At 34.4% G+C, this 72,089-nt stretch overlaps 1 protein-coding gene and 1 long non-coding RNA gene across 2 annotated transcripts; both read left to right on the forward strand.

Annotated features, from left to right (window-relative positions):
* Positions 1 to 29,250: 29,250 nt before the first annotated feature.
* Positions 29,251 to 39,514, forward strand: LOC131070432 (FRIGIDA-like protein 3). Its single transcript, XM_058005953.2, has 4 exons — positions 29,251 to 29,445; positions 36,566 to 37,707; positions 38,214 to 38,383; positions 38,481 to 39,514. Exons 2-4 carry the CDS (start codon positions 36,585 to 36,587, stop codon positions 39,087 to 39,089), a joined length of 1,902 nt encoding a protein of 633 aa, XP_057861936.1. The 5' UTR covers positions 29,251 to 29,445; positions 36,566 to 36,584; the 3' UTR covers positions 39,090 to 39,514.
* Positions 39,515 to 40,003: 489 nt separating this feature from the next.
* On the forward strand, positions 40,004 to 42,602 carry LOC131070394 (uncharacterized). Its single transcript, XR_009112315.1, has 3 exons — positions 40,004 to 40,103; positions 40,250 to 40,345; positions 42,274 to 42,602. It is a non-coding gene; the product is annotated as an uncharacterized LOC131070394 (long non-coding RNA).
* The last annotated feature ends 29,487 nt before the right edge of the window (positions 42,603 to 72,089 follow it).

A 72,089-nucleotide genomic window follows, 5' to 3' on the forward strand; every position in this document is an offset into this window, starting at 1 on the left:
AGTAAGAGGTCTACCGAGTCTTGAAAAACCCAAGAATGCTATGTGCCGAGGATGCCAGATGGGTAAGATGACAAGATCAAGCTTTACAAGTAGGTCTTACACTTCTAAGGGAATTTTAGATCTAGTGCACACTGATCTTTGTGGTCCTATGAAAGTTCAAAGTTATTATGCCGATAAGTATTTCATATTATTTGTGGATGACTATTCAAGGATGATGTCAGTAATGTTTTTAAAGGAAAAATCAGAAGCTTTTCAAATGTTTAAATGGTACAAGGCAAGAGTTGAAAATGAAACAGGAAGACAACTGAAATGTCTTAGATCAGATAGAGGAGGAGAGTTCACATCTGATGAATTCAACTTATTCTGTAATGATCATGGTATTAAAAGACAAGTCTTTGCACCGAGAACTCCACAGCAGAATGGAATAGCTGAAAAAAGAAACAGATCTATTGTGGATTGTGCTAGAACATTGATGATTGAAAAGAAGGTGCCACAAACATTTTGGAGAGAAGCAATAAGCACAGCTGTTTACACCTTGAACCAAGTTCAATTGAAGAAAGGTACTTTGAAGACACCATATGAAATATGGTATGATAAGAAACCTAATATTAGTTATTTTAAAATCTTTGGAAGTAGATGCTATGTTCATAAAGATGATAGAAATGGCAAGTTTGATTAGAAAAGTGAAGAAGGAACATTTCTAGGTTATTCTTCCAGAAGCAAAGCATTTAAATGTCTGATCAAATCATTTAACAAAATAGTAGAAAGTGAAAATGTGAAAATTGATGAATTTGCAAAAAGAAATGATGAAGGAAATTCCAAGGAACCAAAAGACTATGATGAATTTGTCTATGTTCAACCAAGAAGTCCTACAGAGAAAACTGTTGAAGAAAATGAAGAGAATATCCAGTTACCGAGTGATGAAGAAGATCATACAGAGCCTACCGAGCCTATATTAGCCAAGTATGTCAAAAGACATCATGTACCAAGTCAGATTATACGAGATAAGGATGATCCAGTGATGACAAGGAACAAACTGAGATAGAACACATGTTTGATATTTGAATTTGAACCGAGAATAGTGAAAGAGGCATTTAACAGTGAAGATTGGGTAAATGCTATGACAGAAGAGATTGATCAAGTCAAGAAGAATGACACATGGACACTAATCCCAAGACCGAAGGACAAAAATGTAATCGGTAGAAAGTGGATTTTCAGAAACAAGCTAAATGAAAAAGGAGAAGTCATTCGAAACAAAGCAAGATTAGTTTGCAAAGGTTATGCTCAAGAAGAAGGAATTGATTATGGTGAAACTTTTGCACTTGTTGCTAGACTTGAAGGAGTAAGAACATTGTTGGCCTAAGCTTCTTTCAAGAACTTCAAGGTATATCAAATGGATGTCAAATCTGCATTTCTGAATGGAATATTAGAAGAAGAAGTTTTCATTGAACAACCTGAAGGATTTGTTGAAGACAATAATAAAGATCAGGTATGTAAATTGAACAAAGCTTTATATGGTTTGAAACAAGCACCAAGAGCATGGTATGAAAGATTGCACTCTTATTTGATTAAGATTGGTTTTATAAGGACAAGTGAGAATAGCAACATGTACATGAAGAATGATGAAAATGGAATACTGATCTCAGCCATATTTGTTGATGATATTATATTTTCTGGAAATGACTCTTTATGCAAGAACTTTGGAAATGAAATGAGCAAAGAATTTGAGATGTCATTAATTGGCGAGATAAAGTATTTTATAGGTTTACATATACTGCAAATGAAAAATGAGATTTTCATTACTCAACCCAAGTACATAAAGGAAATCTTGAAGAAACTTGGAATGGATGATTCAAAACCTTTAAGTACTCCTATGACTACCAACTGTAAATTATCTAAGAATGATGAATCTGCATCTATTGATGAGACACTCTACCGATCCATGATTGGAAAACTACAATATGTTGTTCACAGCAGACCAGACATAGCACATGCAGTAGGTATAGTTGCAAGATTCTCTGCAAATCCTAAGGAAACACACATGACAACAATCAAAAGAATTTTTAGATACTTGAAAGGCACAAAGGGTTATGGCTTAGTATATCAGAAAGGAAATGATTTTGATTTAAAAGTTTATACTGATGCTGATTGGGCAGACAACATTGATGACAGAAAAAGCACAAGTGGAGGAGCTTTCTTTTTAGGAGAAAGACTAGTGAGTTGGCTTAGCAAGAAACAAGGATGTGTTTCACAGTCAACAGCAGAAGCTGAATACATTGTTGCAGCATTAAATTGTACCAACATTGCATGGATCAAACAACTGTTGGAAGGTATAAATGAGAAAATTACCAAGCCAGTAACTATGTTCTGTGACAATACTAGTGCCATTAATATTTCAAAGAATCCTGTTATGCACTCTAAGACAAAGCACATATCTATCAAATATCATTATCTTAGAGAAGAAGCTCAAGAGAAGAAAGTGGTGTTGGAATATGTTAGCACAAAGGAGCAAATAGCAGATATCTTCACCAAGCCACTACCAAAGGACACTTTTGAATATCTCAGAAGTAAGTTAGGGGTCCTACCCCTATCTTCTACTCACTGACCGAGTTCGGTGAAAGCATCAATCTGATGACTCTAATGAATAGCTTTTGGGAGTTGATGCTGAGTTATACACTTTAGGATGTTTTCTAAAAGTGTACTGGAATGAATACAAGAAATATTATAGGGAAAAGGAATTGAAGACAAATGCTCTGATCGAGACTCGGTTGATACACAACAACAGGAAATCACTTCTTACAGACAGAAATTATGTTTTAAGTTCTTTTTGGCATTGTTGTCAAAGGGGGAGAAGACCTACAAAGGGGGAGAAGACTACTATAAAGGAGAGAAGTCTAAGAGAAAACTGAGCAGACTACGAATTGGGAAGAAGATTGAAGAAATGAGGAGAAGTATAATGTATGGGGGAGAGCATTTCAGCATTTTCAGAATCACAGCAATCCGAATCTATTAAGATCAAATCAATTGGTTTTGCCATCAATGCCAAAGGGGGAGATTGTTGGCAATATTGCATTATAACAGACAATGAAAGATTGTTGGCATTTCAATAAGGATATTGAGAAGGTTGTTGATGATTATAGATATAACTGATTAAAGATGTTTTACTGTCTTGATATTATTATTTTGTCATTGATGTCAAGAAATTGATTTTCTAATTCAGTATGATGTTGCCATATCTTGAGAAGTATGATATGAAGATTATAAAGATGTCGGTAAAAGACACAAGAAAGAATATGATGAATAAGGTATTCAATGGGCAACTACTACCGAGTCAGACAATGATGAGATCATGATGTTTTAGATTGTTATAACATCATACATTTGTTGTAAATTGTAAAGGCTAATACTATACTATGTTATCAAGCAAAGAACCTAGTCAGTAAACCCTAAGGAATCTAGTTGGTAAACCCTAAGGTTATCGCTATCAGTTAATGAAGGCAGAATATCTACCGAGTGGAGTTTAGTATTCACCGCGTTGTTACTGAGTTGTAACCGAGCTATAACAGAATGCATTAAATGTTCACATGCGGTATTTAATGAACGAAGTTGATGAGCTGGAGCAGATTAAATGATTGGTAAGCCATGAAAGAAGTTTGTTAACGAATCTAAGGCAATGGAAAGTCGGCATGAAGATCTATAGCTTAGATTGAACCGCAATACCCTGGCACAAGTTCCAAGGTGGGGTAAAATGTTTTCAAATCGAAAGATGCATTGAACCTGGACAAGATTGAAGATCTGATGGCTATGATTGATCATGGGAAATGTGATCAAGGAGATTAAGTGGTTACCTAATTGTTTATAAATATGAAATTGTTGATAAACAATGTATGCGGGCAAGTGTATGCACAGGGATGCTACATAGTGATTACCAAGCACAGAAGCTTGAAGACCTGTTAGAATAACAGAGTATAGAAGCCCAATAGATAGACAAGATTAGTTCTATGTCTAGATTGTACTGAACAAATAGGAATCTGCTTTAGCATTTTAGATGTGAAGTTGCAGATAGATTTTTATTACTTTTATTTTGTGAAAGTGACAGAAAATCTCTTAACCGAGTGGACTTAACAATCTTATATGTAAATCCTCTAGCAAGGTGACATTCTGATTGAGTGTTTGAAATCCTTTAACAAGGTCACTTCTAACAAAGTGAAGATCATAACAGATCTGAGGGAAATCCCTTAACCAGGTCACATCTAGCAATGTGTTTGTAATCTTTAACAGGATTTGCTTTTAACCGAGCATACTCTAGAAGAGTATATTTCTTAGTGGGTCCGAAATCCCACAGTGGTTTTTCCCTAGTTGGGTTTCCACGTTAAATCTGGTGTTATGAGGTTGATATTGTTCAGATGCTTTTGAGTTTGCATGTTTAACAGTTTTGTATATATTACTGATATATATGTTACCGAGGTTGAATCTGATTTTTTTATGGATGATTAAGTTTGTATGATTCACCACCCCCCCCCCCTCTCATCTTGTTGGCTATTGGATATGTACTTATATCAAGTATCAGAACTATCACAGTCTACACCCTGAACCAAGTACAACTGAAGAAAGGAACTATGAAGACACCATATGAAATCCGGTATGACAAGAAACCTAATGTAAGTTATTTTAAAATCTTTGGAAGTAGATGCTATGTACACAAAGATGACAAAAATGGAAAGTTTGATCAGAAAAGTGAAGAAGGAACGTTTCTAAGCTATTCTTCTAGAAATAAACCATTAAATGTCTGATCAAATCATCTAACAAAATAGTAGAAAGTGCAAATGTGAAAATTGATGAATTTGTAGAAAGAAATGATGAAGGAAATTCCAAAGAACCAGAAAATTATGAAGAATTTGGTTATGTTCAACCGAGAAGTCCTACCGAGAGAGTTACTGAAGAAAATGAAGATAATGTCCAGTTACCAAGTGATGAAGAAGATCATACAGAGTCTACCGAGCCTGTATTAGCCAAATATGTTAGAAGACATCATGCATCAAGTCAGATTATAGGAGATAAGGATGATCCAGTGATGACAAGGAACAAACTGAGATAGAACACATGTTTGATATCTGAATTTGAACCGAGAATAGTAAAAGAGGCATTTAATAGTGAAGATTGGGTAAATGCTATGACATAAGAGGTTGATCAAATCAAGAAGAATGACACATGGACACTGGTCCCAAGATTGAAGGACAAAAATGTAATCGGTACAAAGTGGATTTTCAGAAACAAGCTAAATGAAAAAGGCGAGGTCATTCGCAACAAAGCAAGACTAGTTTGCAAAGGTTATGCTCAAGAAGAAGGAATAGATTATGGTGAGACTTTTGCACTTGTGGCTAGACTTGAAGGAGTAAGAACATTGTTGGCATATGCTGCTTTCAAAATTTTCAAGGTATATCAAATGGATGTTAAATCTGCATTTTTGAATGGTATACTAGAAGAAGAAGTTTATATTGAACAACCTAAAGGATTTGTTGAAGACAGGAATAAAGATCAAGTATGTAAATTGAACAAAGCTTTATATGGTCTGAAACAAGCACCTAGAGCATGGTATGAAAGACTGCACTCTTATTTGATCAAGATTGGATTTATAAGGACAAGTGAAAACAACAATATGTACATGAAGAATGATGAGGACAATGGAATACTGATCTCAGCCATATTTGTTGATGATATTATTTTTTGTGGAAATGATTCTCTATGCAAGAACTTTGGAAATGAAATGTGCAAAGAATTTGAGATGTCATTAATCAGTGAGATAAAGTATTTTATAGGTTTACAGATACAGCAAATGAAAGATGAGATTTTCATTACTCAATCCAAGTACATAAAGGAAATCTTGAAGAAGTTTGGAATGGAGGATTCAAAACCTATAAGTACTCCTATGACTACTAACTGTAAACTATCAAAGAATGATGAATCTACATCTGTTGATGAGACACTTTACCGATCTATGATTGGAAAGTTGTAACATGTTGTTCACAGTAGATCGGATATAGCACATGCAGTAGGTATTGTTGCAAGATTCTTTGCAGATCCAAAAGAAACCCATATGACAGCAATTAAGAGAATTTTTAGATACCTAAGAGGCACTGGAGATTATGGCTTAGTATATGAAAAGAGGAATGATTTTGATTTAAAAGTTTATACTGATGCTGATTGGGCAGGCAACATTGATGACAGGAAAAGCACAAGTGGTGGAGATTTCTTTTTAGGAGAAGACTAGTGAGTTGGCCTAGCAAGAAATAAGGATGTATTTCACAGTCAACAACAGAAGCTGAATATGTTGCTGCAACATTAAATTGTACCAATATTGAATGGATCAAACAACTATTGGAAGGTATAAATGAGAAAGTTACCAAGCCAGTAACTATATTCTATGATAATACTAGTGCCATTAACATTTCAAAGAATTTGGTAATGCACTCTAAGACAAAACATATCTCTATAAAGTATCATTATCTCAGAGAAGAAGTTCAAGAGAAGAAAGTTGTGCTGGAATATATCAATTCAAAGGAGCAAATAGCAAACATCTTCACAAAGCCACTGCCAAGGGACACTTTTGAGTATCTCAGAAGCAAGTTAGAGGTCCTACCCCTATCTTCTATTCACTGATAGAGTTCGGTGAAAGCATCAATTCGATGAATCTACAGAATATTATGTGTGGATTGATGTTGATTTACGCACTTTAGGAGGTTTTCTAAAAGTGTGCAGGAAATAGTATTGAAGGAAAGATTGCTCTGATCGAGTTTTAGATGTTACATTTGCATGTGTAACACAGCAAGGCAAAACACTTCACAGCAGAAGAGTTCATGATTTATTTCTTTTACTTTTTGACATTGTTGTCAAAGGGGGAGAAGACTAAATGATAGACTAAATGGTAAAGCCCTCAAATGAAGAAGATAACAGAAGACTAATGATGGGGGGAGAAGGTTACTGAAAAAGGGAGAAGATTTTAATAGCTCAAGGATAACAGGAGAAGTCTCAACAACAATCTGAATCCGAATCAATTTGAATATCTTGTTGGTATTACCATTTACAAGTTGGTATTGTCATCAATGCCAAAGGGGGAGATTGTTGGCATTACAATAGAAAGGAGATTGTTGACATTTCATTAAGGATATTGAGAACGTTGTTGGAGATTATTGATATAACTGAAGAAGGATGATTATTGTCTTTATAATATTATTTTGTCATTGATGTCAAGAAATTGATTTTTTGATTCAGTAACAGGAGAAGTCTCAACAACAATCTAAATCCTAATCAATTTGAATATCTTGTTGGTATTACCAATGCCAAAGGGGGAGATTGTTGGCATTACAATAGAAAGGAGATTGTTGGCATTTCATTAAGGATATTGAGAAGGTTGTTGGAGATTATTGATATAACTGAAGAAGGATGATTATTGTCTTTATAATATTATTTTGTCATTGATGTCAAGAAATTGATTTTCTGATTCAGTATGATGTTGCCATATCTTGAGAAGTATGTATTGATGAGAATTAAGATGTCGGTAAATGACATAGAAAGAATGTGATAATGAAGGGGAATAATAAGTTATTCAATGGGCAACTATTACTGAGTTAGACAATGATGAGATCATGTTGTTTTGATTGTTTTGATATCCTACATATGTTGTTTATTGTAAGGTTAATACTATACTATGTCACCAAGCAAAGAACCTAGTCGGTAAACCCTAAGGAACCTAGTTGGTAAACCCTAAGGTTATCGATTTTGGTTAATGAAAGCGGAATGTGTACTGAGTAAAGTTTAGTATTTACTGAGTAACGACCGAGTTATGACAGATCACATTGGATGGATAAAAGCATTATTTAATGAAGGAAGCTGATGAGATAGAGATGAATAGATGATTGATATGCCACGCATGAAGTTTGCTAAGGATCTACGACAATGGAAAATCAAGAGGAAGATCTACAACATAGATTGAACCGCAATAACCTAGCACAAGGTCCTAGGAAGGAATGCAAGTTCCAAGACAAGGTAAAACATTTTCAGATCGAAGGATACATTGAACCTAATCAAGATTAATGATCTGATGGCAAAGATTGATCATGGAAAATGTGATCAAGGAGATTCAGCGGTTAGCAAATTGTTTATAAATAAGGAATTGTTGATAAACAATGTATGCAGACAAGTGTAAGCACAAGGATGCTACATAGTGATTACCGAGCACAGAAGCTTGAAGACCTATTTGATTAATAGAGTAGGGAGCCCAACAGAGGGACAAGATAAGTCCTATGATTATATTGTTTTGAGCAAATAAGAATCTGCTTTAGCATTTTAGATGTGAAGTTGCAGATATATTTTTATTACTGTTATTTTGTAAAGTGACAGAAAATCTCTTAACCTAGTGGACTTAACAGTCTTATTTGTAAATCCTCTAGCATGGTAACATTCTAAATGAGTGTTTGAAATCCTTTGACAAGGTCACTTCTAACAAAGTGAAGATCCTAATAGATCTGAGGGAAATCCCTTAACCGGGTCACATCTAGCAATGTGTTTGTAATCTTTAACATGATTTTCTTTTAACCGAGCATACTCTAGAAGAGTATATTTCTTAGTGGGTCCGAAATCCCACAGTGGTTTTTCCCTATTTGGGTTTCCATGTTAAATCTGGTTTTATATGTGTTATGATGATTATGTGTTTATGAGTTAGCATGTTTAGCAGTTTTTGGTTATATTGCTGAAGTATAAGTTACCGAGGTTGAATCTGTTGATTTTATGGAAGATTAAGTTTGTATGATTCACCCCCCCACCCCTTCTCAGCTTGTTAGCTATTGGCATCAGTACTTTACATTTAGTATCAGAACTTACAGCTACCGGTTGTAAATTGAGAAAAATAGATGAGTCGCCGGAAGTTGAGAAAACACTATTTAGGTCTATGATTGGTAGTTTGTTATGTTTAACAATATATAGACCAAATATTGTACAAGTTGTTTGCATGGTAGCAAGATTTCAAGTTGCTCCTAAATAGTCTCACTTAAATGCAGTCAAGAGAATCTTTAGGTATCTGCAAGGAATTGTCAATTATGGCCTATGGTATCCAAAGAAAGGAGACTTCTCGTTGCAGGCTTATACTGATGCAGATTGGGCAAGAAGTATAGATGACCAAAAGAGTACAAGTGGAGGTGCTTTCTACTTAGGAGACCAGTTAGTATCTTGGCACAACAAGAAGCAAGATTCGGTTTCATTATCTACTGTTGAGGGAGAGTATATAACAACTGCTACATGTTGTTCACAGGTATTGTGGATGAAGTAGACACTGAAAGATATACAGGTGGAGATATCGGAACCTATTCCAATCCGGTGTGATAACTCAAGTGCAATCAACATCTCCGAGAATCTAGTAATGCACTCAATAACAAAACACATTGCAAACAAGTATCACTTCTTGAGGGAGAAGGTAGCAGACAAGGAGGTCATAGTCGAATATGTTCCAACTGGTGAGCAGATTGCTGACATATTTACCAAGCCACTTCCTTTGGGCCCATTTGCGTACTTGAGACATAAAATGGGAGTTGTCCCACCATCTGACAACACTTAAATGTGTAGGAGATTGTATGGTTTAGGGGGAGTCAAAAATTGTTACTATCCTATGACTCTTGAATCATCAAGCATGAACATGGGGGGAGAATGTGTCCTACTGGATGTAGACAAGGGAGAGATTATGGGTAGACTCTCGCAGTATGGTTGGTGTCAGACTAAGATTCCCTTTGCCATTGTTGTCAAAGGGGGAGAGAAACCAGAACAAAAAATGTTGACATCAATGTCAAAGGGGGAGATTGTTGGCATTGAGTTGTCATTGATATCAACCGATATTGCAGGCTACCGGTAGGGTGTGTCAACCTGGTATGAAGAAGGTTGAACCGACATAAAGAAGAGAAGTACCGGTAGGGTGTGTCAACCTGGTATGAAGAAGGTTGAACCGACATAAAGAAGAGAAGTATGATTATGTGTTGACAAATGATATCACCGGTATAAGGTGAGATGCAGAAGTGAGTTGGCATGCCCGAGTATTAACCGGTAAGGCATAAACTAGTATGAAGGTTGGTTGTTTGTTTTTGATGAAGAGGCGGAATGATAGATGAATCACAACAACACTCAGTGAGCTAAACTGAATGAATGACATGAAGGCATACCAAAAGATTAGATGAATAGTCAGTATTGTGTAATACCAATAATAGTGGTTATCTTGTGTATTTGGCTTACTGGTAAAGGTCTGTACTGGTAAAAGGGTTTGTATCGACAGGGATGTTCAGGGTGGAACCAACTCTTTGTCGGAGAGTTGAAAGTATTCTGATGTGTGCCATGGGGAGCTGAGGTGGCAAACATGCAGAGGATGATAAAATGTTCATCGACATGGTTGTCTATGCAGTTGGTGGTCATTAAATGATAAATCAAAAAATCACGAGATATTATCTGATAATTGTGGCTCAAGGAAGAATGGACGACAAAGAATGATCAAGTAGTTGTTGGCATGGTGATCGGGGCATGAAATCCGGTTGAAGATTGACCTCCAGTTAGAAAAAATTGGACAAGATGAGGTCGACCAAGATCAAGGCCAAAAAGTAGGGTAATGGTTGCTATTTTTAGAAAACATGCATTGGATGAATGAAAAAATGTGTACAGGTGCATCTCCCCATCACAGGTGAATGATCCAAGGTGGATCAAACAAGATTTGATGCAGATTTGGTTGAAGGAAAGAAACCCTAACCGCCTAATGTTTGAATTTGTTTTTGGCGGGAAAACTTGTTTTTTAAATATACAAGTCTAAAATTGATAAGGTCGCTATTGTGGAATGATATGTGATTATGTTGGTGAATGAAAGAGAGATAGACAAGATTGTTGAAGTGAAAAACAAAAAAATATCAAGTGACTGTGTATTGAAAGAGAAACCGACAAGGTGTGTGAATCGACAGTGAACAACTGGCAGAGACAAAACCTATCAAAGTGTGAGCAGGTGTGAGGTGAATCTAGCAGACAAAGGAAGGGAAGTTTTTAATAGAGTAAGGACCAACATATAGGCAGTGTTGCAGTTAGTGTGGAGGTTTCACAGACCAGTAAGATTGAAACCGATAAAGTAGTGTATTGAAGGGTGTTAAAACTTCATTTGCAATAGGGAAGTTATTTTGTATTTGAATCTTCATATTGTTTTCACTGAGTAGGTGCTTAGTGCAAGGGTTGTAGCTCCTTTAGGTTGTTTCCTATAAATTGTTCAGGGGTTGGTGCTCCTTTGAGTTGGTGCTCATAAATCAGGGGTTGGTGCTCCTTGGGTTGGTGCCCTAAAACTGTAATCAAATATTTTACATTGTGAGGCTGGATTGGAGCAGAAGATCTCCAACAGCTATTCTCACCGAGGTTTTTCTCACATTGGGTTTTCCTCGTATATCTAGTGTTGTGTGATGCATTCTCGTGTATGAGTTATGTTGATGTTATAGCAAATCCTTTCACACACTTAGTTTGCACTGTTTGAGTTGTCGGTTAGCACTCAGTTTATTTTATATAGTACCGGTATATCCCTGTTGAAGAAAAAGTGTTTAAATCACTGATTCACCCCCCTCTCAGTGATCCATTGTGTCCAACATTATATGTTGCAGTTCTACCTCCTACATCTTACAAAGGGAAGCGTCAGACATCTCCTATCTTTCAACCTAAAAAACCATCTCTCCTGCATCCTTCTTTAAAGGGAAAGAAGAAGCATATGCCTATTGATCCTGAACCTTCACAACCCTCGACTAAAACTAAAAGAAATTGTTGTGTGAGAGAACACCGATGGAGATGGCGTGATAAGGCTCGCGAACTTGATTCTCAACCTATTTCCTCCCCGAAGACACCAAATGTTGATATGATCCTATTTGTCCAACCTTCACCTGACCCTAGGGAGGAAGTTCAACCTAAATCTCCAAGACACAAAATGCTTAAGATAAATGATGGTTCATGTTCTTTTCCAATTAAAGATCCTATTTTTATTGATCTTGATGTTCAAGCTAACAATGTTGATGCTAATGACTCCAATGATGAATATGAGTATGTTTATGTTGACAATGTTTTGTCTAAACAATTCTCACAAGCATTCATTGTAGCTCCTAGTAACAAACTAAGTGATCCATCATTAGAGCATGGTCCTTGTTTGGAACTTGTGGTAGCTCCATCTACTATGCTTGAAGTTGCTCCTCTTGCATCTTGTCCACCTACCCAAAACAATGTTAACAAGATTCAGAAGCAGATGAATTGCTTTATTAGCTTCATTCATGCCATAGATTCTCTCTCTCTCTCTCCTCTCTTGCTTGTTCGTAACTTTCCTCTATTTTTTTCTCAATTCTTCTATTTGTTGTCCTTAATGTTGTCTACTTGAGGGCAATGTAAAGCGTTGAGATCTCTTTTGGTCTATCCCATGTTGACTCAAAAGACACGTGTCCTTCTTCCATCATGGTTCTACTTTCTTTGGGGGATGAGGACAATTCAATGCAAATATATACATGAAATACATTATTTATCATAAGAGCATACTGATCCCAAAGCTAAATAGATCCCTTATGTGTTTTGTATTTTGTGATCATTATCCTTTGATTTAAACTTCTTGGGGGCATGTCATTGTGATAGTGTGTTTGTCTCTTGGATGCATGTATACTACCTTAAAGCCATTTCTCCTGATGAGGCATACACAATCGCTTTAATGTGGGGGCATACACTCTGCTCAATATTTCTCTCTTTTGCATGTCTCGATACTCAAGTTACTTTGCAAAATTATTCTGTTGCTTTGTAATTTTGGTATTTTTCTTCTCATGACTCATGGTAAGTGAACCTTACTAGGCTAGTAGTCATGGTTCTCTTTCTTTCTTATGATGTCCCTTTTATCTTGTTCTTGAAGTTATAAGATACCTAAAGTCCACTAGGGGCTTGGTGTGTCTTGTCTCTTTAGCATCTTGATGAAAGCTTTTCAATATGAACCTTTGTAATTTACTGAGAGTATGCTTAGTCTCATACTCCCACTAAAGTGGGGGATAAATGTAGCGTCCTACATTGCACTCCCTTACAATTTTGTCCTCATTTGGGCCCTCACCTTGGCTTTCTTGTCTCGAGGCTTGATCAGAGCCCTAATTTTGCTCACATTATGCAAACTTATAATTATTTTCACCCTGCACTTCATTTCCTCTCATTATTAGGTTCATGATTGGTCAGGACTAGGGCGCTAGCGCCCTGGTCCCCTTAGGACCAGAGCCCCTAGCGCCTTGGTCCTTCCAATTGGGACCTATTTTGAGGTCCCTTAACAATCATAACAATTTGGTGGGGACCTAGATCCCAGGTCGACTCATGTTGGAAAATTAAGTTGTTTTTCGATGGGCGGGTATAAAAGGTCTACCCCTCTCATTTAAAAAAAATACACATATCAATTCAATTCTACATCAAGAAATCAAGCATTGAAGTTCAAGTGAGCAAGCAATTAGTCTTCTTTCAAGCATTGAAGCAGAGATAAGGTCAAGATTCAAGCATTGGAGTTGACATTCATGTTCTATGTTATGGAAGACTTCATGAAACCCTAATTCCATGAGGAGACAAATTAAACTCTATACCAAGATATATTATCAACATTTTCAGTCATTATTCAACATCTCCCTCAAAAGGAGAATATATCCATTATTACAATTCAATCATATTTCATTTCCATTTCATGGTTAATTCTAAAACCAAAGTTTGCCCTAAGGCAAATCCCTATTCCCAACCTATTTCCCTTCTCTAGTGTGGGCAGGAATAGGTAGGGAGCTACGATCTTCAGAATTGGCTTTCTTTACAATGGCAAATTGATCCCCCATTGGAGTGCAAAAAATGCGGAGGACCAGAGCGACCACCATCCTGGTCTAGATAAATTAGGAGCTCCTTCTAAGAACATATCTGAATACATTTACATTCCTCATATCTAGGTTTGTGGCTCGATTAGACGATTGCAACTCGTTGTTCATGCATTTTTACATCAATTCTAACATATTTACCCTAATTTCAACATTTTCACAATTCAATTTAAAAGAAGGCAATTGAATCAAATCTAGTAAATCCAATAGAATTTTTAGCCCTTATCCTTGTTGGTTTGTGGCTAGATCCATAGGGTTTACCCCTCTTTAATGTAATTGGTCCCTAAGTAAAAGTTAGTGGCTTCTTCCTTCTATTGTGGAAACCCTAATTTTTTAGCACCTTACAAGTATTAGCCTAAACAAGAGTGTTAGGGCCAAGGGAAAAACATCCTAATCATCATCATCATGCTATAGATCTATAAGTTATCATTGTTATATTGTCATCATGATCATCGACACATCATATTGAGACATGAAACACTAAGGAAAGGTGGACATCCACACCCCAAAGCAATTGCAACCATCAATAATCAATACTATATAGAATCTTCCAAAAACAACAACATCAATGACCACACAATAACTTCCCATCATCAAGGACAACACATATTATTAAACATCAGGTTGACATCAATGATAATATATATTGCCAACACTAATTATACTTATCAATTAAGTTTACTTAGTGACCACATAGGAACTGTAGTGTCATAAAATTGTGCCACCTACAATTTTAACCACATTTGAGGTCCTCACCTTGGCGATGACATCCTCCTTCCTAGCCGAGACCCCTTTATGCATTTTCACCCCTTGACCCCTTCCTGTTTGAGCTCTGAGATAGCCTCAGAACCTTGTTCGAGCCCCAAGATAGGGAAAGACAGGGGCATGGCGCCCCTGTCCCACCCTCTTTGGGTGACCCCAAGATAGGTCCCTCTGACCCTATCTGCACTTCGGGATCCCAAATCTCCCCAATGTCGGCCTTTGGTGAGATGAATTAATCTTTTGAGGCATGTCTAAAAAGGGATTTGGTTTTGTCATTTGCATAAGCAGGAATGAGATAAGCAGGAATTAGATAAGCAATCATAGGCGAAGATATACATCATCAAGCATTCAAGTCTTCTTAATTCATCCATTGGAGCAACATTACAACATTCATTTGCAAGCATTTGTATGCATCAGGGTTTTGTCATGTTACATGCCATTTCATACAACACTTATGATTACTTTCAAGAAGCAAAGCAATCATCATCGACAAATTGTAGATCTACAAGGTATACATTTTCATTGTTTACATTCAAGCATTTGCAATTACTTTCTTTCAAGGTTGATTCCTCAACTGGGGTTTGACTGAGGCAAACCCCTATCCACAACCCTTCTTCCCCTCTTTTCTGTGTGTAGGTTACAAGTGTTCAACTGTAATTGCAGGTTTGGGCTTCATTTGCAGAGACGAAATAACCCTTTTCGTTTCACGGATTTTGTGGAGGACCATGTACACTCCCGCCACGGTCTCGATGATTTTTCTCCAAATTTGCAAGGCAGATCTGTATCAGTCTAATTAGATCAGATCCGAAGTTACAACGTGATCTCGAACTGGTAGCTCCTCATTTCACTCATTTTCTCTCTTTTCCACATAGTCAACGAGTCAACTTTCCTATTTACAAAAGAGGGCAAATACACTCCAACCCTTGCAATCCACTTGGAATTCACATCCTTGTCTCCCTTGGATTTGGATCTAGTGGATTCAAGCCCCTCTTTTGAATGTAAATTATCTCCAAGTGAAAATCATCCTAGTGGCTTCCTTTCTCTCTCCTAGGTGGGGAGTCACTAGGGTCCAATTTTCCACTTTACATGAACATTCCTACTTTAGTGGATTTATCACATTATCACTTTTCCTCGTACCAAAGGGTCTCCTTTGTAATATTCATTCCAATATATTTTATTGCATTCTTGATGAGAATACAATTTATTCTTGTCACATTGATCTTCTCATGTTGTTGTGCTTTCCATTAGGCCTCTAGTTCTTGGGTGGCTATCTTCATAGCCAAATATTATAGGTTGAAATAATGTAACAACATTTTCAACACTTACTTTTAGATTAGCCCATGCAATTAATTTTGGCTATAAAAGATTATGCATTGAAGGTGATTCAATGGTCATAATTCAATTGTTATAAACAAAATAGTCAAATCTTAAAGTTAAAAATATATTTGTGATCAAATCCTATCGCTCCTCAACATGTTTAAACAATTCCAAATTTCACATTGCTTCCGTGAAGCTAATGGTTATGTAGATGGATTAGCAAATAAAGTTATTGATGAAGACATAACACTCAAAATATTTACTGAGAAGGAATCTCTCTAGGACTTGGGCCTTAGGGATAGGTTGGAGCATAATATTAGCTAATGGGGGCATGGCTTACTTTTGGTTGGGTTTGGATAGTGAATCATAATAAGGCGCCTCTTGCTTTTTGGTTGAGGTTGATCTGGTAGCGAGTTATTACCACCTCTCCTCGTGATTATTTATCAAGGATCAAAATGTTAAATATGTTAGGAGGATTTTGTTGTCATTCTATCTTTAGCTGATAGGCTATCTCATGTGGGGGCACCCCACGTCAAAAATTTATCTCATGCTCTGAAACGACTGCTGTTTTTTATTTTTTCATGAAATTGTTGTCTTGCGGTGTGCTGAAACCAGTTTGATGACAACCATTTGATCTAGAAAAATAGGCAAGCTACTTATAAGCGATCAAGGTAGATTGGCGACAACTCATGCTCAAATTTATCTTCTAATATTTACTGTTCCAATTTTGCCATGTTGCTTTTCTTCAATTTCAATTTCCACTTCATTGCACACAATGGCAAGAATTTTTTATTTTTTTAATTATGCATTAAATGTCATCCTTCAAAATACAAAGATAATTTATGAGTTTCGACCATTGAATTGTAGCTCCAGGGATATTTTAACCAGTGATTGAATTAATTTTGTATTGTCATTCCTTCAGATTTATGTGCTCTGCCTTCTAAAGATGGAGTTTTCATGGCCCAACCATCGTAAACTTTTTATGTTTTCATTTGTTGTTGGGTAAGGCTCTTTGGCTTATAACAGTCATATGATATCAATTTTAAAATTTCTAAATTATGTTTCATATTTAAATTTGTTCATTTAAACTTTGTAAATTTAAAAGTTTTCATTTTAAGTTAAAATAAATAAATATAATTTCATATTTTATTTAATATTAAAGTTTAAAATTCAAATAAAGTTTTACATAAAAAATAAAATTAATCTTGGTTATTATTTTTGCTAACTCCTTCATGTCCTTTCACATGTCTCCATATAGATGGACATGTCTCCTCAAATCATATTTACGACTCCCAACAAATGGCACATGTTCCTTCGTTCTTTTCTGTGCTTCAAATTTAATTGGCTTGTGCATGTTTAATTTCAAAGCGATCATGTGAAAACTGCAATTAAGGCTATGCTCGGAAAGAAAACTGTAAATATAGATGACTTGCTTTAGTTTCTCTCCAATGGATTTTTTTGGGACTGTAGTGGTTGCAGGATATGCACTAAATGGATTTGTTGAATTGGCATTAGGAACTTTCAAGCATGTTTATAGCCAAATTTCACAACTTTTGCCACTATCATTTCGTTCATTTAAGACAAAACAAATCCCTACATCAATGGCATGGTCAAATCCTCTTTATAGCATCATGAAAGCTATAAGTAAAGATATAAATTTATAATATCTTACAAATATTATGTATCTAACGATCATGGTGTTTCTTATTGAATGATGTCACATGAGCAGAGAAAAATGTAAATTTAAGTTTTAAGATAGTAGTTCAATTATGATATTAATTTTTATTTTTGAGAAATTAATCTATTTTTTTATAGTCTTTCTAAGATATCATAGTCTAGATTATTAAATTCTTTGTGAAAGAAACATAAATGCCTAGTCACACATTATTTTATTCAAATGAAGAAAAATGCCTCGCTAAATATTTTTTGAACTTATAATCAAATATCACGAAACATGCCCAACATAAATAATATAAACTGATTGACACATGTCCATGGGTGACGGGTGTGATCTTGTGCTCCTCATGTACATGGCATTAGTTTTGTGGTATCCTTGAACTTTACATGGTCTTGTTGCATGTGGTTGAGGTTGGATTCAAACTCTACATAACTTGACATAATTGTAGCTACTTAGTTTCATTGTAAAAGCTATTGACTTCATAGCAAATTGGTCAACACTTTCCTCTAAATCACTAGTGATAAACAATTAATTGCAATGTTCTATCAATATATATTGAGTTCTACTTTTACTACTCTTCTAACATTATTTCACAAATGTTTATCATGACCATGCCATCTTACTATTAGTTATAATGTGATATGTGTTGTCTTGCCATAACTCTATCCAGTTAATTTTGCAAACATAATTTTTTCATAACTTAATAATTATGTTCATATAACCTATTGTAATAGCCCTAGATACATAATTTAAACAAAATTCAACACTACACCACAAATTATGCCCTGACATAAATACATTTTCCACGGCTTCCTATGTTGCATTTTGAAACTATACCAACTTCAAATTTTCCCTCCAAAGTTTAGTCACTAAAATTGTGTCAATTTATACGATCAATATTAACACTTCCTCTCCAATAAGTCTTAACCACCACATCATCAGCAAAAAACTGGATGATATCAGTCTCTTGACTTATCTAACACATATACAAAGACTATATGTTGGCAAATTATGCCCTTCAATGGACAACATGCATGCAACATTCCTACAAAGATGATACATTGTTATTGCATTACCTTTAACGTTGGCATGTATGCAACATCAAATCAAAAGAGCATAAGCTAAAATTCAAGAAGACATGTTAAAACTTGGGATTCCCAAGAATTCTTTTTATGATCAACACAAAAATCAACAACCCAAGCTCAATATGCAAGAGCTGCAAGTCTTCTTATGCCCAAAAAGTTGATATTTTACCCCTTCAAGTTGAAGTCATGCAAGCTACACGATGTTATTTATCCTAGGCCTAGTTCACTAAATTCATCATTACCACAATTCATATCAAAATTGTGTACCAATATTTATTATTTCAAACCCAAAAAACTAGCCCCTGTGCAATTTTACTAGTTCAATGTTGACTGCCTAGACTAGTCAACAATTAACTTATGGTACATATATGAAATGATAAACTCTTATCACCATTGTCTTGGTTAGTAGCCTCTGCCACTCACTTCCTATTGGTTTCCACATTATCCCATGGTCATGCCCTTGATTACTATTTTCACTTTGATTAACCCATAACCTAACCCCTAGTTTCTTGTGCCCACCCCTTCAAGTTGTTGTGCTTACGCTATTTTTTGAATCCTTTAGATAATTTTGAACAAATATATTATTATTGATAAGTCAAAATCTATATTCAAATGAAAGAAAATTCATTTTATGATGTTATTGAAGTTTATTATTCATACATTGACGATATGAATAATTACAATATGTAAACATAGCATTCTTTGAATGGTTATCAAACATGTCTAGAATTTCTACCATGTGTGGATATTTTCTAATCAAAATTTAACATTTTTATCGTCTACTAGATGGATGTTGATTGGTCTCGCATCAAGGATGAAGCAGTTCAACACCCATGTAGTGGGAAATTTTCGTACAAAGATCTTTCATGGAAGAAGTATGTCCTTAAAGGTTCAGAATTATTTTCAGCTTGGATTGAGGTTGATAGATTGAAAAATTTTATCGAGGGAGAAATTTCAAGGGACTCACACCCAACTTTCTTTCATAAGAGTCATACAAGGAAAACCCCTTTTTGTTCTGATACAAAAAGTAGGATTAATAGTTGTTTGGAATATTACATGTAAGAGTAATATATTGACATAAAAATGTTTTTGTAGTAAAAAAATATTTTTATTAATTTGTTCACTATAGGTATTATTAATATGAATATTCTCTATGATTTCCATAGGTGTTGGTGCACCTATGGACCAAAGGACTACAGGAAAAAAGATGCGACACCTTTTGATCCTTCTTCAGTTCCCAAATCGAGGAAAGGTTGTAGACCTAGTCAAAAAAATACACAACGTGGTTGCACCTGTCATTTTAGCACACAAATCATGGTTCGTAAGCCAAACCATGTATTGATATGGTACCACCAGGTTCAACATGTGGACAAGGAAGGCATACCTTGTCATGGTCAAATGAACAATGAGTTTTTGGGAATGAGGTCCTTCTTCGCACCATATATTAGTGAGCAATTGCATCAATGGGTGGAGTAATTTCTTTTGTTTGGCATGCCCGTAGATGCAGTGCATAAAAAACATAAGCAAATGGTGCATGAGAAAATGACCATATTTGAGGGTCAATCTTCTAGGGATGATTTTCTCACCATGGATGATATTGCAAACATTGATTGCAAAATTAAGACATCAAGATACATGTTTCATAGTACTGATGTTATTGCAGTGCAACAATGGGTTTTAGCAAACACCGAAGAGTGGTTTGCATATCAGGAGTATAGTGCCACTATTGGTGGAGATGGGGAAGTGCTATTTGTACTAGGGACTCAATTGTCAGAGCAACTTGATTGGATGCTTCAATATGGCCACAACAACATATTGGCCATGGATTTTACATTTGGTACAAATGCAATGACGGTATGTAGTGTATTCCTTGGTAGAGTTAAATTAAAAATGCTTATATTCAAAATAAAATATAGTACTAATACATCATACCATATGCCTTATGATAGTTTCAATTGTATACAATGCTTGTATTCGACTCCAAGCATATGGGGGTATCTGTAGCATGGGTCATTATGTCCAGGTCTTGTGCACATGATATTGTATATTTGATGCACATTCTTCTCCAACGGGTTCACATGAAGAATATTGAGTGGAGTCTAAATGCATAGATGGTGGATGATGCAAGTGTTGAGATCAAAGCTATTAGGTGTTTCATTTGTCATTCAACCCTTGAAACTTTTGTAAATATTTCAATACATTCTTTAAAAGAAAATTAAATACTGAGTAAAAATATTCATGATCCAAAGAAGTGTTTCAATGTGATGTATATCTATGCTCTTGGCGGGTGAACTCACAATGTTGGATCCCACTTTTTTGTACATCCTGATTTTTGTTGAAATCATATGTTTTTTAGAAAATATAATGATTTAAGCTTTAAGAGGTCCCATTTGAAGTAATTAATTTAAGAGAGTTAGATCAAAATTTCTTGGATAGAACTTCTCTACTTCTAAATCATACTTGCAATGGAGTCTCCTTTGCATCTATCAAATGCTGATAAAAAAACAATTTTACATTAGCTTTTGAGGGATCAAATGAATTCACTTAGATGTTTTGTTTTTTAAGTATTTAGCCCTTATTATAAGCTTTCCAAATAGTATAATTTTTAGTATATTTTTATTTTATTTCTTATGAATGTAGGGTTTTCACCGAACATGAACTTCTTTGTTCAATGCTTATGGAAAAATAGTAAACTTCGCCCAAAAAATTCTGAAAAATACTTGCACACTAGTTATTGAAGTCCTCTTTCCAACAAAAAAAATAAAATTGATTTTCGTTACATATACAACAAGTTATGTAATATCAAATGGACATATGTCAAAATTATAGTTAACTCGACTTCAAATATTAATAAAATATGAAATATTAAATATAATTTTACAAAACCAATTGCAAACACTAGATATGGATGTTACAAAATCAAATTCGAAAGAATCACATTCATATCTATTATAGAAAAAAAATTATGCTATACAGAGTGAGTATCACTCTTTAAAAATATTGTTTTTAAAAAAAAACTAGTTTTCAAGGGAGATAGAAAAATGGAAGCAAATTGATTCCAAAAATTAAAAGCATACAAAATGACACAAATCACTAGTTCACATCATCTACAAATTCCTTACGGTTTAGAAGTAATAGGCGTCTGAATCTGAAGTTTTTTCTGAAAAATGAATATTGCAATGTCAAAGTTGGCAAAAAAGTGTAACCCACTATTGTGGGTTCACCCTGACATGTTAGACATGTGTGGCTACAGAACTTGATTGCAAAGGTCAAAGAGAATGCAGTTAGATGAGAGATGTTTGATAGACTTGGATTTATCATGCATCATTCGATGGATGAGGATTCAGTAAGTAATGTTATTCACATATTTATTTAAGACTTTAAAGATACACAACCCTCATTCATTGAATATTTTAAGGGAGGGTGGTCCAATAGATTGAGTATGTGGGCTAGATGTTTCCATACACTAAAGCATGCAGGGCAGGAGACAAATGGTGCCATAGAGTCCTACCACTCACACCTAAAGAGACAATTCTTGAAAACAATTGCGTGTGCTACAAGCCGTCATGTTGATTGGTTGGTACATCAACTAACAATGCATGTTTATATCTATTACTGGTGGGTGCAAGTCAGCAAGAAACATGGTTTTTATAGGAACTTTGATATTGAGAAGATTGAAAACACGTCTTGGGTTTGAGACTTAAAATTTATGGATGACCATGTTACATTCAATGACACTGATGATCACACAGCATGGGTGACAAGTGAAAGCAATCCTAATTTTTGATATGAGGTGTATACCTCTTCACCTGATCTATCAATGTGCTCTTGCAACTTTTCAATGCAATGATACATGTGCAAGCATGTGATGAAGGTGAACTTAATGAGGAAGAGACAAAGACAACATCTATCTAACAACTTGCATGTAGACCTTAATAATCTCGCTAGTACACTTGATTCTATAGAAGAAGGACGCCCTACCAATGTCTCTAATCATTTGGTACTTGACAAACATGATTCTTTTTATTTTATTGCTATATCATTCTTTACAAACTATGTGTTTAAATTTTTTAAATGTCTTGCAATGTCAATGTAGGTAATTAATGAATTTGATGAGATTGTAGATAATGAAAATTGTCAACTCTTGGAGGATAATTCTATGCATACACAAGTGAATTTATAACCACATTTTTATTATTCTAATTCTTGTTAATTTGATTATAAAATTTTTGAAAGCTATCTTTTTTTTGTAGACCATTGACAATAGAGATGAACATATAGTGACATAAATGAAGTTGTAGATAACACACAAGTTGCACAACTTGCAGGGAATTTTGACTCACACAACTGATTTGTCAACACTTACTTTCATTGATAAGCATTTAGAGGATTTGTCAAACAAGGTCAAGAGTAGACACATCTCATCCCAACTTGGATTAGACCATCCAAGTGCACATCCATTTCACCTTGTACAAGATGGATTTGGTCACACTATTCCTCGTCAAAGAGACTTGATTGAGTGCATAAATGTGAGGAGAAGGCCGAGTATCTCCAATAGAACACCTGTGTTTCCACCGATGCCACAAAATCGCAAGCATCAAAATTGGTTTGATGATATTGATAGGGAAGATGAATGAGAAAAGGACTAGATTTAGTACAATGAACATAATTTTGACATGGTTGATACACACATAGTTTGAAACTGTCAAAGATACTATTGCAAGCACACAATATTTAATTGATAAAATATAGGAGAGTGTCATCACATTCTTTTTAGTTGTGTACTACAAGCATTTTTAAGACATTGAATGCTATAATGTGATGTTGGATGTTAAAAACATAATTGGAATGTTGGTCTAAGCTTCCAAGATGTCTGATCAGTATGTGCAGCCCCTTGTGAACATACATAATTTGCAAAATAGCAGTGTTGAATGTAAAGTTGGCTACATGTATGTGTGTTATCTAAAGTTCATGACAGATTTCAGAAAATATATAATCTAAATTCATCTTATCTGCAACTTCATTTATGTCACTGCATGTGTGTGTGTGTTATCTAAAGTTCATGATAGATTTCAAAAATTATATATGATGCCACAAGTCTGATACCTTCATGACAATTCATTTTATGTGTGGCCTCCTCATACTGCATTCCATTGTTCATACCCATATATCCTCTATCATTTATTGAAAGCATAGTGGTACCTTCACCTATCACACTAAGGTAGGTGGAAAACTATTTGTAATCTAGGGAGGGCCAAATTCATACCATGAATGAGTCCAATCAAGTGAAGCCAACCCCCATTGGGATAATTTCTACGGATGTCTTCAATTGTTTGGAGAAGATGTTTTTATGACTTGTTATGGCTTGGAATCAAGGTCGTGCATCCTGAGTTGGAAGTCTAGAGTTTGGATTTTCCAAAAATTAACTATCATACGAGTTCATTTGTTTTCTTCAATAATCTTGACATGTAAGTGATATTTGCATTATTGATTCAATTCTATGAATCATACAAAAATATCAAAATCTAAAAATGCTGGTCCATATACTAAAGGATATATCTTGCTCTCCAACTGATTTATTTGTCCTCCAAACAAAGTTGTTGACCCCCTCTAGCTTAAAAAACAATGTGAAGAACACAGTTTTAAACTTTATATGTACATTAATAATTACCGGCGCCTCATTCTACATCTTCTTATGCTTATGACAAATAAATATCATAATTCAATTTACATATCTTTATGGGTAAAATTGACCAAAAAAAATGGAGAACCTCGTTTCTCGTTTCAAAATTCATAATGAGATGTCAATTATTTAAAATATCTAATTGAATGTAAATAAGTTTATGAAACTACTATATGACAAATAGAACAAGAGTAAAGCATAATTATTTTCTAAGAAAATGGTAAGATAATTAAGAACGGTCACAATTTGTCACAACCGATTCCAAGAAGCTCATCCTATTTCAGTTCTCATATGTCCCCTAAGCACTTAAGGAAAAATTCCTTTTGCACAACACCTATGAATCATCCCATTACTTTTCAGCAAGGTTTTATGGTTTGTTGATTTAGTCAAGTCATTATAATTTTATGAAAGTAATCCATAATCCATGTATAATCCATCTGAAAGTAATTGGCAACATGGTACAATAAATCTTAAAACATGTAAATAGAACCCCAACACAATGGAGAGGTAGAGTTCTTAGTGTACTATGCAACATAAGCAATAAAAACTAGTATACTTACATTTAGAAAACAATATGTATAAAATAGTGTTAGATACCAATATTAAGACATTTCAAAAAAATCAAATCTAATTTATGCTTTTTAAACATAAATCAAATCCAATTTCTGCTATAAAGTTTTAGACAACCTTTTAAATAAATAATTTTTTTGTGCATTTCCTAGAATCATGGAATTCCAAGAAGACGTCTCTTTGAGACAAATAGTTCATATGCTTGGTCTATTTTTCCTTATTTTGCATACATGTTTACCTAAACGTGGTCTGTTCTTACATATTTTGGATACATATTTACCAAAATGTTTTCAGCTATAACATTTGACAAAAACTTCTCTTCCCATTATGCTTTGAAGGATGTCCATGCCCGGTTCCAAAGCTCCCATTTTGGCACAGGTAGGGAGGATGCTGGAAAAGGTTATGGAATTTGGATTTACACCTGCCAATTTATTTTGACTCAATGTCATTCCATGAGATGGCCTCTCTGATCCATTATGTTAGATAGTCTACTTGCCTTGTCTATATTTCCATGTCTAATCGGGTATGCTTCCACATTTTGCATATATGGGCAATTACATATGCACTGTATGTGTTTCAGATTTTGCATACATGTCTACTTGGGCATTTACACATGCCTTGGTTATGCTTTCACATTTTGTATGCATGAGTAGTCGCACATGCCTTGTTTATGCTTTCACATATTGCAGTTACACATGCATTATATATTCTTTCATATTTTGGAAGCTTATATGTCACAAAATACCCCCTTTGGATGTCCATACCTTTTTCCAAAGCTCCCATTTTTGCACTAGTAGGAAGGATACTAACATAGTTTGTGAAATGTGGCTTTACATATGCCAATTGCATTTCCTTAAAATTTTCAACTGCCTTTTTTAATAAATTCATTTTTTGGATATCTTGTAATAATGAAATTCAATTAGATGACATCTCTTTGAGGCATTCTATCAAGCTATTTGCATGCGTTCTCTAACTCCTTTCCACCATGCTCTTATGGATGTCCATACCCTATTCCAAAACTAACAAAGGTTGTGAAATATGCCTTTACACTTGCTAATTGCATATGCTTGAAAGTTTCAACAACCTTTTAAATAAATCTATTTTTTGCATATCTTGCAATCATGGAATCTCATGAGATGACATCTCTTTGAGGCATGCTGCTAAATATTTTGCATGCTTTATCTATTCTTCCCCATTTTACATAGTGTCTACCAGAGAATTTCCATCTGTAATATATGACAAAAAAAATCTTCATTTCATTATTCTTTGATGGATGTACATGCCCTGTTCCAAAGCTCCCATTTTGGGGTGGGGGAAGAATAATGGAAAAGGTTGAAGAATTGGGTTTACATCAGAATTGCACTTGCTTGAAAGTTTCCAAAGTATTTTTAGCAAATCAATTTTGTGCATATATATTGCAATAATTGTAGTCCATGAGACCACATCTCTTGAAGGCTTGTTTTCAAAACAGTCCAAGTGGGCAGCCATCCAAGTGCATTGTCTGCATCCACATTTTGGATACATGTCTACCAAGGTTGTTGAAACTACAACATCTAACAAAATTTCTTCCCATTATACTATTATACTATGATGAATTTATTTTGCATTTACAATTATTTTTCAAAAGTTATTGCTAGGGTTTTAGAGCATAAACTCAACTGCAAATGCGCAGACCCCTTCCATCGCACTCGCATCGCTTGCTTTGGCCCACAAAATTTGCCCAGAAAACTCTGGACAGCTAATGACTTGAGGAATTTGCATTGTTTGTTTGTTTACCCAGGGCACAAGTTGGCTTATCTGGCTTGGAGTGAAATATTCCTTTGGACGAGCAGTTTAGATTCCTACATTCCTTCGAAATAGTGGAAAGGGGAATGGGAACAAGAATGACGACGACAACGACAACGACAACTATGAAAAAAATAAATTTGAAACCGTTACGAAATATTTGAAATGGTGGAATAGTAAATGGAATGAGAAAAGGCAGGGAATGTAAGTGATGGGAGCCACCGACAAGACATACTAAGTAGTCAAAGCTTAGTGTGTGTGGTTTAAGGGTGGCTGGGTTCACTATATTATGCAAGGAAATAAATCACTCTCTCTACATATATATCTAGGGTAAATAAATGTAAATGAACACTAATAAGTAAACTACGCAAGATAAAGGGTTGAGACAAAAATGTAATTGGTTAGTTATGAAAATAGAATCAAATAAAAAAGCACATACATGCCTTGAAGCTAGAGAATATGAGACGACTTTGACTATGATAGAATATTATTTGAATTTTAAAATTGAACATGAGATTAACATGTGAATGTGATTTGTGAAACTTGAAATTGTGTGTGAACTTGAGTCATCCTTATGTTGTAGAAGTGATCTTTGCACTTATGTCATCAATCCATGATCTATAGATTTGACTTTTATGTGCAATTTGACTATGTGATCTTCATACCTATAATACAAGTGCAAACATAGGAATCATCTATACATAGAAATAAAATTGAAACCCTAATGGTATAGATGAGCACTAATTGGAGCTTTCTATGCAAGAAACTTCACCTTCAACAACTCTCATTGATTGATTCAATGATTTTGATAAAATTTGACAACCAATAATGAAAATAAAAATGACATAATTGTGGTGATGGTAGGTGATTAACATTAAAGACTTGATGCAATTGATGTCATGGTGACCTAATGCAAGAACTAATACTTTGTGATTCATTGATGTAAGGGGTAATACAATTGATATAGGTGACTAAATAGTTAGTGCAGGTTGATCCTTTATGACAAATAGATGTACCAAAGTTTCCTTAATGACGAGTTTCCTTTATCTTTATGATGGTAATAACTTAGGGCTTATTTGCTTTAATACTTATCCCATGTGCACAATTTGAAAGTTTTGGCATGGGAATCAACATTTAATGGCTAGTCAAAACTAAGTTGGTTCAAGCGTAAGGTGAAATATGAAATTTAAAAATGTGGGTAAAATCTATATAGCATAATTGACAGGTTAGAATCATGCTTGCACATTTAACCCTAGTGGATGAACTAATAATTCAAGAGCAAGAATTGTTTTGAAAATGTATTATAATTATATTTTTAAGAATCAATTAGAAACTAGTATACCTATATTAAAAAACATATGTAAAATATGTCGAGATATATCTTATAATAGAAGAGAATCATATGTAAAATAAATGTTCTTCTAAAATACTAAACACTAGGAATACAAATCCATTAAAGTCATGCATGCAAAAAAGTTGTGAATCTAGTTGGAGACAAGTGGCAAGGGTTGTATTTTATTTGGAGTAATAAAATACAACCCTTGGCATATTTCATACATTTACCTGTCATTTGCATGTAAAATTGTTTCAAAATTGAATTTTTGTTTACAGACATTTTGATCTCATTGTAGATGCCTCTCAGCATAATTAAGAGTAGTAAGAACATTAAATCCGTTAAAATCATGTGCCAATATAACATACTTGAAATACTCAAAACAAAATAATATAAAACACATATTAACTAGTATATACACTTTAAATACATCTATCTAAAATACAATGCAAGATATTGGTCTTGAGTATTTTACTTTAGAACCATTTTTAAATTATTTTATTTTATTTTTATAGAACTATTTTTGTTTACTAAAAACTATATATTGACTATATCCTAGTTTTATGTATATGATTGTGACATGGCATGCCTTATTATCAATACTTCTTAATATGGCAATAGACTCTTGGTTTTGTCGATGAAGTCGGACGGTTCTAAATGAGTCCATCAGGGATCAAGTCTTGTTGAGTGCGGGGCCCCAATGCCACAAGGAATGAGGTTGGGATCATGCCCTATGCAAATGTAAGAGAATGGATACCCCTTAGTTCTTGACTATTAGTCGAAAAGGTTTCAACGTAAAACTTTTGCTCCCATATTGAATAGAAAAATGAACTTGTAAATGATATAAAATCCTCCATCAATTACAAAATCTCTTAATATAGAGTACAATATATATACTTTTCATTGTTAAGCTGTAAAACAAATGATAAGAATGCAATACCAATAAACTATCAATAATATTTCAAAATATTATTATTTCTATGAATTTAAATTTGATTACACCCGACTTTAATATTCTAATAATTTCATACACAATCAAATCGAAAAACATAAAATAATATTATATTATAATTTCATTTATAAATATTAGGTTTGGAGAATATGAAGAGGCGACGGTTTTATTTAGCTACTCCAAATTAGAAACTCGTGACGAAGTAGGGTTTGATATTTATCATTCTATTTATCCACAACATATACCCATTCCAAGGTGAGCATTGTGATTCAACGTGTCTCGCAAGTTTTAGTTTTCAAAACGAGGGCTTAAATATCTCAAGGGAACCAAAATCTGCTTCGTTTTCAACTACAGCACTAGAAAGGTAACTGTAGTTCCTCCTGCGCTTAGCGTTTTCCACTTCTTCACTCACGCTAGGATAGTTGTCTTGTTCTGTTAAATTAGGCAAAAAGAAATTGGGGTTTCAGATTTTAAAAAAATTAGATATTAGATTTTTTTTTATCAGGATGGGTTTTCATTTTGTTTCCATGTTCAAAAATGATATACTGATGCCAGTTGAAATGTCTGTGTCACTTCGCAAGGGAAATCTTTTGGTAGGGTTTGGTAGTAATTTTGAGATAAAAGATTTTAGGTTTTCACGCGCATTTCGCTTGTTTGTATGGAAGTTTTTACTTGTTAGTGATATCCAGTTCGTGTCCTCGCCCTTGGTATAGTCATGACAGCTTTGGGTCATATTTTATTACATATTTTTTTAATTTTTGCTGCTTAGTAGTTCTCGTGGCGTGGGTTTAACTTAAACATTCTTAAGTTACGTAGGGTTGACTTTCAACATGTTAAAGGTGTTTTGAAGCTGGGCAATGCTCTTATGAGTGCCCTGCATTGCACCCCGCGGAGAATCTTAGTTTCATCTGCTAATATAGATCAAAATAGAAATCAGATGTTTTCTGTCACCTCCAACGGACTATCTTTCAGGAATTCTATGGGTTAGTTACAGTTAGAAAGAAAATGTAGATCATACTCACTTGGAATCTCTGATATAGTTACGAGGATGGTAATCCCATCCTCTCACTCATATTTTCTGGTGACTACATGTGTACATCATATATCTATATCTGTATTCATTTTCTCGTGTACCTTGATTTGAAATGGTACCTGGTATCTGTTCTTATACTCCACTGTTTGACTATGTATAATGTTCAGTCAATTAAATTTGGCACAAATAGAATAATATGCCTTTGGAATAATGTGAAATACCACATTTATGGATTGGATGATTACTTTGTTAGTCTTGCCAGGGCAATTTTGCAAAAAACAATTTAATTTAGACTAAGAATGGATTTGTTAAGTGCTGCTTTGCACAGCATTCAATGTATTTAACTAAGATTATCATTAGAAAATACAGCTCTTTCTTTTAAGCAGGAAGCTGAACACGCATGCTTTCATATCTTACAAATCAACATACCTCCTGTTGGATTTCAAATCAACAGATTGGATAGGTTCTAAGGAAATGCCAACTCCTATGATCAAACCCTCCAATTGACTTGGCCAACTTATAGAGTGAACCTATTTGGTTACTAACTCTCTCACTTTAGGCTTTGCAGGACCTAGGCGGGTATACCTATTCACTAGTTGTTTTCAATGACTAGTGCCTTTTATAGCAGATTAAGTATCTTTATCTGGCTTCCTCCTATCACATAATAGCATGAGTTCTTAGAATGGAGATATAGCAGATGAGTTCAAGATTGTTGTTGTGGAAGCTATTTGATCTTTTTGCTTAGAATTTTATATGTATACACTATTGCCCACTTACTCTATGCTTCCTACTGAATTACTCCTATTGTAAAATAAAATATGATGAATATGGTGATAAGTTGTAATTTATAAATGGCCAGTGCCTTCTTTGCTGTCTGGGCTACAGAGTCTTTATATTGCCTTAGGACTTATTGTGTGAACTTGTGAGACAGTTTTTAAACCCACCCCTTTTATGGATCTGTCAGTTACTATCTCTTCTGAGATCAATTGAATGCTTATATCATAAGTTGTTTGAATGAATTTAACCCTACCTTTAAGGGACCATCCAAGTAAGCACTGCAAAGAACAATTATAATTCACAAGCAAAACTTTTATTTCAACCTTATAACATACAACATAAATTTCACTCAAAGAATATGAATAACCTTATCTCCTTTAGATAATATCACAAGCAATTGCCAACAACGAATGAAATAATCCACAACACATATGCAAAGAAAAGACAACTGATTATATTATGTATCCGTTAAAATTTGTGTAACAGGAAACTTACAAGCTATCATATATCACTGTATTTTTGCTATCATCCTATATTAATTCAATTACAAGAAACCTTTCTCATATATATATGCGAGCAAATGCTATTTATGAAAAGACATGTCTTTTTGAAATACTAACTATCAATTTGAACATTCCTAACAAACTTAAGTAAAAAGAGATTAAGCATCCCTAAATGATGAATGTAATCATCTTCTTTAAAAGTCTTGATCTTGATGCTCTGTTTCTTTAATTCTTCTTGTGAAAGGTATTCGAATATCATCTGGTTGACGGTAAGGGCCATGTCTTTGCTTCGATCCAATCTTGACAGAGCTCGATCCTTGACGCTTAGAAGTTCATTCCACCATTCATCCATAGATATTAATTCTCCCTCTTTATAAATCGAGGGCATTCCAATAGGGTTCCCATCATCTAATTCTTTAAGATCTCCTTTTAGCACATCTTCGAATTTGACATGATTTTCCATATACGAAGTCCCTTCTGTTTTCTCCTCTAGCGTCATCACATCAACACTGTTTATCACTTCATGCAATCGTGCTTTTAACCTTTCATGCTCTCTTAATGCCTTTATGGTTCCAGTGTACACCCTCCAATAATGTTCAACATGGATGAGCATGGTGTTGAACCTGTGTTCAATGATATCATTAACCATTTTATCCATCTTCTGTTGAATATTACTCACCTGTTTGGTAGCCTTTTCTGCTTGATATTTCCAATACAGAACATCAGAGACATCATCCAAGCTTCGTCCTGTGGGATATGCAGCATATTCATTTAAAGGAGTTCCTGTCTCAAATTGCAATATCCTTGCTTGTAGCCTCTGATTCTCCTCTTTAGTTCTTTCATATAAACCCTTATAGGTAATGTTTTCCCTGACCAAAAACTCTGTCTGATCCAAATTTAATTTGGCTACATCCAAGTTTAATTTTGCAGTGACCCTAGGGTCAGTCTTTCCTACTTGATGGACCATAAGGTGTCCAAAGGTTTCTTCAACATCCACAATAATTGGTCTTTTTCCTCTCGGATATATTGTCCATTGTAGGAGAGCTTTTTGATCAGAATCATACCCCGAGCCCATGAACAATTTATCTATCTCTTGAGGCAATCCCTGTTGATTTGTGTCTTGCTTCTTCAAGAATCCATCAAACAGAAGTGCTGAATTTATATCCCAACCTGAAAATATGATAACTCCAGCCTCCTTTAATATTTTCCTCCCCTTCTCAGGGGTCATATCTTTCATGAGAGCATCTATCTCATCTTGCAGCCTTCTCATCTGCTCTTCTTCTGATCTCCCAGCCATACTTCGTCTCACATGAGCCCCCTTGTACTGGTATAAGAATGAAAGGAATTCTCTTGAGGAAGCAAATCCATCATCTGCAACAAAGTCTTCATGCTCTGTCATCCTTATATCAACTATATCCCTAATATTAAAATCACCAGTTTCCACATCTACCTCTGCTTCAAAACCAGGTGGATAATTTTCTCTAGGGGAGTCAGCAGGGATGCTACTAGCAATTGATTTTGGTGACATGTGAGCCAATGGCTTACTATCTCTTCCAGTGTTGACAAAATGGAGGAACTGTGGAGGTACTCTATGCATAATCTCTTCCTCATGCTGAAGTAGTTTTTTGGCTATCTCCAAAGGATCTTGGAGGTTTCCAAGTAGGTCACCATCCACCATCCCCCTTGCTCTTTTCCACTTGAAAGCTTCCCAAGTCATCTCGCTTCTTTCTCTCAAAACCTTAGCCTCTTCCCTTTCAAGGTTCCTTATTAAATCGTCTGGCATTTGAGCCACATGTATTCTAGCCTTTAGCTTCTGTGATGCCCTTGCAGCTTTTATATATCCCTCAGGATCAAAGTTCTCTCTAGGATCACCCATAGTCATGCCATAATAATCTAACTTATTTTGAAGTAAATGATAACTTTTAGAACTTTTAACAATGAAATCAGAAAACACCAGTAACCCTGGCACAATAGATTGTTTACCAAAATCTGTGAGATGTTTGGCACTGACAATAGACAGTTGTCTTATAATCTCTAGACTAGCCACCCTGTTTGGCATTGTAATTGGAAGCATGTATGGCTTTCCTTCATACTCGAAAACCCTGATTTTTGTATGATTAGGGTGGCAATACCAATCACCCCAGTTGTGATCAATCTGAGACTCTGGAGAGAAGTCTTTTGGTCTGACGAATCTTTTGATTTCAGGAGACAAAGCATAATTTCTATGTTGTCCGAAGGCTGCACTGAGTGGTTTTACAAAATATTCCTGAAAGTGCCAATACTGGTTGTTTATAAATCTTTGATCCCATGTAGACACCCACAACTGGACTGGTTTCTTCAAACCATTTTTATCATAAGCTCTGATGCTAAAATCGTCTGACCAGAAATTGAATTCTTGTCCACAATAAAGAATAATGTGCATTAATAAGGAATACAATGAGAAATGAACGTTTACAAGGTCTCCTTTTAATTTTTCCAACCCATGATTTAGGGCTTCTGCAACATAAGTGGCATAGTCAAACGGCCTAGGGTCTTTTGATTGTAGATTAGCACATAGAACCATAACCCCAATATCCATGAGAGGATGAGCCTCTAAGCCTAATACTTGGGCTGCAGCGTAGTATGTATACTTGAAATATGGATGGAACTGGTTGACATCAAAAGGCACCTTGTCATCTTTACTGAAAGGAACTAAGGACTTTCCCACTTTTGGCCGGTGAATGGGTAGTCTCCATGTCCTATAGATGTCCTCTAAATTGAAGAACTCTTGCGACAGTTTCTGTATGTCAATTTTCTCTTCTACATCCCAGTCTAGATCAAACACCATATCAATGGTCTGTTTGTTAATTACCACCATAGGATTCCCTCGGTAGTCACATATGGTTTTGGTTTTTGGATCATAACAATCTACTAGGGCTTTCATTAATTCGACATCCACAAATACATTCGGAACTGCTAATTTCCCCAAATTTTTCTTCCACAGGTTACTCACGGGCTCAGGAGCATCCCTTCTCTTGTAACCAAATAAGAACAACTCATGTCCTCTGATTTCAGTCCATATGTCTCCTAAATGTTCAAATCTATCTTCCAACCCTTCCTCTTCACTTTTGATTTTTTTGGACCTCACACTGGATGCCGGGCACTGGTCTAACAGATCCTGAGCTAAAGCTCTACCCTCCTTTTTCTGTCGTTTGGGTTTCTCTTCCTTTCCTTTCCTACTCTTTTTAGAAGAAGAAGATGGTTCCATAATTTCAATCAATGTGAGATATCACACTTACTTGGAGAATTGTCAAGCTCTTCTGACTGTTGTTTACGAACTTCGGCTAACTCCTTGTAACTTTCCGTCTTTTGGCCACAATCTGGTTCTTATGAAAATTCGATCAACTCAGCTGTAACTATGTGGGCAACTTGTGCAATAGTTAATTTTCCTGTGTTTATAACGGCTACCCAAATGTTTAAACTTAATTGCAGATGTGACATCCTCAACTTGAGCTTTTAATTCCTTCGCGGGAAGTACTGTTCAGCTGAAAAGATTGTGAATCGAGATTTTGATGAAACCCCTGTCTTCGGTTGAATGCTTTAATCTTTCATCGAAAGTTCATTCTCCTCGATATCAACTCATCGGTGAATGGCCTTTGTCGAAAAACCATCTTCTAGTCTCCCCGAAATCATCCTCTCCTCGATGAAATCCTTTTCGATGAGTTATTCGTGAATCTCATCGAAATCATATTTCGATGAGTTTTATATTTCGGTGAAAGTTCACGCGAGCCCTCCGAAATCCTTCTTTCTTCGATGTCCTTTTATCGATGAAATCCCTCTGTTTTTATCAACATATTGTTATCGATAAGATTTGCTTATCGATGAATGCTTTTTGAGTTTCCTCGGCAATTTTATTTCCTCGACTTCACTCTTTGTTGACCTTTAACTTTTCGATGAAACTGGAATATCGATGAGCGGCTTCTTTCATTTACCGAAAGAGATATTCTGCCGAAGACATCTTAACTTAGTGTTTTACACTTTATGTTTTATTTCGATGAAAGTGTTCTTTCGGTGAAACTCATTTTGAGATGCTCGACATGATATTTTTTGCCGATGATCTTTTAGCTTTCACGCCTTTGGGAAGATTTTTAAGTTCAAATATATTGTTCAACACCTCCTGTGCCTATTCTGCCAACTTATGAGTTTCTTTTTACCCCTTTATCTAAATCTGCTGGAGGCTTGGACCCAATCATCTTAGGATTCTTTCCGTATTCCTCTGTTGTGTGCTATACATGTTACGATCACAGAAGGACAACACAACAACCAAGTTTGTCCTTAATCTGCTAATTGAAATATCAGGGGAACACATCATATGGAATAAAACAGAACCTGTGAGCTTCAACCCGATGGGAACATGCCTGTTTCAATGGGCTTCCAAAATTTACTAAAGAACCATTATCTTGAAATATTGAGCTAATTTGTTAGGTTATTGGTTGTTTGAGAGTACACTTTGTGAGGTTTTTCAACTACCTCATAAGTTAAGGTAGACATAGATGAATTTTGATTTATGGACATCATCTCTTTGTAGTCAAGTGTAGGATGAAATGCAGCATTTTTTTTTAACGGTTATTCACCCTGTTCAGGGTCTTTTGAGGCATCTTGTAATTCACATTAATAAAAGCATTTTCTTAAGTAAAATGTGTCAAGTTATTTGATGCCGATATAATGTAATTTCTCATATATCTCAGCTTCTGGAATATGATCTTAATCTGCTAATTGAAATTTCGCAGGGATATTGATGGTCTTGGTCTCACTGCATGCTAAATAATGATAGAATTAAAATAATTTTAACATTAGTAAGTTGTTCAACTTGCTAAACAGAAGCTGCTTAGTTCTTTCTGCATAGAAATGCTTGATATTTTTTTCTTCTTCCCTTAAGTTTTATTATAGTATGCATGTTTGTGATTGGTATTTTTCAAGTCCTGCTTGAGTGAGATGTTCACCTGACTTTTACAAGATCTTGTTAAGAATGTTGATGACTTTAACGTTTTTTCCTTAAGTAAATATGATTGAAGATATAAATGAGGACCACAGTCTGATTTGTTCAGGAAACTGATTAGTTAATTTGAAATGGACAATGTATAATATTATTTATTTGGGATGGGGGTGACGTGTCTTTGTTGTGGTGACAGGTTTGAGGGTATAGTAGGTATGGAATCCATAGTTGCAGCAATGGAGTCCACTACCTTGAAGAAAGAACATCTGCAAAATTCCTTCGAGGAACTCGATGCTCACAAAGGTGTTATGCAAAACTGCACAATACAATGGAAGGAGCTGGATGAGCATTTCTCTTACATAGATGAAGCATTGAAGAAGAGATTTGAAGAATTACTTGAGAAGGAAAAGGAATTTGAGGCCAAGGCTTCAGAAACTTGGAAGGTTCTTGAGAAACACGATGAAGATGTAGCAGTTAAGGAGCAGGCTTCTTTGTCTCGAGTACAGGAGGAAAAAGATGCTGCTGTTGCTACAATTCGCGAGGCTTGTGCCAAGAAGCAGAAGGAAGCACCGTTAGATTCCTCTGCAAAGAGTGACGGAGATAGTGGAAATAAGGTAAATGATTCCCCTGTTGTTATGGACATAGAATCTAATGTTCCTATCTCTGTCAAAGAAGAAAAATCTCCCAATTCAGATGCTCCTAAATCTGGAAAAGCTTCTGAGGTGAAGCCTCACCCTCTATTGAAGGTCAAAGGGGAAAAATCCCCCAATTCAGATGCTCCTAAATCTGGAACAGCTTCTGAGGTGAAGCCTCGCCCTCTATTGAAGCAATTTTGTGAACAAATGGATCCGGAAGGGCTTCTAAAATTCTTAACAGAAAATCGGAAATCTTTACCTGTCCTTAGGGAAGAGGTTCCTGCGGGTTTACGCCTCTCAGTTGACCCTGCCCGTTTAGTGCTGAATGCTATGGAGGGTTTTTACCCTCCAAATCAAGGGAATAAAACAGAACCTGGTCTAGCGGCTCGACGCCGTTCATGTATCCTGTTGCTGGAATGTCTTGTGCCCTTGTTGGGTTCTGACGACCCTAAGGTTGCCTCCGATATTAAGGAGCAAGCTAAAATAACTGCAGATGATTGGAAGTCCAAGTTGGCTGATGTGGACATTGATGCTTCCAATGGAAATTCATTGGAGGCTCAGGCATTCCTGCAGCTCCTTGCCACCTTTGGTATCTCTTCAGACTATGATGCAGATGAATTATGCAAGCTTGTTATTTCTGTTTCACGCCGCAGGCAAACACCTGAGCTCTGTCAATCTCTTGGACTTGAAGAAAAAATGCCAGGTTTGCTAAAGTATTGTTGCCCTTTTTGGGTTGACTATTTAGTTTTTTATGTGTTTTAGAGGAATTTATTTTCGTTTCTTTTAAACCACTCACCATAGCACAGAGTTATAGGGATTCATAAGTATTTTAGTCTCTGGTAAGGGAAAATGCATTACATACGATCGTCCTGTATTATGATGCATTGGAAACCCTAGATGATAAGTATGTTGGCCCCTGGATACTCATGCACTTTTGATCTAATGTGGTTGTCTTGACAGCCTTTGTGATATAATTTTGCCATCAAATATTTTAAAGTTGGAACGCCTCATGGGTTTTGACCTTTTTGGGTCTTTCAGTCTTTCTTTCTTTCAAATGAATGACCTTCTTAAGCAATTGCCTCATGTAGCCTAAAGTTGTTTCTCAGAGACTTGACCAGATACTTTGGAGCCTTTGTTTTTTAAAGGTTTTCAATCCTTTTGTTAAGGTTCTTTTGGATTAATGAGTAATTCTGGGTTGAAAAAATGCAGGGGTCATGGACACTTTGGTCGACAATGGAAAGCAAATCGAGGCTGTTAACTTTGCATTTACATGTGGACTGGTGGATAAGTATCCACCTGTTCCTCTATTGAAAGCATATCTGAAGGAGGCTAGAAAAGCTGCACAGGTTAAAAGTGGCAATACATCTGTTGCTGCACAGGTAGTGTCATCATTTCAACATTTATATTTTGAACATATTAAACAGGTACAATCAAATGTGCTTGGATTTTTCTAAATGTTGCCATTCTTTACTTCAGAATGAAGCAAATGCAAGAGAGCTCTTTGCATTGAAAGCTGTTGTTAAATGCATTGAAGAGCACGATCTCGAATCAGAGTACCCTTCTGATACTCTGCGGAAGCGTGTGCTTCAGCTAGAGAAGGCAAAGACAGATAAAAAAAGATCTGCAGATGCTACGAAGAGTCAGTATAAAAAACCTCGCACAAATACTGCTGGAGGATATTTACCTACAGCATCTGGAATTGACAGATCTAGTGTCTATGCTACTGCCAATGCTGCTGACATGAGCTTATATCGGTCTGCTGATAGAGTTCAGTATCCCAGTTCTGTTCTCAGTGCCAATTCATACAACCTGCCTATTCAGAGTGGTTATGACAGGTCCAGCCAGGGGATCTATGGGCCATCATCCCTTCCACGATCTTACATGTATTCAAGTGACAATCTGGGATCTTCTGGATTAGGTTCTGGTTCTTACAATGCAGCTTCGTATAATGCAGCTTCTAATTACAACGGTTATCATCATGGCAGTGGCCTACCTCCTGTGCATCCTACATCCACTCGCCCTACATCTGCTTACACATCTTCCACTTACCCTAGTTCCAATTATCCTTCTTCATATTTACAGTAGAAGATGCTTTTATTGCCAGTCTTTATCTATGGAATTATCTGTTTTCATATTAAGCCTATGCAACAGAAAGGTCAAAGATTTTTGAAATAGCAGCTGAACAAGTTGTTGCTGAAGTATTTGAGTGGCAAATGCTTACCACCACCACCCCTTGTCTTTAGTTCGTTTCAATAGTTTATGGTTCAAAATGTACACTTTGAAGTGGATTGGCACTTTCAGACATGGTGTAATTTTTTCGAGTGCTAAATATTATTACTGACTTCGGAGAAACCATAAATGAGTAGTTTTACACCTTCAAACACTAGGAGGAACAGACATTTTTGTGTATTGAGCCAAGCTCCAATTTTGTGAACCTCACATTGCCAAAGAATATTGCTGCTGTGTACTTATTTGTTTCAATTGAAGTAAGAATCCCGTTATTGCCCACAGATGGATTTTTTTGGACGGTTTTGAATCTGCAGTCAATAAGATTTTTGAAACATGTATTGATTTGATCATGATTTTTGCTTTTAATGATTTGGGCACGAGTCATGATTCTTGGGTTTCAACGAGCAGTTGCTTTTGGCAAATATTTTATATTCATTTACGAGGTGTTTTGTTTATGTTTAATTTGCACCTCTGTTATTGAAAGTATTTATGTTTGTAATAATATTTGGTTGCCTGGAACCATGTTTTGGTTGGTTTGCTTTATGTGTTTGGTTATGCCAACAAACCAAATTTTTTCTTTAGGATTAATAGCATGTGTCAAAGTTACAAATTTTATTTTACAACATATAACAGGGAAAATTCCATTTTTAAAAGTATTCGGAAATGTTAAAATATAAAATAATAAGGTAGTTTCTGAATTTTATTCATGTTCAGTTTTTTTTAATGTGAATAATCCTAATGGTGTTCATTGATATACTGGCAGTTACACTCTTACTTTGGGTTCAAAGGTATAAGTAAATAGTGTATTATGTACACACCTTCATAACACCTTCATATCTTCTAAGCAACACTTTGAAGTCCAGACTGAAGGTGCGTATTTGCTTATACTTCTGTCATTGAAGTTTCTATATTGCCTAGTTCATCTGGATTCTTGTATGCGCCATTTAATGCCAATTCATGTTCCTGGACTGAGTGTAAATATTCTACATTCGATCTACTTGTGGCGTCTTGCACAGTTGGGGCGAGAGCTATATAGGTTAGCTATTTAGCTAGGGCTTCATTGGGGAGGATCTGAACGTTGAAATGTTTAATGGACATTCAAACACCTCAAGGTATTCTAGCTAACTCTGAGTTTAATAGTTGTGGCCTATGTCTTTAAGTAAAGACCTAGATATGCATTTACACAATGTTTAACAAAGTTTGTTAGTGACCCTGCGACACCACAAGCTTAGCCCATATTATTAACTTCAATTTTTTCAAAGTTTGTGTTAAGGACTAAAACATGTCTAGTAGCTTATAGACTAAGCATCATGTTAGTTTTGATTATTTATCATGACTGTCCTAAAATGTCAAGTAATTTTGAGTCAAAACTACACCCTTTCTAGAGATAGTTGTGAATTTTAGTCTAGTCGATTTCTTGTGTCTGGTTGAATCATTTAAGTTTTGCTAAAGACACCCTAGACTCTAGATCTTGTTCCTACTTAATCAACTTGTGATCATTAGAACGACACATAAAAAGTAATACTATACCAACCATACAAATAAAGGAAAAGGGCAAGGATTTTCAACCTATTGTTCACTAAGAAGCTCTTGAAGCTTGGCCATTAGTGCAAGGCCAAGATGGTTATTGCTTTTTGAATGCATAAAAACAATGACGATGGGTTCAGCTATTGCACTGGTATCCACTTATTACCTGATCTCCTTTGTAATAGCCTGAGATTTGTGGTGACAGAAGTATCGATTGGTTGGTGGGAGGACACTTCTTTTCTTTTATACCATCTCTGCAAATTAAATGCAATTAAATCCCCATGAATAGTTAAATGAGCTATCTCTGTGAAGATTTGATCCACTGAATTGCCCTGGGTAGAGATTGCTCTTGATGTGATTAGGCATTTTGTTAGCATTAATTTAGTAGAATTGAATTTTATTTTATCCTATATTCCATTCCTACTTGTTTTGATTGGGCTTTCGACCTATGGTTGGTACACAAATTGAAAATGGATTGAGCGTAATTGTTGATAGCAAGCTTAGAAGTTGGATTTTATTATAAAGAGTCAAGATGGTGATATATTTAGAAATGCAACAAAAATCTCGCAATTGTTTATGTTTAGAAATGCAACAAAATTCTAACAAAGAATTGTTCTAACAATAAGTACCATCAAAATCTCTATCTCATTCTTCAATAATTCTCATTCTTCAATAATTGAACTATGTAAACAATTGGACTAAAATACATGAATATTTTCTTTAAAAGTATATCTACCATTCTCCTCCATAATAAAGTCAACCAAAAAACCATCTAATGCAACCAAAATTGCTAACATTAACAAACTGCTATTTTTAGAGTCTCATTCAACCAAAAACAACATATTAATTATGCCTTAATTTCTGAATATTCTAATATACAACTTAAGTTCATGCCATATACAAGCCACCCAAACTAAAAACTCTCAATTTTTTTTTTTGTAATTTTTGAGGCCTTAGTCACATTAGGCTCTAAAATTTCTTAAAATGGTTCATAACTGGAGCAAGATGGTTATGGAGATCTCAAACTTTAAAAGATCTTCATCTTATGGAAAAAGAGCTATGTTGGCCTACCTAAGTGGAAGTTATGTTCTTGTATTAAATGACCACCAATTGCTTGCAAAATCAGATAAAACTAATTATTTTCAGCCATAATAAGTTTGTTATTAAGGCTACTATATGATTGGCTTTTGCTTGGATGGAGTCTTCAATTTAACATAGGTTAGGTTAGATGTCATAGTTGAGTGATATAATGCCTAGATATATTAGATGTCGTATTTGAGTGATCTTATGCTTCGATATCTTTGTTGATGCGTATTAAATTTAGATGTTACAACTGAGATGTATTAGCTTATAGATACAAGAATTAGATTAACCATGGCATTTCACATTCTTTAGTTTGGCAATGTGACGTGAAATTGAAATTTGGACACGAGTTTGGGAGAAATAGACAAACTAAAAATGCAGCCTTGGGCTAAGACTTATATTGGTCAATGTCAATGTGTTGTTTGACTAGATTTGAAGAGGCGCCTTGGGTCCAAACATAAATTATGCTTGATGAATGTGGAGGTGGGTTTCTTTCAAATTTCCCATTTATTTACCTAGTAAATTTGTTGTGGATACATGTGGGCATGCCCATTGCATAGTAAGTGGCAGTAAACAACATCAATTCAAGGCTAGGTGAGTTGTGGTGGGGTATACTTGGAATCCTGGTTATTCATTAAAAAAGCTCAATTCTTGGACATGTACGGTGCATATTGATTATAGAGAGTTTGAAATGCATTCCAAAAAGCTTGGGGTGGATGCACATTATCTCGCACAAAATAATATATTTTGAGTACTTTAGCTTTTATCTTGTCACATCTATTAATTAAATTTATGTAAGTTATAAATGTAATTTCATGCCAAGAAACATTTTGAATTTGAAGTAGATGTAGACTTCAAAATCAATATTTATCATCTGTTTTTAGCATTTGGTAAGTGAGCCATGCCAATTTATGTGACTAAATAAGCTCAACATCTTTATTTAAAGATTTTCTACATCAAAATATTAATTTTGTACAAAAGACATTTCTATTTTTGAGATTTCCTACTCCATCTTGATATAACATTGATTTTTGACATTTAAATGTTCTTATCTATCATGAAATCCAATAACAAAAAATCAGATTGAGTAATATGCATTGGAAAATTATGAATCCAATAATGCTAAAGGAACACTAAATAATATGTTTTAAAAATGAAAAACCACTAATTATTAATGAATTATAGAAAATCTTCTCAATTTTATTTTATTTTATTTTTAAATATAACACCACTTTGAGAGTGTACAAAGGTAACCATAATGACCATATAAATGTGTTTAATTATACCTATGGATGGTCATACCTATATAATGTTATCCAAGTGCTTGATAGTTGATAGTTGCAACTTGCTCTTAATGACATCAATTATTTACAATAATTAATTATATTACTATTTACTTAGCATAATACTAATTTGTAATTTTTTCATATGTATTGAGTTAAAAAAAAAAAGTTTCTTTTTTCTAAATTATGAAAATTATAATAAAAGAATACAAAACCCTCAATTTAACTTTGAACATAAAAAATATACCATAAAAACCCAATAACAAAAAATATTGCAAAGTAAAATGTAAACTATTACCTTAATACCTCTTTAAAATCAAGTGGTCCAAACACATATAAACCCTATTCATTTACTCATTTTCAAACTATAATTATTTAATCTTCAAACCATAGCTACAACCACCAACAATAATGATTTCCCAATAGGGTACAACTGAAAGGAAAAGGTAAAAACAAAAAGGGGGAGAATATATTCATGGAGTTTATGTTTAGTTGGTAGAATGTAACTCTCTACTATCAAAAGAATCTGTAGATTCCTTAGGTATGCACTATCAAACAAAGTACCTCGAAGGCTTATATTTTGTATATACTCATAGATTAGGAGGTGGTGCCCTATCCTTTCCAATGATGGGATCTTTGTTGTGAAATTCTCATTTACTTGACACAGAAATGGAGTGGAACACAATGACAACAATCTCTAGCTTCTTGTGATGCAAAGGACATGGTGGAATACATTTATTTTCTATACCCTTTCATCAATGGATTCTTGTGTGCTCTTATTGCTCTAGGATCAAATGTTTCAGTGTGATCACCATATTGAAGTCTTAAACTAGGGTTTAATTTTTAAGCACTCTTGCAATCCTACAACAAGAAGTTTGCTAAATGTAGTGGTTGTAGAAGAAACATAAGAAACATATTATGTATATTTGGATAGATAAAATTTTCATAGATGACAGTGCAATGTATCTTTTCACATAAGTTAGCAAATTTAAGTTGCTTATAAACCTGTCAAAAAAGTTCTACCTTTTAATAGGCCACTTACCTATTTGCACGGGAAAATTATAAAGAAATGTTCTGTGTTTTATTGCACAAGTGTGGAGTCTTGTGTAGCAAGTGACTAACTTTTGGTGATTTTTGCTTCAATGACTATGATCTCTTTAATGGTTAAATAGATCAAACTTATGAATTGACCTTTATTTTTTAATCATTTAAAAAAGAGATCAAGTTTATGGGTTGGCTTTTGTAATAAAATGATGACACATAAGATTGAATTTCTTTGCTCGTCTTAACATGATCAATTGCTACAATTGACAAAAAGGGCTACCTTGTGGGGGCTATCAAAGATCCCATAGATCTCCATCACTACATCATTTTATCATTTAAACTATAATATAGATATAATTAAATTCATACAAATACTAGAATAAAATAAATCTTGCTTGTTCTTATTCTCACCTACACCTTCAAATAAAAATTTCTAGCTCATTTTAATCGTATTCTTAATATTGCTTGTAAATCAATATACATCACATACCTAACTTTTAACAACCGTAATCTAGAAAGGGCTTACACATCCTAACATATAAATTCCTAGAGATGTAGAGGGAGGGTGTTAACGTATCATTTCAAAGACATATACCAAAACCCTTCGTTCAAATTGAATTTTTTTGGTGCTAGTAATGCCTCGTAAACCTCCTCTCGATTGAAATCCATACATGAACGCCATAACAAAATTTAATTTCAATTTAAGGGCACCTCCCTTACAATTTAAACTAATGCTCTAAACTCTCCCAAAAAAGATACACGTCATCACCATAACTTCTCAAGCATGGCAAGCATATATGCAAATAAAATACATGAACACAATTTCAAATTCAAAAAATCGTGTGTTTCTTTGAGGTCATAAACTATGTTAGTTCTATTAAAAAATAAGCTTTACATTTTAATAAAGTTATTAGTAAATTTAGTAATTAGTTGGGAGTTAGCTTTCTACTAAGATTTGAACCTTGGTGGCAAGAACAATAACACAATATTTAAACAATCACACCATCCCAATCTCGACAATAAAGTTTTAGATACTTTTGATATGTACATTACAGATCAGATTATTTCACAATAGTTTTGTTTGTATTTTTTAACATATCGAAATCAATAGCTTATTTTTTTAAAATTTCTTACATGATTGACAATTCTCCAAAAATTATAGAAAGTACAATTTCATGAATACACAAATGATAATAGCGTTGAAATATCAATTTATTTTCTTACTGGTTACATTACTTTGGAGGCTAGGATGAAAATGACATACCATTTTTATTTTTGTTCTATCATGTTGAAGTTTTTATACATGTATTGACATTGGTTGGTAAAAAAGATAATAGTTATTTTGTTGATAATAAGAAGTGTTGGCTAGTGAATTCTTTGTCAATACTTATGTAGTCATCCTTTTTAATGAATAACGATTTAAATTATTGAATATTTCAAAGCATATGGGAGGTCCTACTACTTAGTTTAAAAGATTGCCTATAAATTCTATTTTTACATAAGTGTTTTTTTTTTTTATCTTTTATCTCATGTGGGGTTTTGGTAAGAAATAATAATAATTATTCTTACTTTGAAGTGACGTATAACTAAATAGACTAAAATATAATAATTTAAAGATAAAAATTCAATGAAAGTAATTTAATTTTATAAAGTGCTTGAATTTTTCATATGCTAACTTAACTATGTTGTAAAGTTAAAGAAGTTTTATAAATATTATTTTTTTGGAGAAATAAGTGTGCACTCACATCATTGATATAGGTGAAGACTTATTTTTCTTTTTGAAGATATAAGGTTATTTTAAAATGTATTTTGTATAAATTATTTGTGAGGTTATCTTTTGTTTGAGACATAGTTTTATTGTACAAAATGTATTTTTGTTTGAATATGACATCTTATTAGATTATAATCATTATAAATATGTCTGAAAATGTTGATTAAGTTGATTGGCATTTCAAATATTGTAGTAAAACTTATGGTGCTACCCTTAAAGGATTAGGACTAACAAGTGTCAAATTGGAAGTTGGAGACATTAGAAACTAGATGATTTCATCATGTCAAGCTAGCTTTTTGGTCAATGATAATGCTTTGTATGAGAGGCACACATTTTTATTTTCTTTTTTTTGATGTTGAGAGTAATGAATAGTTCACGAGGACAAGAAGGAATTTGGTGTATCTTAATATGGATAATTGCCTAGGTAGTTCAAAAGTATATGGATCTTATGAATTATATTCTTATGGGGATCATGAGATAGCTTGAATGACCACAATGGATTTAATTGGACATGGATTGTTGTATAAAATTTGGGAGATATGTGATTTACAAATTCAAGAAGGTGGCAATCCAATAACTTACCACCAATCTTGTACTTTAGTGTTAGCAACCTACTTTTAGTAAAAAATATAAAATATAAATAATAATTAAATTATTAAAAAATATGTATTTTTGAAAAATACATTTTTAGAGTTTAAAAATGACATTTTTAGATTTTTTGTAAAAAATGTTATTTACATGAGTAAGAATTGCATTTAACATATCAAGTTTTTAAATGTTTTTTTTGGTAAATTGACTCCAAAGTGAATCTTATATATGTATTTAGTGCACACTTTCAATTGAAAAAGTTGTTTCCCATATCTTATTTAGCTAGGATGAATCCAATTGGACCATATGTTTGACCAAAATTATCTTTTAGTTGGAAATGCTTAAAATTACTTGTGCTGATAAGTTGACCTAAAGAGTAACAACTTTGAACTTTCATCCTTAAGTTATTAATTACTTGGAAGTTAGCTTCTCATATGGTACTTTAGAAGTTATATGAAAATGTGATGCTTTTTTAAATATTTTACATAATACATTGTAATCACCCAAAATGATTAATAACAATATTTAATATATTTTTGGAGTGCATAGTATGGTTAAAGTATTCGATAATAGTTTTACCTACACTTTTCAACTTCATAGCTATGATTGTCAACTTGATCTCCTTAATTACTAGGCAAATTTTAATTTTGATAGGTTTTAAACATCTTTTAAATATACGAGTGTCATTTGCTGAATTTCATTAACAATATCATATAATATACATCATATTGTATATGAGTTGAGTCATGCCCACCCTCTTTTTCAATGTTGTACACGGGATATAATATCCATATATTATAAGTTGGATATCTATTTATGTGTAAACTTATGTCAAAACTGAAAAATTAAAATGATAATCTCAAAATATGGAAAAAAAATGTTTAAAAACAACTACAAAAAATAGACCAATGACTAAAGTAAATGTATGAAAATATAATTAATAATAGAATTTTTTTGCACACCTGAATCGTATTCATCCACACTTACCACCATTATAATTAAGAATCCCGATGTAACAAATAATCACACCAACCTTGAACATTTGAAAACCAATAGTTTGACATGTGCAAACCTAATTACTGATTGTACACTAAAACACATTTAAAAGTGCCTTAGCTAGCTAAGTTACTTATGGAGTTGAACTTTTACATAGGTTTGAGTAAAAGATAAATAGAGTAGATGATTACAACATATTAGATTAAAAACACATGAGTTTGTCACATGAAAGGCCAAGCAATCAACTAAGCTCTAATGGGCTTGTCTAAGTGAGTGAAATGAATTTTTTAGTCTCGACCATCTTAAAGATATACCTATATCAATCCATGCCACCTCCTTCCCTTCATTTGCCATGATTCTCTCAAAACAAAAACTAAGTAGTGAAATGGCTTTGAAACCATAACCTATTTCCAATTACAAGTCTTGTACATCTATAATAATTAATCATTCCCAAATGCTACAAACATGCATCTCTCCCCTTGAGTTCAAGTGGGTCAATCCATACTTATTTGTTAGGCTATCCAATTGTCGGTTAATTGATAGTACCTTGTAATAATGATGTGGTGGAGGAAGATGAGAATTCAAAGATGTAATTGAAATGTATGTTTGGTAGATAGATTAGATAAGAAGAAACAAGTGAATGAGAAAGCAAATAAGTCATATCTATTACGATTGAATCCTGTATGTGAATGAAAGGGTTGTAGTTCAATTAATTGAATACAATTAATGAAAGTGATAACATATTTTTTGAATATGCCATCCACCAAAATTTATACGAATTGAAACCAAATCATATCCCTATGACTTCAACAAAGTAGACATCCCAAATCTTAAATAAAAAAATTTAAGCTACTATTCTGCTGTACTGTTTTATTTTGACGTGAGTCGTGACAATAGATTCGAAATTAGCTATGCAGCCAACTAAAACGTTAGTTGTATAAGGAGGCATAGCCAATTCCAATGCATTTCATGGTTGTCCGACAAATTTGGGTACCTCCTCCTGCAACTGTACGCAATATTAATGGCTACGATCTCTTCAGCAGTCTTCCAATCGCTCATCAAATTTGAAAGACGCAGTTAATAGATTTTATCAGTTTTTTGAAAAGAAATTGTCCTTAGATTTTGGTGATACTCCTAAATTGTTGGAGCTCCAACTACCGAGGTGGATAAAAGCATTAATCAGTTCATGGGTCTGTTGGGCGATGAGACTACCAATATATGTTGATGTTTATATTATTGTTCAACTTATTTAGAATGAGAAGTCTAGTTGTGAAATAGAAGCACTTCGAGAAAGTAATAGCCCATTATCTTGTGGTACATGGGATATAATTTTATTTCTTAAGTTTTTAAAATGCTCTAATGTACAATTCAAAGCATATAATAAGATTTGTCTTCCTTGTATATTTATGGTTTCATGATCAATGCTTCACGAGATTAGATAAATATATTTGTCATTATATCTAGATTTCTATTCTCCTTAATAATGGCATCCTACATTGCTTGCCTTGTGTTTTCATCTACAAACTTTGATCTCATTTAGTTAAAAAAATGTATTAAAAAAATATCAAAATTTCGTATGAGAAGCATCTCTCCTTTTCAAGGATGATCCTCTAGGGAATAAGGCACCCTTAAATTTTTTCCTTTTTGTTTCTACCCATGAGGATGTTCTATCTTACATGGCCTACCTTTCATTCTTCAACTCAAACATTTTCTAAGGTATGCCTGGTAGTCAATTTATTGTTATTTAGATCAATTCTTGCTTCCCAAACTTCGTTGGTCTTAACAAAAAGATTACTGCATTATTTGTTTCACTTTTTTATTATCTTACTGATTAGGATCATGGATTGGGTTGAAATGAATAAAATAATTCAAAATTAAAAAATATGTGTGAGGAGATATGCATGAAAGGAAAGCATACACAAATGATTCAACTAACACAAATAGATGCATAAAATAACAAGCCATGGGAGAAATGTTGCAACTATCTAAATAGACTATTTAAGATCTACTTGAGGAGTTGAAGGAAAAAAATTAGCCAAAATAAACCTCAAATAAATGTACATGGCTAAATTCCTAAAGACAAATTTCAACCAAGGGACTTGGGGAGTAGTCATAAGAAAGGTTGTGAGGGGAAATCAAAATCAAGTGTTTAGAGGATGAATCTTAGCTAAGTATACCGATAATCATTCTCTATTGCATGATCATAGGCATAAAGGTCTATAAAAAGTTACCCTAATAGGTGGTGGAGGAATCATCAAATCATCACAAGAGGAAGAAAATTCAAAGAGACACATATACATGATATAGAAGAAATAGGTGTCATAATGTGTGTAGTATGACCCATATGGTATTATGGGGTTTATGGTGTGTATTTACTGTCATATACATTGGGTAGAATATAAGTGGCATGGTTATTGTAATCTACTATGCATTGGTATAATAAAATGGTTTAATCTATATGAACATGTGCAAATATTGTTCATATTAAATACACGAGAGTCTTGTTCAAAAGTTGAATATGCTAGTATCATAATGTCTTTAACTACTAAATTTTTTACAGAGGGTTCCTAGGAATTTGATTCACCTCATGTGAGATATTTGATTATTTTGGTCTAAATGATATCAATACTATGTAGTGATTCTTCCTTGTTGGGTCATGACAATATGTGTATATGATAAATAAATAGGTTGTCAATATCATTCATGTCTCATCAATAAAAAATTCTACTTCAACAACCATTCAAAAACCACATATATATATATATATATATATATATATATATATATATATATATATATATATATATATATATATATATATATATATATATATATATATATATATATATATAAAAAACCTTTGATGGATATAATAATAAACATGTTCATTGTAGTTACAGGAAGGGAAACCATTGAATATGAGTAAAAATAAGCAAACATACAACTAAAAAATAAGTTTTACAATTTTAGAAATATCAAATAGGGGAAAAGTCTAGCCTTAACTAATATTGCCATTAAGTTATAATCCAATACAATTAATTGCAAAAATTTAATAATGTTTACGAGATTCTAAAATAAAATAACACACTCCACCTACAACAAGCCTTTTCAACATAAAACCTTTATTCCAATGCTTAAAATAGTGAAACATAATCAATATGAAGCCTAAACAATGATAACTAACCTCTAACTATTTTTAAATAAATACATTTATATTCTCTATAACCTCCCACATTCTACAAATTGAAGATGAAATGACAAAAGCTAGTTTAAAATGTCAAAACCATTCACATTCCACATACTACATTATTTGTCATGATTTTTTTGCTTCCCCTAGGAATGTTTTTGTTCTCATTGTGATATTTCAAATTCCTTGATACGATTTTAGTTTTTATTGTTAATTTGCAAACTAGTGACTTTATAAACTTGCACTCCCATTTCAAGGCCTCATTAAAATGCTCTAGATCATTACCAACCATTTTTGGAAAAGAAAGATTCCTACAAATAAAACCCACTAAAGTTCCATCTCATTGTTTGAAAATGACAACATAAACCCAATGGTCCAACCTTTTGGCCCAAGTTCTTAGATCACAACTCCCCACTAAGGAGGTTTCAATCCCAAAAAGCTAAAAGAATCAACAAGTGAGGATTTCCCAAGTTTACCTTACCATCTTTAGAACTTCACACATATTTATTTGGTAATAATACCTCAAATATAACTTATTCTTGAAATTGACATGAAGCAAACCTCATAGGTGTTGAAGACTACTGGAAGCTGAGAGGGGGGCTAAATCAAAATTCACAAAAACTTGATCATATCAAGTTATTTGAACAACAACAATTATCCCAATACATGTGCATGAAAGTAAACAACTCAATCATCAAAACACTCTCACAAGAACACCAAGATTTTTACAAGCATAGTGAGATTTAGACTCACAATATAAACTTTTTTACAATGAACAAGGTTTCCTACTAAAAGAGATCATTGCTCTAGACTTGTTGAGTGAGGCACACAACATCTGGCAAGATACAAATAGGGAATTTCTTAACTAAAGATCTCTTCTTCAGGGCAAGATGCAAAACTGCTCTTACAATACAATAGAAATAGTAGATCAAACTATATCCAAAATAGCATATGTTAGAATGTAGATAACGGTTCAATTTTTTTTTATACTCATCTGTTTGCTCAATACATATCTGAATATTCACACTTCCTTTATGATACCACTTTCACATCCACCACTTTCACACCATCTATCCTCTTTACTCTAACACAACCAATTCACTCAATATATATCAATCAAATCCAAAGTAAGCCTTGCTAGGTTGGCCACAAGAATATGAAACATATACATAGCATCGACCCAAAAATACATCACCCAAAAGGTAAAAGAATAGTGTGAAGGTTCACACTAAGTTGGCACACCTTCCAATCAACACCAAAAACCTTTATGCACAACTGCTCAGACCAATATGCACAAACCGGTACAACACTAGATTTGTTAAACACATACTGTCTTATTCCGAGCCTAAGAGAAAATGGGTCACCCCAAAAGAACCACAACATCTTGATATGAAACATAGTCGATGAGAAAAGCAATCCAAATGGACAACATAATCATCAAAGATATATCCGATACAAACACTCATTTCAGACCACAATAAGTTTGACCAGAGTAGACACAAAATAGAATAGAATTACTTCCAGACCAAGTAGGAAGCACCAAACTTCCAGAAATACATTAAGTCACAACCTTACATCATATCATACCATCTCATCACCACAACATGAATCTTCAATCAATTATATAACATGGGTATCATAGAAATAGACGTCCAAACCAATAACCAGATACACCATGCATTGGCTGAACATATACAAATCTGGATCACCAGTAATAACTGATTCATGTAGGATTGACAAAGGTTTGACATCAATGACAATAAAGACATCCATATGTGCAACAATAGGTTTCTTTTCTAATCTAAGAAAAACTCAATAATAACCAAAAACTTGATAATTCAAACAATCCTTAGAAGGTATCAACTAAATTATATGCAAAATTACCTGTATGATTGTATAATCCCTTGGACAAAAGAAATAATCTAGAACATTCTAGTGCATCTAATATCCTTAATTCTTGTTGTTTCTTTTATGAATATAGCCCATGCATAGTTCCAATAGAAACTTCCTCACACTCTTAATATTGTCCACCCAACAATGAAAGAACAACCTTTCCACTAGTACTATTCATCTTCTTGAATTGTGAAGTTCTTACTATAGTTAGGAAAGGGGCATATAATTAACTGTTTATAAAAAAATAATGGACATATTAAGAAAATTAGAAGAATAAGAGGGAAAAAGAAAAGAGAATACTTAAATAAAAATGAAACTTATAGAGATGGGTTCACTTTAGCTTTATTCTTGCATTCTACTTTTAGTCATAAAAATATAGGAGAGAGTTGTTGCGAGAGCTTTAAAAAGGAAGATAGGAAATAGGGACACTAAGTGTAGTGTCATGAAATTGCAACCCTTGCAATTTCATGACACTACACTTAGTGTCCCTATTTCCTATCTTCCTTGCAATTTGTGACCACATTAAGGTCTTCATGTTGGCGTTTCAAATTCCTAAGCCTGATCAGAGACCCGAGACTTGCACAACCCCTGAAAATTGCATCTTTCTTGCCCTATGCACTGCCTAAACTGCATCCTGTCTTGGAAAAAAGGGCAGGACAGGGGTGTGGCGCCCCTGTTCCTACCCCATTTTGGGGCAGGACCCTTTTCAATTGTTGTGCATTGAGCGAGAAAACTCCCCCAATGTCGGTCTGTGATGGAAAATCAGTCAATTAGCCCTAATTGACAAGTATATAAGTTGCATTTTCCCTCTCATTTGCATATGTTGGATAAGCGATAACACAGATACATGAAATCACACATTCAAGCATTCGAGAGCATTCAAGCATTCTTTTCCAACATTGAGCATTCTCAAGTCTCCTTTCAAGGCTAGGTGTTGCATTCAAGTGAAGGATTCAACCATTGAAGAGGAGATTCATTCCAAAATTCACCTTCATACAAACAATTCTATCATTTCTATCACAACCTTCCTTGAGGTGATTTGCATTTCAGTCTTTTATTTACATTTACTTGCAAGTACTTTCTTTCATCATTTGGTTAATTCCAAAACTGGGGTTTGACTCGAAGGCAAACCCTTAATCCCAACCCCTTTTCCTCTCTTTTCTATGTGTAGGTTGCAGGTGTGCAATTGTACTTTCAGATTTGGACTCCATTTGCAGAGGTGGAAAAACCCTTTTCATTTTGTGGATTTTTCGGAGGACCATGTACACTCCCGCCACGATCCAGGCAACTTTTTCTCAAATTCGCAGAGTGGCTTCATCTCGATAGATTATTTCCAGATCCAGGTGCACAACTTCATCCTAGGTTTCTATCTCGAGTTATAATTAGATCTTTGTTGCTTTTTCACTTGGTCATAAGTACACAATTCTATCAATTCAAATCTCATTCCAGAAGAGGGGATTAACTTACCATCACTCAGAATTCAATCTCTTTCTTTGAAGGTTGAATCTAGTGCATTTTCCCCCCTCTTCTAATGTGATGCGTGAAAAGTGTTTGAAGGAAAATCCAAAGTGAAACTTTCATCTCTCCTCGGAGGGAAGAAAAGCTTTCCTCTAGATCTCCATCATTCACCTTTTTCAAATTACATTTTGGTGAACCTGATGTCTTACATGCTTTATTCTGAAAATCATTGCATATTTTTCATTTGCAAGTTTAATTTTTATGCAAACTTAGTGGTTAATTTATTCAAAACCCTAGTTTTTAAAATTGAAATTGAACTTGTGTTTTGTAAAAATTGCTTGTTATTGTCTTAGATATGAAAATTGCTTTGTTTGTCAAATTCAATTCCTAAAAATCATCTTGAAATTGTGCAAAAAATGAATTTCCATTTAATTTTCAGATTTGTGACTGTTTTCAGACTGATCTTCTGTCCTACAATTCCAATTTTCAATTTCCCTCCTTTTTCAAAATTCAAAATTTTAAAAATTAAGTGGTTAGGTCATAAAACCCTAATTTTCAAAATTAATTGGATTTTATACAAATTTCAATCAATTTCATTCAAATTCAGATTTCTAAATCATTTTCCAAGGTGTCCCTCCCCTTTAGGTTTGACCCTTTTCAAATTTGCAGTTCAATTCCCTTTTTATCTTCAAAACCCTAATAGGGTCCTATTCTCAAATTTGAACCTTAATTTCGCCTATCTAGAAATCATAAAATTCGCCAACTTTTTGGGGTTAGCTTTAAAATCATCGTAATATTCATCCTTGAAAATTTTGAAAAAAGTTGGCCGGACCATGTGCATTCCCACCACGGTCCTCGGCTTTTTTTCCCAAAATTTTGGGAGACTGTTATGACTGCATTTAATAACCTAAATCTAGAAGATTGGCTGATTTTGTCGATTTTTGATCCCTCTAACATCGAAAATACCTCCAAAATTCAACATTTTAAATTTCAAGAATTTTTTTAAAATTAAGAGGTTAATCTGCCTTGATTTTAAAAATTCTGTTTATTTTAAAATTAAGTGGTATCCCCTTGGCCCTAATTTTAATATTCCAATTTCCTTTGATTTATTATTTTTGAAATTGTGTCATTATCTTTCTCCAACAAAGTTCAAATTGTTTGATCATTATTTTTTTAAATTTTGCATTACTCAATTTCATAAGCTTTGTTCACAATTCAAAATTTCATTTTTCCCTCTAGTGCATGAGTTTTACCACTATTAGTCCTACCTATAATATCCCCATTAGACAAAGCATTAGAATTAAGGCTTCCCAAGGTTTAATTGTTGAGGAGATGGAGCCTAATTTGGGTAACTTCTTTAATGAGGATAATACTAATTCTTCCCATCCTAATCATGTCTCTATCTATCCAATTGATGAATCCCATGATGAACACAAAGAATCTTTGACTAGAGTTTCCATAGATCAACTTTCAAAATTGGACAATCAATTTGATAACTTTCGACAATGGATGTCCCAAGAATACCCTAATAGTGAAGCTCTTCTATTAATTGAAGGTCTTAAACGCATGATTCAAAGTGATAAGAATGGAATTGATATATTGCGTGTCATTGCTCATATTGTTGATTATAATGTCATGCCTATCAAGAGTTGTGCTGAGAACTTAGGTTATTCACAACCTTAAAATCAAATCAGTTCTTCTATTCCTTTGACCACTTCAATGGCTAGTATTCCTACTTTCATTTCAAACATCATGGCTACATCAACTCAAAATGTCATTCCTACAACCATTGGTCATGGGGGCAATCCATCTTCTTCATTTAATCTTCCATCTTTACCTATGTCTTCCATAAGTATTCCTATTATCCCTCAACCAATCAATGTGACACAAGGGGGAAATTCATTCAACAATTTTGTTCCTCCTTTAAGTGTCTCATTTCCTACTCAATCATCACCTATGCCTACTTATCATAATGTCCCACCACCTTATTCTCAATCCATGCCTTCCTTCAATAACATCATACCACCTTCTCAATCAACCATGTCTAACATCAATTCTTCTACCAAAGCAACCATTAACAATCTTGCTCAAACCATGTCTTCCTTACAACAACAAATTGCTTCTATGAGTCAATCCAAGTTTAGTGTGCCTACATTTGATGTTGTGAGCCCACTTTCTCTTGATATTGTTAAAGTCATGCCACCTAAGCATGTGGAGGTCCCTCAATTGGAACTTTATAATGCAAAAGGTGATCCTCTTACACATGTTAAAACATTTCAAACCTTGTGTATTGATTTGGCTTATGATCAAAGATTGCTTGTGAAACTATTTACAAGAACATTAAGAGATAAGGCTTTACAATGGTATTTCTCTTTGCCTTCTTATTCCATCACTTCTTTTCAACAACTAGCAAATTCTTTCATCCAACAATTTCAAAATAACATTGTTCCTAAAATCACTTTGATTGATTTAATGCATTGTAAACAAGGTGTTAAAGAAAAAGTGACTGTTTTCATTGGTAGATATAAGCATTTGTGTGCTCAAATTTCTTTTCATGTACCTGATAATGATATTCAATGAATTTTCATTTCTAATTTGCAAAAAGATATCAGGGAAAAGCTTCTTTTGTCTGAGTTTACTTTTCTGCAGTTGTGCATAACACTCCACAATTATCAACTGGCTATGATTCAAATAGAGCAATCCACTCCTACGGTTCCGAGTGATAAAGGGGAGAATGTTCAACAACCATTTGTGAAGTTCAAACCAACAAAAGGCTTCATCAAGTTCAATGATACAATCAACAACAACAATATGAATGCTACAACAAGTGTGCCTTCTGTTTCTAAATTTTTTAAAAGAGAAAGACAATTTACTCCTTTAAATGAATCTTAGCGTAGTATTATGTCTCAATTGTTGCAAAGAAATGTTATCAAACTTCCTCCTATAAAACAAGTTGATCCTTCTAAACTTGCATCCCCTTATTTTGATAACAATTCCTTTTGTCAATTTCATCGTCAACCTGGTCATGATATTGAGAAATGTTTCGCATTGAAAAGTAAGATTCAAGATTTGATTGATAACAATACTATATCTGTGGTAGGTGTGAATGATAAGGGAAATAAATAAGTAGCTCCTCCTAATCAAAATCTTAAAATTTTTACTGATCCTTTGCCTTCTCATACCTCTAACGTGATTGAGACTAAGTATACTTATCTCTCTTATGAGGAATTCACTTCTATGGCTTTGAACTTGGTAAATATGGTAGAACAACAAGATATGCCTAAGGATTCTTGTATTACATTTGACCCTAGAAAGACCATTAGAGCACTTGATGGCCCTTTATACATAGTTTCAAAGGTTAAGGATATACCTTTCCGTGATGCTCTTGTTGATCCCTCTTGCATGGTTAATATCATCACTGAGGAGTATCTTTTCACTTTACGATTGCATAAACCAATATATTACACCTCTAATGTAGTTGTGAAGTTATTTGATGGATTCTCTTGTCCGACCATTGGCTCTATCACCCTTCCTATTGAAGTTCATACTAAACCTATGGATGTTGACTTTGTTATCATACCCTCTTCCGAGCAATTCCATGTGAAGTTGGGCTATCCTTGGCTATCTTCCATGAAGGCTATTGCTTCTCCAATCCATGTGTTTGAAATTTCCTCACAATGGAGAAATCATAATTGTGAACCATATCTTATTTCGTCCATCCAAAAGAAGCCCTAGTGTTCCTATTGATTTCTTTTGGTGTAAACAATTTCAATCTCTTCCATCAAGGAGGAATTCTCTTTTTTCAATCTTATCAAAAATGGAAGAAAGATATGATCCTATCCTTAAGTCAACCTAGATCCCCAATGGTTGACATTCCTATCATACTTGAAGATGAAGTTCATCCCCTCATGGATAGAACTAATCTCCCTCATAAGGAAGATCTTCAATATATTCCTATGGATGTGACTATGCCTTCTCCTAAGAAGAAAAATGCTATTCCTCCTAAGATTAGACCTGTACCTCCTCCTCATGATAGACTTGGTCTCCTTCCTACACCAAATATTCCTCCTTTATATGGCTTAGTTCCACCTCCTTCCTCTTATAGAGAGAAGAGACCTGCTTCTCCTCTTGTCCAACCTAAAATACCTCAACCTAAACCTTCAACTATCAAAGAGGGAAACATTCCTACTTTTTCAAATGTTCTTCCTCCTTCTCAACCTTCTACTAAGACTTGACGAAATCGTTGTGCGAGAGAACGCTGACGAAGACACCGTGTTCGAGCTCGTGAAGCTATTCCTCAAAATATTCAATCTCCCAAGTCTCCAATAGTTGACATGATTCCCTTTTCTCCTAAGCAAGATGTTCAACCTACATCTCCAAATCACAAGTTGCACAAAACATGTGATGGTTTTACTCCTATTCGTGTTCATGCTCCTCTTTCTCTAGATTTTGATGAAGAAATGAGTGAAAATGTTATTCATGATGGCAATACAACTCCTAATACTTCTGATAGTGATTATGAATATGTTGATGTGGACAAGCATTTATCAACTGAATTTTCACAAACCCTAATCCTAGCTCCTAGAATTAAACAAAGTGACTTACCACATGAGCATAATCCTTGTTTGGATCTTGTGATAGCTCCATCTATTGTGCTCTATGTCTCTCCTATGGCATGTTTCTCACCTTCCCAAAATAGTGATAAGAAATATCGGGAGGTAGGTGTCATGCTAGATTAGTAACATTAGCACCATAGATCTCTTCTCCCTCTTCTTTATTGCTCTTTTGTGACAATTCTTCTATTCGTATCCTTGTTTTTCTATTGTTCCCTTAGTGTCTATTTGGAGACAATGGTAACCATTGATATCTTTTCTTGGTCTCTTTCATATTGACTCAAAATACATCCTATCTTCCATTTCTTCTAAGGTAGTTTCCTTTCTTTGGGGAATGGTGATTATTATATGCATATACATACAACATACTGACCCCGAGGAAAGCAAAAATGCTTCGTGTTTTGTGTGCATTATCCTTGGGTTTATTGCTCACTTAGGGGATAAATCCTTGTGATAACGTGCTCCCTCTCTTCTCTCTCTCTTGGGTGTATCCTACCTTAAAGAAATCACTCCCAATAAGGCGCGCATGATCGCTTTAACGTGGGGGCATACACTCCGTTCATATTTTCCTTTTTGATACTTATAATTATTTAGTGAACTCAACTTTGCTTTATAATTTTGGTATCTTTTTCGTGACTCATAGTGAGGGGAACCTTGCTACTTACAGTCATGGTTTTCCCCTTCTCGATCTTCCCTTTTATTTTTTCAATCGAAGTTGTAAGATCCTAAGTCCACTAGGGGCTTGGTGCATCTTGCCTCCTTGACATGGTAGAAGTCTTTCAATCTTGTTTCCTTGTACTTTACCGACAGTATTGGCGTACACTCATACTCCTGCTAAAGTGGGGGCTAAATGTAGTTGTTATGGGACTTTTTCCCATGGAATGGAGTTATAATAAATTATATTAAATAAATATAATTATGGACATTATAATTATTATGAAGGGTTATGACTTTTGTTACCACCCTTGAAACATTAGTTAAAACCTATGAATCAATAAAGAAGGACACAGAGGGAGAAAATAGTAGAGGAAAAAGAGAGAGGATAGTTAAGGTCTGGTGGTTGGGCATTGGGCATTGGAGAAGGGGCATATAGTGTGTGTCCAACTCGGGTACAATGTACACTCGGGAGTGTCCTAGCCAGGGCTGTGTTTATTTCATGATGTGAAGGCATGTGGGGTTCTATGTAAGAACCGTGTTTATTTCATCTTCTAGGACATGGGTCTATGAAAGTCATCATTGTTATAGACAAATTATCAACTTTTTAATTAAACCAACCTTCACCCTTGGATTTTAATAAATTAATGGTTACACCTAATGTCTCCCTATGAAGTGCTCAATACATGTTAATAATTTGATACTCTTTAGTTATTGTTAAAATGTTCGACAAGATTACCATGGTTTATTTTACTACATACTTTGTTATTGGACTTGATCAACCCGATAATATAAAAGTTATTGTATATAAAAGACAATTGTGTATTTGTTTTGCAAAGAAGATATTCATGTAGTCTGGAATGCATGAATACCATCTTAGAATGTATTTTGAGTATATAGTTATACTTTAATAATTTACGAGTGACTATATAGGAGTAATTGTTGTATGATCATACTTTTATAAAGAGCAAAATGGTTAAAAGATTAAATAAAAACTTAAAAAGATAGGAGATTACAACATATATTTATGATACTTTTTTATGAAAATATTATCATTGGAAAAATGATTATGGAACTGGTGAAATTTGTCAAATTAAAAGATGACAAGAATATAGATGAATTAAATAAAAATGGAAATACAATTAAGTATGCACATATTCAATGTCAGTAATTGATTTATTGATCATAATTTTTGAGTTGTGATGCAGATACATCTCTTGCTACTGAGGACAACAACTAAATTACATGGGGAGAAATGTTATGGGACTTTTTCCCGTGGAATGGAGTTATAATAAATTGATTAAATAAATATAATTATGGACATTATAATTGTTATGACTTTTGTTACCACCCTTGAGACATTATTTAAAACCTATGAATCAATAAAGGACATAAAGGGAGAAAATAGTAGAGGAAAAAGAGAGAGGATAGTTAAGGTCTAGTGGTTAGGCATTGGGCATTGGAGAAGGGGCATACAGTGTGTGTCCAACTCGGGGTACAATGTACACCCGGGAGTGTCCTGGCCAGGGTTGTGTTTATTTCATGTCGTGAAGGCATGTGGGAGTCTGTGTAAGAACCGTGTCCTCCTGGAGTGCTCCCTTGCCTGGAAACCCTACACCTATAACTAATCCTCTACGTGCAGGAAAGCAGCCTCTCCGTGATTTACATATATGTATTAATCAATTTCATATAGTCATTGCCCTAATGTTTCACCATTGCAAATCATTATCTCGATGTTTTATATATTTCGAGTAATTAGTTTATCATTACTTAAATAAATTACTTTGATACTTTATTAAAATATTGTGTAAATACTTAATAATAAATAGTGAATTTAACACCTTAATATTAAATTATCCATCTTAGGTAAAAGGTTAATCCACTACTGATACTTAATAAATCATTAGGTAAAAGTACCATTACAGTAGTGCCATGAAATTGCGACCCTTGCAATTTGCGACCATATTAGGGTCTTCAAGTTGGCGATTTGAATCCCTAAGCCTGATTGGAGACCTAAGACTTACTCAAGCATTGAAAACTTCATCTTTCTTGCCCTCCGTACTACCTAAACTACATCCTATCCTAGAAAAAAGGGTAGGACAGGGGCGTGGTGCCCTTGTCCTTGCTCCATTTTGGGGCAGGACCATTTTCAATTGTGCTTTGGTGGCTGTGCATTTAGCGGGAAAACTCCCCTAGTGTCGGCCTATGACAAAAAATCAGTCAATTAGCCCTAATTGAGAAGTATATAAGTTGCATTTTCCTTCTCATTTGCATAAGTTGGATAAGATATAACACAGATACATGAGATCATGCATTCAAGCATTCAAGAGCATTCAAGCATTCTTTTCCTGCATTGAGCATTCTCAAGTCTCCTTTCAAGGCTAGGTGTTGCATTCAAGTCAAGGATTCAACCATTGAAGAGGAGATTCATTCCAACATTCAAATTCATACAAACAATTCTATCAACATTTCTATCACAACCTCCCTTGAGGTGATTTACATTTCAGTCTTTCATTTACATTTACTTGCAAGTACTTTCTTTCATCATTCAATTAATTCCAAAACTGGGGTTTGATCTAAAGGCAAACCCCCAATCCCAACCCCTTTTCCTCTCTTTTGTGTATGTAGGTTGCAGGTGTGTAGTTGTACTTTCAGATTTGGACTCCATTTGCGGAGGTGGAAAAACCCTTTTCATTTTGCAGATTTTTCGGAGGACTGTGTACACTCCCACCACAGTCCAGGCAACTTTTTCTCAAATTCGCAGAGCGACTTCGTCTCGATAGATTATTTCCAAATCTAGGTGCACAACTTCATCCGATACTTCTATCTTGAGTTATAATCAGATCTTTGTCTCTTTTTCACTTGGTCATAAGTAAACAATTCAATTAATTCAAATCTCATTCCAGAAGAGGGGATTAACTTACCATCACTCAAAATTCAATCTCTTTCTCTGAAGGTTGAATCTAGTGCATTTTCCTCCCTCTTCTAATGTGATGTGTGAAAAGTGTTTGAAGGTAAATTTGAAGTGAAACTTTCATCTCTCATAGGAGGGAAGAAAATATTTCCTCTAGATCTCCATCATTCACCTTTTTCAACATTACACTAAGAATGATGCTTCAATGAGACCCTCCCTTTATAAATAGACTTACTCCCCATAAGGTAATGTTGCAAGGTGTGAGCCCTTAGTTTCCTTGTGCTGTACAACACAATGCTCGAGTTTGTGACATGGCTTAATTGCCTCATATGGATTCTATAAGTCTAGTGGTTGTATCAAGCATTAATAGGTCGATCTTTTGGTGCAATGACAAGTGGTATCAGAGCTTGGTCACAGGTTCAAACCCCTCACTTGCACTGGGGGGACTGTTGCAAGGTGTGTGCCCTTGGTCTCCTTGTGCTGTGCAACACAACACTTGGATTTGTGACATGGCTTAACCGCCTCCTATGGATTCTATAAGTCTAGTGGTTGTATTAGGGATTAACAGGTCAATCTTTTGGTGCAATGACTATCGCACTTGTAACATGTAAAACACCTTAGATTTAAGACTAGTTCAAGAGGGAGCATGGAGGAGTGATAAGATTGCAAAACTTAAAATAACACTTAACTTTAGGATCATTAATTTGACTAACTATTGTTAAGATTTTGTCTCAAGATTATTATGCATTTATTTTTAAGGTAAATACTAGGATTTTCAAGATGCATAAGTGGGTGTTTCTATTGATGTGAATAAATTAGTAAAGAAAAATAGTAAATAGTTCAACATATACATAGAAGATTTATCTTTTAAAAGGTTTTTGTCATACCTAGTTTATCTAGGGCAGATGGCTCTTAAAGTTTAATGAAAGCCTATGAAGGTAGGGTCAAGCTAACACTAGTTAATTCACTAAACTAACGATATAATGCTACTTGGATATGACATTCACTAATAAATTCAAATATTTTTACCATCATTCAACTGATTTGGAAGGGAAAATATCTTCTTGTGAAATATAAGCACTTCAAGATACTAATGGCCATTATTTTGTGATGCATAGCTTGAGATTTTGTTTCTAATTTTAAAAAATTATCTAATACATAATTCAAAGAATATTATATGGCTCACATTCCTTGTATATTTATGGTATCATGATTGATGAGAGGTATCTATGTTCCGATAATTCCATATTTTATCGATTTTTCTTATATAGTAATATCTAACTTTGTTCTCCATTTTCAAATTATATGATATCTTTTTACCACCTTTTATTGGATATGATTAAACCAAAATAAGAGAAATTTAATTTATCTTTTAGATAAAATAATATTAAATAGATATTAGATTGTGTTCACTAATGAACTTCACTATTTTATATTGAGAATATAAATCCTATAGCATGTTGAAGAAGATGGATAATGGGGATAAAAAAATATTATTAAAACTGATGGGTGCACTTGTCAACAAATTAATTTTAGTTATTAATGAGTTTTGTCAAGTTATAGTTTGATAAATAATAAGTCTTTTTTTATACTCAATAAAGTAAAATGTCCACAAGCCAGAAAAAAATCTTATACTCTTTGCAATCCAAGGATATTTTAGTTTTGTATTTTGTGCACGAGATTTGGTTGTAGTAAACATGTTGGTGTAAATCTTAGATAATATGCAACCACATAATGATAATTTCCTCATATTCCAAAAGAGTAATCTATGCAAATAAGTATGCAAAATGCATATTTAAAATAATAGACAACATACCCATCAAAGATGACACAAGATATACCCTGAGAATCACGAGGGTAAAACCCAACCTCCAAAAGCATCTATCCTCCATGTATTATTCAACAATGCAACATTACAATACATCCATGAACACCTTTGAATCACAAGATATCTATAAGAACTCCATGTAACCACACATCCCATGCCATGCATCAAATCCCCACAAATGCTAAACAAGAGATTCTCTCAACCCCTTAGCCAAATTAGACAACCTTAGACAAATACTCTTATGATTGCTTTTATAGAAACAAGCTCCCACAAAGCCACCATGGTATTACATAAAACCATGTGATTAATAATGTGGGATTGCAAGCCATTGACCCCACCTTTAATATTGGGTACTAAGTTTTCACTTTATTAAATTACTTTCCTCAATATTAAATAATAAAATTACAACATGTAACGTAAAAAATTGCACTCCATACAATTCCACACCACATTACGCCTTCAGTTTATGCTAAATCAGATATGATGATTGAGCTTCCACCTCATCTACTCACTAATTTTGCTTTGTCATCCTCTTTTCCCGATTCTTCAACCACATGGACTATTTTATTTTGGTACATGTGCATGTCACAGAGACGTTCGTGTGTCACACATTTGTCCCACAAATATTTAGATTGAAGGTGGTCATTGAGATGTTACACCTACTAATTCTAATAGTGTAATGCCTCCTTCTGCATCCCTCAAAGTTAGGGCATCTTCTAGTCTCCTTTATCTTGCCTTTTTCTCTTCATTTTGCTCTCTCTCGTCTCTAATCAATCCTTGGAAACTCTTTCATGCTCTCTAACATAATCATAATTAGTTTTTCTTGCATCTTTTCCACTATCTTTCTTTATTTTGTTGCATTGCTACCATTGTTGAAGCTTCATTCGCTTGAGGGTTTCATCCTTGTCTTCACTCCAACAAGCTCCAACTTCTTGGTGTTGAAGGGGAGTGTTTCCTATTTTGCTTGTTCTTTGCATTTAATCATCTCTTTTATAACATAGCATTTTTGTTTCTTCTTTCACTGCAGTTCCTTTGTTATCTTTCAATCAATCGATATTGGCTATTTGTGAAGGTGGAAACACCAAAATAGGGGTTTGACTATGAAAATTTTCTAAATCACAACCCCAACATTCTTGTCTCCATTCATTTATGTGTAGGTTTTTTTGAAGGGAAGTGCCACATTTAACTAGGGGCTACATTTTCCCGACTCTTGGAGAGATTTTATTTTTATCCTCTTTGTCTTCTTGTTAATACATTTCATTCTATTCATTGTCATTTTGTGTTTTCATAACGTTTAATACGTGAACCCTAAATTTGGGTCATTTTGTACTTTCTATATGAGTATTTATACTTCATTTGTATATGATACTTGCACATTGCACTATCATCCTTGACCCATGTGTACATCCTAGACAAAGAACATACATATCTCATCAGACGGTTTCTATGACTAGTGCTTTTAGGTTTTGTGGTCAAAACACATTTATCAATTAGTAAGGCAGTGTTGTGTTTTCTTTGCATCCTAGTGAATAAACTTAGAGGTTAGAGGACCCATAAGGTTTACTCAGAGTGAAGAGAAGGTAATTAAGTCCTTGAGGGGTGCGACCACCCTTCATAGTGGTTTAGTTTTCCTACTCCACATTTTGGTGAACTTGAAGTGAACTCACCTCTTGTTTGGAATTTATTTGATCTTGTAAAGCTTTTTCATAAACTTAGATGATTAGTGTATGTGATAATTTCTTTTATTTCTTATCCTTGAGGTTTTTAGAGTATTTTTGAGCTCATCTATGAGCTCTATGACCCAAATTTCTTTTGGGGTTATAGTGAGAAGGACTGAACTAGACCTAACATCCTTCCAAATCACAATAGTCCTACGAGACCTAATCTGATGTTTTCTAGGATTGTAGATGCTGATGATCCTTTTACTTCTTGAACTTTTCCTTCAGGTCCTATTCTATGAGGCTCTACTAAATCTAGTTCTAATACTAACTCCCAAAATAACACCTCGATGAATACCCCTCTAGGATCTCTTCCTATTGTGGACCATGAGTGTACTCTAACAATTCTATTCAATCAAATTCAATCCCCTATGGAGAGGGATTTTGAAGATTTATTAAATTGAGAGAATGTCCTTCTTTAGGCTCCCTCTATCATTAATAATATGAGGGAAATGCTTAATTATATCACATGAGCTTGGATGTGTTAATGACATTATCTATGATTGTGAAAACTCATCTTTCTCTTGTTGAAGCTAACCCCCAAAATAGTCCGTCCAATACCACTGGTCTTCTAGTTGGCATTTTTCTTTTTGGGGTGTCAATTCACATGGTGAATATAGTTCCTTCAATTGATCCTTTTAATAGTGGTATTATTTTGAGCATCGATGTCTCTTAGACTCCTTTGGGGTATACTAGCATGGTCACTAGCTCTTCTGTTGTCACTTCTACTTCTCATACTACTTTTGGTACCATTGGTGTGGGTGTTGGTAGTGACATTGGTCTTGGTGTTGGCATTGGTGTTGGTCCCCATGTATCCATTTCTATGCATAACCTACCTCTGACTCCTCCACCTGTCAACCATGTCCTCAATGCCATACTACAGAACATGGGACAACTTCAACACTAACTTACCAACCTTACGACTACTTCTAACCAATCTTCTCTCCCACCGTATTATCATTACAGTCCACTTGCATTACACATCCTTAACACCAACCTTATCCAAGGGTCTTAGACTTTGAAGTTTAATTGGCTCAATGGTGATGAATATCCATATTTGCACATAGATTCTTTCCTTACCTCATGCAGTGATTATCACAACCTGGATTATGTACTATTGAAACTATTATCCTGGTATCTTAAGGGGTCCACATTAGAATGGTACAACTCTCTACTAGATTATTCCATTCAGAAACTTGATCAATTGATGAGTACATTTCTCAAATGGTGCCAATCTAACATTGGTAATAAGGTTACTATTGTTAACCTTGTTCATTGCAAACAAAGGTTGATAGAGAAGATAACTGATTTATCTTATGATAACAATCTATATCTATAAAATTCCCTTATGCCCTACCAGATGGTGATATTCAAAGAATGTTTATTGGTAATCTACAATTGACATTGAGGGAAAATATCTCCTTAAATAGATATATGAAATTCACCAATCTTTGTAACGCTCTCACTAATTACTAGCATATGCTGACTCAGTTCAAAGATTTTGCTCCGAAATCTTGTGCTAATACCTTAAGAGGTGTACCTTCCTTGGGTGGGTCTTAAAAGAATAATTTTTTGGAAATTGTAATTTTAATTCCTTAGGAAACTAAGGAAAATATGCAAGAGCCTTAGCAAAATTGGGTATTCACTAAGTTATCCAATTCTTACTTGAGCATATTGAACAAACCATTTAAAGAAAATCTGGTGAACCTCTCCAAGATCAGACCACTTCCTGACAATAAATCACACCCTCATTGGTATGATGGTTTGAAGTTTTGCCAATATTATCATGTGCATATCCATGACATTGAGCATTGTATGTGTTTGCGACATCTTATCAAGACCATATAGACAATGGTGCCATCTAAGTTGGAGATAAAAATAAGAAATATAATAAGTTTGTTGATAAGATGAACAATGAGCTTCAAATCTATACTGATATGTTTTCACTACATTCATCAAATTTCATTTCTGCATCATTTGTTAGACAGTTCAAATAACCAGAATACAAGAGAGGGGGGGTTGAATCAGTTGTCACAGATTACTAGAACCATTAGAAATTAAAACTTTAATATCATAACCGAAAACATTAATACCAGAATAGCCGTTAAATCAATTAAGCATAAACAATAATCATAGAATAAAAACCATCCACATGACACCAAGATTTATACGTGGAAAACCCAGTAAAGGGAAAAACCACGGTGGGAAGCCTACCCACAGTCAGATAATACTTGTGCAGTAAGTATGTAAATTACAATTGAGGGGCCTGCACTTGCAAGAAGGCTAACAACCTAGAGCGCACTGCTCATCACAAAAGGAGCCTCACTGACTACATAGAAATCTAGACTACAATCCAGAGAAGTGTTGCATTGCGAAAGATAGTATCTCATATGCCAGAGTATAGTTCCGGTTAAGATCAATACCAGAGGACTAAATCCTCTTACATAAACACAATTCAATCTCCAATGATCGACCAAATCCTCTACCCGAATGATATTACATTTTTCGCACATTACATTCCTTAACCATGACCTCTAACATAACCATGATGATCTACAATGAGATCTTACATCTATATATACAAACCCTCGACCATAAACAATAAGGTCGACCACCAGATAACAAACTAATTACATAATTACAAAATATGTCAGCCTTAGACCAAACGAATAATATCCAACACATAAGACATCCTAGAAACACATCAAGAGGTCCAATCCACATGTTACATTAAAGCCGGTCCATAACCTAGATCAACTGGGACCGAGTATAGGTCCACACACTACAACAATGATCTCCATCCACCAAGTCTCGAACATGCTCACCATCAGCATCCCGAAACTCCACCAAAAGCTGCACCAACACCACTTATGCAATTCATCAAAGATGTTAATCAAAAGCTCTGCCGGTGAAACCCTCACCGGAACCAAAAACCAAGCTTCTAAGCAAGCAGGATAGCATCCAATCACCAGACCAAAACTAACTATCTAGATATGAGCATGAGTATCATGAATAAGCCAATTCCATCACTAAACTATACCAGAGCCTACTGGATCATGCCACTCAACCTACTAGGACTAGAAGGGTGTTGGTAAAGCATCCAAACAACTAGTGTTGGCATCAATGACAAAACATAAATGCAAAACATAATCAATTCCACCAAATGGCCAACAATCTCCCCCTTTGGCATTGATGGCAACACTAGATGTGAAAAACATCAAGTACCAAGAAATGCCAAACAAGTCTCCCCCAATGAAAGACAACCAACAATCTCCCACATACAACTCCGAATCTCTCTATCAATAGCTCTCCCCCTTTGACTTTTTCTTTTTCTTTGTTTGTCTTTTTCACATCAATATCACTCCCCCTTTGACATCAATGCCAGAAATCTGACAAAAATATCAAAGCAAAAACATAAACCACTAAATCTGAAAGATGACTACTCCCCCTGAGTAGTAGCATCCCCACATCAATGCCAGAATGAATAGTATCTCTGATAATGCATACCAGACTGATGCTAAATTGCATCAATCAAGTTTCTATCAGAGGGGCAGAAACTCCCAATCTGTCTCTCAGGTACTCAAATGATTCCTTGGGCAAAGGTTTAGTGAAAATATTTGCAATCTGCTCTTTAGTGTTCACATAAACCAATCTAACTTCATTTGCTTCCACCTTTTCCTTCAAAAAGTTGTACTCGATAGATATGTGCTTTGTCTTATAATGAAATACCAGAATCTGTGATATAGCAATAGCATTAGAGTTATCACAGTGAATAACTACCGGTGCATCACAATCCATCTTTATATCCTTTAACATTTGCTTCATCCATAAAACCTGTGTACAGTTAGTAGCAACAACAACATACTCAAATTCAATAGTAGATAAAGAAGTACATGATTGTTTCTTGTTGATCCATGAAACCAACTTCTTTCCAAGAAAGAAAGATCCACCGAAGTACTTTTTCGGTTATCAACATCTCCAACCCAATCAACATCTGTATATGCACATAAAGTAAAGTTATCTTCCTTAGGGTACCACAAACCATATTTTGATGTACCTTGTAAGTATCTAAAAATCATTTTCATTGCAATCTCATGATTTTCTCTAGGATCACTCTGAAATCTTGAAATAATACAAACAGAATTCATTATGCCAGGCCTAGTCCGAGTTAAATAAAGTAGACCTCCAATCATAGATTTGTATCTTGTAGGATTTACCGGTGTAGAAACATCTTTTCTTGTCAATTTCTCACTTGTAACCATATGAGTACTTACCAGTTTAGAATCTCCCATACCAAATTTCTTCAACAATTCCTTAGCATACTTAGTTTGACAGATGAAAATACCTTTGTCAGTCTGAGTAATCTGCAAACCTAAGAAAGATTTCATCTCACCAATCATAGACATCTCAAATTATTTCTCCACATTCTTAGAAAATTCTATGCATAACTTATCTTCACCTCCAAAAATAATATCATCAACAAATACTTCAATAATTAGTATATCATCATCAGTGATCTTATAATATAAATTACTGTCAGCACCACCCTTAGTAAAACCAAGCTTCAAAAGATATTTATCAAACCTTGCATACCAAGCTCTAGGTGCTTGTTTCAATCGATGTAAAGCTTTCCTTAACCTGCAAACCATGTTTGTATCATCTGATAGTGAAAAAACTTCAGGTTGCTCAATATAAACTTCCTCATCAAGATCCCCATTAAAAAATGCACATTTAACATCCATCTAATAAACCTTGTAGTTTTTATAAGAAACATAGGCAAGAAATAATATTACAACTTCAATCCTAGCTATAGGTGAAAAAGTCTCTCCATAATCAATTCCTTCCTTTTGAGAATATCCTTTACAAACCAAACTAGCCTTAGTCCTTATAAATTGACCATCCTTATTCAATTTATTCCTATACACCCATTTATTTCCAATAACATTTTTATTTTTAGGTTGGGGAACCAAGGTCCATGCATTATTTTTCTCAATTTGATCTAATTCTTCTTCCATAGCTTTCAACCAATATTCATCTTTGCATGCCTCAATTATTGATGAAGAGGGGAAAACAGATTTGAAAGGTAAACTGATCAAAACATAACAAAATAAACATGCAGAATACTAAAATATCATAAAAAGACCATTTCACCTTGCTATTTTACCTTCTCCTTCGGATTGAACTTGATGAAGTGAAGGCACCCCTTGATAATGCTCCACTTGATGTGCTCCTTTGATTGCTGGATGTGGATGGCTCTCCAATATTGTGCACAAATGATAAGGATGAATGATAAGGATGAGATGATCAAGTTGCCAAGATGATTTCCTGGGCTCAAAAGGGCAACATAAGCTTACTGGATTTCAAGATGTTTTGAATGAAGGGATGGAACCCTATTTTATAGGAAGAGGAGAGGAAAATGGATGGCTATGATGAATTCGAGATGAAGGGCTAAGATTTACTTGTGAGCTCACACAAGCTCCAAGAGAGGGTGTGGAGACCAAGAAATATTCCTTAAAGGCATTTTGTATCTCCACACTCTACAGGATGCATTGGAGGAATTAAAAATTCTCCAAAAATGGATATTATGGAGATTAGAAGAATAAAAAGTGTAGGCACCCAAAAATGGTCAACGCTTGCAAGGTCATACTTTAACATTTGCGCATTGCCTCATTTTAGGTTTTTGCGTCGCATTAACATTTCTCCTATGTCACGCACTTGGTCTTTATCATTTGCAAACATCGAGTCATTCTTCTACATTCTTCAATCATCTCGTCTTCGAATTTGGTCTTGTCGACAACATTATCCAGTCATGATTTTAATCGATCTTATCCTATTGCATCAATGTGCGTGCTTATTTGTCATCATTTTGGACATCGTCAATCCTAATTAGGGTTTTTTCCTCCTGTCAATCTCGCGATCGATTTGTCATCAATCGTTGTCATGTTCAATCTTATCATCTTGCGATCAATTTGTCATTGATCGTGGTCGTTATCAATCTTGTCATTTTGCAATCTATTTGTCATCGATTTTTGGTCCTCTTTTCAATCTTGTCATTTTGCGATCGATTTGTCATCGATCGTGGTCATTTTCAATCTTGTCATCTTGCAATCCATTTTGTTGCCAATCCTTGTCCTCTTGTCGATTTTGTCATTTTGCGATCATTTCGCTATCGATCATTGTCTATCTCAATTATGTCAATTTGGATCAATTTGTCATTGTTCCTCGTCAATTGGCGCATTTACCAATCAAATCATTTTGTCGCATTGGTCATTTATCAATTCAAAATCATGATATTAATT

This window comes from Cryptomeria japonica, chromosome 3, assembly GCF_030272615.1.
Source record: "Cryptomeria japonica chromosome 3, Sugi_1.0, whole genome shotgun sequence".
Classification (NCBI taxonomy): Eukaryota; Viridiplantae; Streptophyta; class Pinopsida; order Cupressales; family Cupressaceae; genus Cryptomeria; species Cryptomeria japonica.

Bases quoted from the DNA above. Each gene is read 5' to 3' on its own strand.
- LOC131070432 (XM_058005953.2), top strand. From the start codon at position 36,585: ATGGAATCCATAGTTGCAGCAATGGAGTCCACTACCTTGAAGAAAGAA. The intron at 37,708-38,213 runs GTTTGCTAAAGT...GAAAAAATGCAG, and splicing joins ACTTGAAGAAAAAATGCCAG to GGGTCATGGACACTTTGGTC. The intron at 38,384-38,480 runs GTAGTGTCATCA...TCTTTACTTCAG, and splicing joins ATACATCTGTTGCTGCACAG to AATGAAGCAAATGCAAGAGA.